This window comes from Urtica dioica, chromosome 5, assembly GCF_054948205.1.
Source record: "Urtica dioica subsp. dioica isolate 48M chromosome 5, U.dioica_male_clone48M_v1_H2, whole genome shotgun sequence".
NCBI lineage: Eukaryota > Viridiplantae > Streptophyta > Magnoliopsida > Rosales > Urticaceae > Urtica > Urtica dioica.
Window position 1 is genome coordinate 37024855 of NC_142760.1, and position 60948 is coordinate 37085802.

At 35.9% G+C, this 60948-nt stretch overlaps 2 protein-coding genes and 1 non-coding gene across 3 annotated transcripts; all 3 read left to right on the forward strand.

Annotated features, from left to right (window-relative positions):
• The first annotated feature begins 7121 nt into the window (after positions 1-7121).
• LOC149398218 (uncharacterized) lies at positions 7122-7717 on the forward strand. The gene has a single exon (XM_089615577.1). The coding sequence runs from the start codon at positions 7289-7291 to the stop codon at positions 7493-7495; it is 207 nt and encodes a 68-aa protein (XP_089471703.1). The 5' UTR covers positions 7122-7288; the 3' UTR covers positions 7496-7717.
• Positions 7718-21631: 13914 nt separating this feature from the next.
• Positions 21632-21938, forward strand: LOC149398219 (signal recognition particle RNA). Its single transcript, XR_016299455.1, has one exon.
• Positions 21939-34204: 12266 nt separating this feature from the next.
• Positions 34205-38060, forward strand: THE1 (protein kinase family protein). The gene is made up of 2 exons (XM_089614048.1): positions 34205-36433; positions 37012-38060. The coding sequence occupies exons 1-2, from the start codon at positions 34701-34703 to the stop codon at positions 37856-37858; spliced, it is 2580 nt and encodes an 859-aa protein (XP_089470174.1). The 5' UTR covers positions 34205-34700; the 3' UTR covers positions 37859-38060.
• The last annotated feature ends 22888 nt before the right edge of the window (positions 38061-60948 follow it).

Here is a 60948-nt window from a genome sequence, read left to right on the forward strand (position 1 = left end):
AAATACTTCCAATAACATGTAATTAATTTACCTTTTTATCAACTTTCTTATATCGGATGGGATTTTATTTTTCAACGGGTCGAAGAACATCGCTTGATCTTTCCAAAGAGCGAAGACAACAAGCATCCAATGATCATTTAAATTGTACGGCATCAAATCCAAATCCTTTCATTCTAAATCCTTTCTTTTAGTTATTTATGCTCTTTTAGTCTTCAATCGAGCATCGTAATCGGAACGTGTTCTCTAGCTAATATACCAAAATAACTTGACAACTCATCACCCTCCTTATTCATTGGTTGATTTTTTTCATCAAATACTACGTTTATTTTCCTACCAAGAGTTTTACACTTATTAACCTTGGGCATAAAAGTATTTCTTCTTTTCCCGAGACCATCAATATTGGTGGATCTCCGTTTACCGCTAACGGTACTAGTGGAGGTAGTAGACATAATCTATGAAAAAACAAAATTAAACATAATCTCAATTCAAACCAATTCCAATACAAACTCAAACCGAAATTCAATTTCAATTCAAACTAATTCCGACACAAACATAAACCGAAATTCAATTTCAATTCAAAACAATTCCAGCACAAACTCAAACCGAAATTCAATCTAATATTCTAACTCAATTCCAACTCAAACTCAAGATAATCAAATATTTTAACTCAAATCCAACATAAACTCAAACCAAAGTTCAATTCCACACTCATTTTCTACATAAATATCAAATTCAATATTCAATTTCTATATAAATTAGACACAAATAAATAATTCTAACCTAATGTCAACATAAAAATACAAATTAAATAAAAAAAAATACTTACCCGGAGTGAAGACGATGAGCATGGGGCGTGGTGAGTCAATGAAGTTGTCGGAGATGTGGGTTTGTGGTCGGAGGCAAGGTTTGTGGGTTGTGTGGGGGTGGGTCGGAATGTTTGACGGGTTTGTGAAGAGTGGGTTTGGTGGGTTTGGAAGAAGGAGAGGCGGAGAAGAAGAAGGAGGGTGGGGAAGAAGAAGGGGGTGGAGAAGAAAATAGAGGGCGGGGGAGAAAAAAGGGGCGGAGAAGAAAAAAGAGGGCGGGGAAGAAGAAGAAGGAGAGGGTGGCGGGGAAGAAAAGAAGGTGATAAGAAGAGAAGGGCGGAGGAAGAAGAGAAAAGGGCGGAGAAGAATAAGATAGAAGAGAGAGTGAGAGCGGCGACGGCGGCGGAGGAAGAAGGAGGGGCAGTGAGTGGGCGTGGGTTGGAGAGAGAGAGAGATAGTGGGTTTGGGTCGGGGAGAGAGAGAGAGAGAGAGAGAGAGGGGGGGGGGGGGGGGGGGGAGAGAAGAAGAGAATGAAATTTTTGAAAAAAAAATCGAGAGGGAAGTTTTTAAATTCCAGTCTGCGACATTTCGCCTCGGCCAAATATATACATGGCCGCGGCGAAATGTTTCCACAACGGGGTATTGTACCATTGTGGAAACATTTCACCGCGGCGAAATGTTTGGTTTTACAGTTCTCCCACAACGGTACACTGTACCGTTGTGGAAGAGTTTGGCCGCGGCGAGTTTATGCCTTGGTCGCGGCGAGATTCAACAACGGGTCACCATCCCGTTGTTTAAACCTTAAATTTTTTTTTTTAATTTCACAATGGGTCAATAGTCCCGTTGTGGAAACATCAAGATTTCACAACGGGACAGTTGTCCCGTTGAGGGAACATCAAGATTCTACCACGGGACTCTTGTCCCGTTGTGGAAATATCATGATTTCAAAACGGGACAGGGTTCCGTTGTAGAATCTAGCATTTGTAGTAGTGGATCCACATAAATATAAATAATACTAAATATAACATGATGGAGCAAATCCGACATCAACAGTCACATCGAGTGATTAAAATATTGAAATACAGATGAAATGACGAGAGTTTAATTTTACAATATTACTTACTACACAATTATAAAGAAATTTAAAAGAGGTGTAATATTCAACAGTGGATTAACGGTGTGAAATAAACACCAAATATTGATGGGTTTCACCACACACATCATTCCCTACAAATTTGTTAGATCCACGACTTTGTCCGTTGATCCATGTCGATCATCGTTTTTTCAATTTAAAATTCTATGTACCAAGAATTTAAAACGAAAATACACATCGCATTTTTGGATTAGCACTAAGAACCATCCGTGGTTCGATTTAGGGTCGGACCCTATGACCGCACGTGGGTTGAGTTTGGTGAAGTTCTTCTCTTCTCGTCGTGTTTGTGTTATTCGGATCTTCGGGTTTCCGAGTCCTTGAGTTTCCGGATCTTGGGATCTTTCGTGTTCTTTGTTGAATTCTTGAGTCTTTGCTTCTTTGAGTCTTCAACCCTTTGAATCTTCAATGTTCTTCGTGTTTCTCACGTGTTCATGTTCTTCATGTTCTTCGGATCTTCTAGTGTCCGGATCTTCGGATCTTCGAGTCTCCGGGTCTTCGAATCTTCCACGTTCTTCGCATTCTTCGTCGGGTCTTCGAATCCTTGCACTTTCACCTAACCACAAGAAAGCGTGAATCTAGAGGGACGCGGATGGTTTTCCCTCGGCGCGTTCTCCGACGCTCAACATTAGTCGTGTTGTATTATGTTTTTGGTAAACGATTTGTACTTGTCTCTGTGTTTTCTAGATAGAGAATGTGGTGGTGTGATTTTCGTAGAGTTTTGACAAGTTGGGAGATATTTACCTTGTGTTGTGAATGGGTGGGATATTTATAGGGACCAAGGAGTTTGGTGAAGAGTGCTTGGTTGAGTGGAGGAGATGACCGGGTGGTCTTGGTCGAGTGAAGACGACCGGGTGATTTTGACAGAGTGAAGACGATCGGGTGATTTTGGCCGAGTGAAGACGACCGGATGATCTTGGCTGAGTGAAGACGACCGGGTGATCTTTGCCGAGTGAAGAGGACCGGGTGATTTTGGCCGAACGAAGACGACCGGGTGATCTTGGGCAAGTGAAGACGACCGGGTGATCTTGGTCGAGCGAAGACAATCGGGTGGTTTTGACCGAGTGAAGACGACCGGGTGGTCTTGACCGGGTGAAGATGGCCGGGTGGTCTTCCTTTTTGGCTGACTGGGTGGTCTTGACCGGGTGATCTTCTTTTTTGGCCGACCGGGTGGTCTTGGCCGGGTGATCTTCTTTTTTGGCTGACCGGGTGGTCATTCTTGTGATTTTGTCTTGAAGATTTCTCAAGGAGCCTAGCTTGAAAACATTATTTGAAAGTCTTTCGAAAGACATTTTATGAGAATTAGATTCGGGTTTGACTTCATGCGCTATGTTCATGGGTTTGGGCTTTGTGCGTTGACTTGACGTGTCGTTTTTTTATTTTAGGGTGTCGTTTTTACCTCGCGAAAATATCGTCGTAACACGGATGAAAATTCCGCATAAATTAAATTTAAAAAAATAATATAACAAAATAGTTTTCACATATATCTTCACTTTTTTTTTTAATAATACATATATCTTCACTTTTTTTTTTAATAATACATATATCTTCACTCATTAGATGTATCACAAGAAAATTATCTAGACATTGGGCATAATCAGGTGGCTCGATCTAGAATGTAACAAGAATTAATAACATACTTTTTTCTCGTATAACTTTAAAATACGTGGGTTGCTATTTTTGTTGGTGACAGTATTTACACCGTGCAACATACACTTTCAAATCAATAATTTTATTATTAACAATTAATTAATCAATAATAAACCAACATATATTAGAACTTCAAAATCACGATCAAATATAAAAAAAACAAACAATTAAGTCCGTAATCCAATAACGCACCCTCTTTTTAAATAAAGTTTCATTTTATTAAGAAAATATATCACACCAAAATAAATTAAATTAACTGTTTTAATTAAGTGAAATTTGTTATAACTAGCCAAGTTTGTCATTCTTATTGGGGGAATAGCTCAAGTTTCATTTTATTAAGCAAATAGCTCATATTTTCGGCTCAGACCATAACGCCCTTGGTAAATTCGCGAATAACTTAATTTAATTAACCTACTGGAGTGAGTTAGGTTAATTAATTAACTTATTGGTTGAATATTAGTTTATGTTCTGATTTTTTTGTGAGTAAAGTTAATTTACTAAATGATTGAATTCGGAATTAGGTTAATTAATTGAATGCTTTGAATATCAATTGACTCAGTTAATTAATTAACCTAACTCACTCCAGTAGGTTAATTAAATTAACCGATTCGCGAATTTACAAAGTGTCTCTCCTCAATCCCCTCCATCGCCGCCGATTTCCTCTCCGCCGCCGATTCCTCTCCCCCCGCCGATTTCGAGTCAATCTGAGCCTAAATTTACTCACAAAAAAATTCAGAACCAAATCTAATTTTTTCAACCAATAAGTTAATTTAATTAACCTAACTCACTCCAGTAGGTTAATTCAATTAACTTATCGCGAATTGTTTCTTCTTCTCCACCTCCAGCGAACCCGAGGTTAGGGTTAGGTTTAGGGCTTTGCTTCCCCGTCGACTTCTAAGACCTCAGGTTCGATCTTGAAAGCAAGGCAGTGGAGGAGCCAAACCCTCTGCCGATGATGAGGAAGATCGGGACTCGCGGCATCGACACAAGCGTAGAAGCTCTGATGATGATGATGATTATCACGAAGATGATCGCCGAAGGTCGTCGAGGAAAAGGAGAAAGGATTACGATAGGTTCTCCGACGACGAAGATCGAGATCGGAGTCGCCGGAGCAGAGCCGAGAAGCGGAGGGAACGTCGGTCTGGTAAAGAAGGTGAGCTAGAAGAGGGCGAGATTTTGGATCGGTCGAAGAAATCGAAGAACGAAACCGGCAGAGAGAGAGTTGTGTGAACAGAGAGAGAGAGAGAGAGTTGTGTGAATAAATGGTAATTTAGGTAGTTTAGATTAGTTGGGCTATTCCTTTAATTAAATGAAACTTTGGTTATTCTCTTAATATCAATAGGTTGATTTGGTTAGTTAGCAAAATAGCCCTTTAATTAATTTAATTTATTTCGCCCTGATGAGCTATATTCTTAATAATTAAATTTTAACCAAAATCTTAAAAAAAACTTAAGGGTTGGCTAGTTACAATAAATTCTTTATAAACAAATAATGATTATATTAAGTTTCAGACTTACTGGTGAAATAAGTCTTTCTAAATAAATTAAGGTTCACTCGAATGAGGTTAGCTAGAAATAATGAAATACCAATATTATACAAAATCATATTAGACCTAAACTCAATTTCTACAAAATCATAAATATATTATAGTAACAACAAATTAACCCTACAAAAAATGAAATATTAAAATATGAAAAATACTTAAAATGGAAATAAATTGACAATATAAGTTGTTGAGATTTTACTATAGATAGCGATAAATTGATGGGTTTTGTGAGAGATGACGAGAAACAATAAGTTGGCGAGATGCCATGTGATTTCGATGAAAAAAAATATAAATGAAACAATGTTATAAATAAAAATGTATTGAACGATTTAATTGCGCAAGATTTCGATACTATTTTACTAAAATATCGCGATATTTTGATCATTGGTCATATCGAGATTGCTACTTCTACGGAAGTCTTCAATTACACCTAAAGATCATCATTAAATTTCAACACGCCTCTCTTAAGGTGCCATATCTCGAGGCTGCCAAGGTCGATAATCTCGACCTTGGCAACATAATAAGAATTTGATAGCCTTGACTCGGCAAGGTATGTAGTCCCAACCGAATCAAGATTGATGATCTTGATCAGATAGTGGTTGAAAGGCCCATATTCGAACTTAAACAAATATGCACCATGGTTTGATCTTCGCTTGAGCTTATCCCAAAGATTTTTTATATTACCATCAGCTTAGTTGACCTAACTCGCTCATATATATTTAGCGATGATATTTGTGACACGACCACTTTGTAAAATATCATGATCCCGAGATCGTGTGACTAATGGATTAATCAATTGGCTTTAATCATATAAAAGGGTAGCTAAAATGTAACGATTTCTAATTTTAACTATGTAAACTTCGTAGAAAAATAAAATATTTGGGTAAAAGAATCACTTAAAAATAACCAAAAAAAAAAAAAAAAAAAAACTAGTTAACTATCTTTTCTAGTGACCAATGTGCTCATTAATTTGCTTATTTACTGGAAAATCTCCAAAGCCGTCTATTCTTAACGGTTAGCTAGTGGTAATTTTTTACACGTGTCCAATTCATAATTGTAGCTTTCGCATATATTGTCTTCAAAATGTATTTATGAAAATAATCACAACATATTACATATGTGTATATTACGTAATACCCAGTTAGGTTGAACTTGCAATTCAATGACATCCTTATCATAATATCTTAATTAAAGTAAAATTTAAAGGAGAATTTTAATAACAAGAAATTAAACCACAATGACGAAGGGTTATTATCATGATATACATATATATATATATATATATATATATATATATATATATATATATATATATATACACATACTAGACTGAGTATATACAATGTGCACATATACAGATCTCATAATTCGGCAAATATCGTGTGCCTTTTTTTCTTCTGGGAGCGACGTCCTTGTTGCAATAATAAAAAATAAAATAAAAATAAAAAAATCTCTTCAACAAAAATATCCGAAATAAATTTATTTTTTTTATTCAGAAATTAAATGAAAATATGGATCAATAAATACCCTCTCTAAATATTTCAAAAATAAATATAAAAAATATCTCTCTAGATTCTTCTAATCTTTTTTTTTTTTTTTTATAATGAAAAACAATATGTATATTATTTTAAAAGCCCATAAATGCATCACTGACAAAAACAAAAGAATAACTGAAAATCAAAAAGAAGTTTTCATCTAGATAGCACTTGGTTTTTGTCATCTTCTTTGTAAAATCTTTTAATGTCGTTAAATTACCGGCGCCGAACCATTACAACAACGACAGTATTTATCCATTCCATTCCCAAACAACAAAATTACCATGAATTGCCAAGTTGGTTATATTCTCTTTATATATCTTTGACCCCTCATCAATCACATGAACAACCTAAAACTTCGCCACGTGTCAGCCATCCACGAACCCCACCTTTTTTCCCTTTCGACCCTTATCACAACTTTCACCTATAAAATGTCCATAGCAGAGTTATACCAAAAGCCAACACGCCTTTCTTCAGTGTTTCTAGATCATATATTTCCAATTCAGCTACGTAGACATATAACATATATACAACACACACACACACACATATATATATATATATATAGAGAGAGAGAGAGAGAGAGAGAGAGAGAGAGAGAGAAATGGTGTGTTTCTGCTTTCTGGTGGATCAGAAGAGGAAGGTGAAGCGGAGCAAGCCGGCGGCGGGGTCGTGTTCCCGGTGCGGCGGAGGTGCCAGCGTGGCAGACATGAAGACGGAGACGAGGTTTTGTTGTGTCCCTTTTTATTGGACCACGTGGAAAGCTATCATGTGTACCTTCTGCGGAGCCATTCTCAAATCTTATAGATAAATAGATAGATAATCATCACATGATCATCATCATCATCTTCATAGACAAAGTATTTTATCTCGTTTTCTTTTCTTTTTTTGTTGTGTTGTAATTAGATCTCTCGAGACTTGACCCTTTTTGGTATTATGTACCGTTGAACCACATGTATATGTATATATGTTAATGAATATGTAACATTTTCAGATATTTCTAAGAAATCAAAGCAATGTTCTTTTTTTTTTTGCATGTGAGAAGTTTATGTATGTGTTTTGTGTGAAGTATCTTACGAACTTACAAAACTTTGGTAATTCTTTTCTCACGAAGTATTCCCAACAATATGTTATTGAGGATAACTTAAGATATATTAATTAAGTCAAGCGATGAGTTGATTATTGTTCTTGCTTTGCTATACTCAACAGGGATTAATATATCTAATAACTTCAGCTTTTCGTTTACATGTTACTCTATTATCTAATTTGAAAATAAATTGTTACTCTTATCTAACTTGAATATAATAATTTTTGTATTTTCTGAATTTGATTAAAATTTAGTTTAACGGATTGTACTTGGAATGCCATTTCGGTGAGCCATACTTAATGTTGCTTCCGTCTTGCAATTGATTTCTAATCCTATCATCAAACGCGTGATAAAAATAGCATTTTAAGTAATGATTTTGTAGATATATATTAAGCTTTGATCAACTTGAGGATTTAAACTGAGAAAGCTTAACATAAATGTTTCTTTAGGTATTATGGGCAATATGATCTCTAATGAGGTCCATCTGTATTTCGAGTTTATATATATATATATATACATATATATATATATGTATATATGTATATATATGTATATATGTATGTGTGTGTTTCTTTTTTCTGGAAAATTATACAATGATGGAATAAACTTAGCTGTATATGTTTGCTATTAATTATGTGAATGATGAATGAAACTGCGTAAATTTTCTTTTGGGGACGGCTAATACGATACGAATAGTTGAATGATAAATGTTACTTTCTTCAATTTATTATATACGTACAATGCGTTCTATTATTTCAATTTGCACACGTATGGAATGTCTCAGGGTGACGTATTGTATGTTTGATGAGTGTAATAATACTGAGTCTACTGTATTCAGATTAACCATTCTGTTCATTGTCATTTTCCAATGTTATGCATTTATTTATATACAATTTACATAAATAGCACAAGATAAGTATGAATCAAGATAAATGTTCCCTTTGGAAATGTACATATAACCACAACGCAACGATATTTGTAGATTATTGTAAGGGATTGAGAAAAATGAAAAATATCATGACTAAATAATCTCTAACGCTATTTGAAAGAATGATTTGTGGCTAACATTCACACTTCATTGTCACATCATCCAAAAATAAGCAAGGAAACCAATGTAAAGGCCATTAGTCAATAAGTTAATTAATAACAAATATACATATATATATACATATATATATATATATATATATATATATATATTGCATACAAAGAGAGAGTGACCCATTAGTCAATAAGTTAATTAATAACAAACATATACAGATAAGTTTATTCCATCATTGTATAATTTTCCATTAGGTATGTGACACTTGACACCTTTATTAATTAACAATACCACAAAGCAGACATTTATACATCGTTAATACTTGTTTCCGCAACAACAAATTGTGTAGACAAAAAATAAATAAAAAATTGAGAGACAGAAAGAAATATGGCTAACCGACTTGAACCCACACATTTCCACACAACAATCATGGGTACTTTCAGATATCAGAGGTTCAGAACTATTAAATAATTGCCAAAAGTCAAAAAGGTTCAGATGAACTTGAGATTTTGACATATTCTCTTCATACTATATTATATTATTATTTACCGCCCAAAGCATGTCATTTTTCTCACTCTCGTGACATATAAGCATATGACCTTCATTCTTGGCGATGAATTGTACAAAAATAGCATTGGGTGCGATTTTTTCGCACCTAAAGGTCGAAATCGCACCCAATGATACCTTTAGGTGCGATTTTAGGTGCGATAAAGTCGCACCCGAAAGTTCGCACCTAAAGGTCATGGGTGCGACTAGTCGCACCCGATGGTCATGACTGTGCGATTTTTAGGTGCGGATTTTCGCACTCATATTCGCACCCATAAGTCAGAAAAGATGTGCGAAAAAGTCCGCGGGAAGGCCATTAGGTGCGACTAGTCGCACCCGTTGGTCTACCCGCCAAGTTTTTGGGTGCGACTAGTCGCACCCAATAATTTTTTTAAGACTTTTTTTTTTTTTTTATTCATATGAATTCTATAATTGTAAACAAATAAATAAATAGTTTATTTTTTAAGACTTTTTTTTTATTCATATGAATTCTATGATTGGAAATCGACTCTCGGTTTATCTCTAACCAACAACTCGAAGCTAACCCGAGACACTCGACGTGAATCCCGAAACTACACAACTTGTTTAACTTTGTACAATTACATTTTTTTTTCAACTAATTATACATGATTATAGTTAGATTCTAGCTAACGGTCCTAGCCTCGAGGACTCGCTGCCTCAAGTCTACGCCACGCCGAGGCTTCGCAGCTCTAAACCTCGTCGTTGCTGCACACTTTCGCAGCCTCTCGGTGCCTTGTCGAGCCGCTGCCCACGTCACCAAAGTTGGGCATAGCTCCATCGTACCTCGCTGCTCTTCGGCGACCTCCTGGAACAGTCTCGTCGTCGCCTCGTACCTGCGTTTCAACCTCGGAAACACGACAAACAACCACAAGAGTCGTGTTCAGGTTACCTCGCGCTAAAGTTACTTATTTTCTCGACTCTTATCTCATCCTAGAACGTCCTAGGACACATCTATTTTGCTAAGTTATTCACATCCAAAACTAACTCAAACTCATATTCAGCAAATAAAATACAAAACCCGGACAGAGATTTAAGCTTCTCATGAAAACCCCAAATTGCATTTTCCAATTTTTTGGCCAAACTAAGAAAAATTAGAAATCAAAACTCTTAATCACACGAAACCAAAGGCAAAACAAGCAAACACGAGTTCAATCCTAAGCATAATCCACGGAATCACAAAAATAAACACACATACACATAAACACACATACACGCATACGGTCAGGCATACACATAAACACACATACACGCACACGGTCAGGCATACACATAAAAATTACAAACTAATACACGCACACGGTCAGGCATACACATAAACACACATACACGGACACACACACGCAGAAATTCCGAAAGCCCCAAAACCAACCCTAGTTCATGAGATTTTCGGCCAAAACACTACCAAACCAAGGAAATTCGAGTTCAATCCACAAATTCGAGCTATAAACATATAATACTAACCAATTTCACTGAATTCAACTAGGATTCAAAACCCCCAAAAATTAAAACCAAGAACCCTAGATCTCAAAATCCATTTCGGGTTTGATTTTCTTACCGAGATTCTCGTGAATTTTGGACTCCTCGGCGTGTTATCTCTCCTTCCCGGCGTCTCTTTCTCGGGCGGTGGTCACGGCGAGCTCGCGGAGGTGTTGCTTCCTCGACTGGAGCGCACGCGATGGTGGAGGGGTTCGGCCAACAGCTCGCGAGGTAGAAGAGAGGAAGAAGGAGGAGAGAAGAGTGTGGCGGTCGGAGTGGTGGCGGCGACGGGGGTGGGAGCAAATGCAGGAGAGAAATCGGAGAGAGAAATCGCAGGAGTTTTTTTTTTGGGTCTTTGGCGAGAGAATGAAGCTGCTGCTTAATTTATACGGATTTTTGAATTTGGGTGCGACTTTGTCGCACCCAATGACCTGTGTTAGTGATTTCGGGTGCGACAACGTCGCACCCAATGACATTTGTAAAAAAAAAAGGGGGAAGTTTTGGCCGCTGAAATTTTTTGGGCATTTAGGTGCGACTAAGTCGCACCTATTACTCTGGAGAAAGTATTGGGTGCGACTAGTCGCACCCAATAGTCTTAACACAGTCGCACCCAAATTCAAAAAAATTCGCGAAAATTTTCCAGCGCTTAATTGAGTTTTGGGTCCGACTAGTCGCACCTAAAAATCTTTTTGGTGCGACTTTTAGGTGCGAATAGTCGCACCCAAAAGTGATCCGCACCGGAAAACTGTATTTGTAGTAGTGATGTATACATGAATTATGAAGAAAAATCTGCACGTTACACGTATACATACAAGTCAATAAAAGAGAGAGGCCCATATTACATTTACATGTACACGTAATATATAGTGATGGTTTGAAATACATGCAATTTATATTCAATGCTTTCATAACTAGTGAAATCAAATGTCGGTTGTGGGATGGATCATTGAAGTCGTGTAGGGTAAGGGGGGACTAAATAAAATATTTAGAAAATATATTATATATATATAATATATATATATAGTACATTTTTGTAGATTTTGTAAAAAGTAATTGCTGATGAAGTTAGGTTTGGCCAGTCTAGTGCGTCTGACTCCGCCTATATCGGCTTCCCACCGGGGCGGAGCCAGAAATAGGACTTAGGGGGTATTCAAAAATTATAAATATAAATATAGACGAACTAAATAAATTTTAAGCACAATATAAAAAAAAATTAAGAAAATTGACATACAAGTAGAACAATATACTACAATCACAATTTCACAACAATAAAATAGCTAAAAAATATTATATATGTAGGCTTACAATTGATAACATCAGCAAATATTTAACTTTCTCCCAGATATATTTTTCTTCGAACACACTACGAATCAGCCTGATTACAAATAAAACAACATATTAGTATTATATAAAAAGTAAAAGCAGCATAAACAAATAATATAAAGGTTGATATTTAGACTTATAATTGATAACTTTACCATTTCTTGTCTCTTTTTTTTTACCATCCATTTAATTTCTTATCAGAAGTATTTTTACTTCACCCAAAATTTTTGCTTAAAAACGAAACTGTAAATTAGAAATCATCTACCAAAAATTTTTGTATGGGTTTTGTGTGTTCTTTTGCGAATTAAAATTAGTGGGATATTTATTAGGTATTTATAGATTTTTTGTAAATGGGTGTACTTTTTACACTAAATTAGTGCAACTGTCATATCCAACAGTATTTTCATCTCCAACTCACAACACCAATACCCCCATAAAAAATATTATTTTTTTATATTTTCAATATTACTTCATATGAATTGCGTATTAACTCCTCTATTAATTTTTTATATCAATAATAACCTTATTAAATATTATATTATTTTTCTATATCAACAATCCCAAATTAATTTAATGAAAATTGGCTACGTAAGCCACATAAACTATATGAATTGTAAATTAGCCAACCTTTGGTAAATACTTTGTAAATAGCCAACTTGCATACGTGGCAGCCTATTAACTACCTTTTTTACATGTTTGGCTGGATTAAATAAGTATTTTATTAATTTTATAATAAGTTAACTTGACTATTTACAAGAAATTAACGAAATGTGGGCTATATCTCAATTCACTATAATCGTGTGGCTATATAACTTAATAACCCATTAATTTATAGTAATATTAAATAGTATGCTAATACTACAAAAGTAATACTAAAAAATCACCATAAAAAAGCAACCATATTTTGGGATACCATTCCTAGAATAAAGATTACATAAACATTGCATTTCATAGGTAAAATTAAATACCTAAAATTATTATAACAATATATTTATATTAGGGATATTTTAGTCTTAGCCTACTTTTTGAATTTATCTATTAATTTTCTCTCTTGTATATTTTCATGATTACTTTTACGTTATGGAATCCTAGCTTCTTTTCGGATTTCTCAGCTCCCAAATCCCTCTTCTTCTCTTTGCAATTTCTACATGGTATCAGAGTGCAAATCTCGTTACCTTCGAATTGGTTGCGCTAGGATTAGAACTTTTGGTGGTCGAGCTCTGATTTTTGGCTTTGTGTTTCGGTTCCGATTTTGGGGATTTTGCATTGTTTTGGGGGATTTTTGCACCGAATTGATCATTGTCGTGGTACGTACTCTAGTTCACTCTCTCTGTCGGATGTTGCATCTAGCTAGTTGTTGGTTTTTTCTTTGCTTTTCGATATGGCTGGTGTTAAAGATGATTCGCTTCAATCTATCACTGTGCAATAGACTAGGTAGAATTATTCGTCTTGGAGTTATGTCCTGCAAAATTTCATGAAAATGAAACGTATATGGGGCTACGTTTCTGGAACCTACACAAAGCCGACGAATGAGAAGGACGAGGGCTTTGCTGAACAGTTTGATATTTGGGATGCTTCTAATTCTAAAATTATTACTTGGGTCAACAGCTCGGTTCAGCAATCTATCGATGTTCAATTGGCAAGATACGAGACGGCTAATGAGGTTTGGGGGCATTTGGAAAGGCTATAAACATGATCTAAACTTTGCAAAGCAATATCAGTCGGAGATCGACATTCGGGCTCTTCAACAAAATAGTATGAGTGTTCAAGAGTTTACTCTGATGTCTAGCTTTTGGGATCATCTTTCTTTGATCGAGATGGCAGAATTACGAGCATTTTCAGCTTACATTGCTCGACGAGATGAGCAATGTCTTGTTCAGTGACATTGCCTACGCAATCCATGTTGTTAGTCAGTTTGTTTCTTCTCATACTACAGGTCATTGGGCAGTTATGCTTAATATTATTCGATATCTCCGGGGGGACTCAGTTCCATAATTTGCTCTTTTCGTCTACTTCTTCTCTTGAGTTGCGTGGTTACGAAAATGCCGACTAGGGTGGAGATCCATCTGATTGCAAGTCTATCACTGGATTTTGCATATTCTTGGGTCACTCTCTTATCTCATGGAAGAGCAAGAAGCAGACGGTTGTCTCTCGATCATCTATAGAAGCTGAGTATCGCGCCATGGCCTCCGCTACAGTTGAGATTGTTTGGTTGAGATGGTCGCTCGCTGACATGGGTATCTCTCTTTCGACTCTCATTCTCATGCATTGTGACAATGTTAGTGTTATTCGGATTACTCATAACTATGTATTTCATGAGCGCACGAAGCAGATTTAGATCAATTGTCATCTCACTCATCACCACTATCAGAATGGGACCATCACGTTGCCTTTAATCACTCCTATCATGCAGATCATCGACTTGTTTACGAAAGCTCATTCCACTCCACGTTTTCGATTCTTAGTTAGCAAACTCTCGATGCTTCACACTAATGCATCGTGAGTTTGATCGGGGATATTAGAATAATATATTTTATTAGGGGTATTTTAGTATTATTTTAATTTGTCTATTTATTTTTTTTCCTCATATCTTTCAATGATTATTTTTGCATTATGGAACCCTAGCCTCTTTTCGGCTCTCCCCCTCTCCCAATTTCCTCTTCTTCTTCTCTTTGCAATTTCCACAAAAATAAATAAAAGATAAAAGAAACACGCACATGAAAAAAAAAAAAAAAAAAGCAACGAAAAAATGTTGATACTCGGTACCAATAGTATACTCCTCCCATAAATGATTAATTAATGTATTACGAAGGGCTATGTGAGTATCTTTATCTTTGATTTTTCTATGCTTATCAAGAAATTATTGAAATCTTACACCCTCATTTTAACTCCATTTCAATATCTAGTTCTTCACAATCAAACAATGATACTCCTCAATTCTCTCCTTTATCTTCCACTGATGGCTTATCCTCATTTAACATAATTTTAAGCGATAATGAAATTGGTGGTTCTTCATCTCAACTATCTATTGCAGTGAAAAAAGAAAAATTAGTGAGCAATTTTACAATACAATAAAGATAAGAGTTTAGTGAGATGATTAAAAAAACTTGGAAGGTAGAGACACTGTTATTTATGTTATGAAAGATATTTAGTTGAGAAGCTTGTACAACATGAAGTTGCAGATCAGAGAAGCGATTTCTATGATTGAGAAACCAAAGCGAACCAGTACATGATTTGTCTTTCTCTTCATACTCTTTTTTTTCCCCCAAACTCGGTTTAGTGTGAAGAAATACGCCCTCTAAGTTGTAGTTTGGTGATAAATAATCTGATCATGAGACATAAGCTTGGGTAATACTGAAGTAGTATATAACTTTAAACTTGAACATGTAAACCATATCGTTCTTTTAAGGTGTAAATTATACCGTGATCGTCAATTAACAAATATACTATTTTAGTGCTATATTATATATACATATATATAATTTGTTGTCACTAACCCATCTTACACTTCTTATTAGGGGAATAGCTCAAGTTTCATTTAATTAACGAAATAGCCCATTTTTTCTTAGCAGACAATTATACCATTTGCGAATCAGTTAATTAATTAACAGATTGAATTGAGTTAGGTTAATTAATTAACTAAATGTTTGAATTGGAAATTCACAAAAAATTCACAAAAAGCGTAACTTAATTCAATTCCTATTCAAACTTCAAAGCATTCAATTAATTAACATAATTCATAATTCATTCAGTTAGTAAATTAACTTTACTCACAAAAAAATTGAGAACCTAAGTTAATTCTTAATTCAACCAGTCAGTTAATTAATTAACCTAATAAAATTTTAGCACTGAATCAACAAACAAAGGAAAAATCCACCGAATCAACAAACAAAAAGAAATTGTAGAACGAATCAAAAACACGAACGAGCAGAGGTATGTATAAGTTGATTGAAACTGCAAAGAGGGAGAAGAAGAACGCGAATGTGTCCAACACCACAAATCCCTCGAACGCACGCTTATTCTACAGCACCGTCGTCCTCGTCTACTCCGTCGCCAATCCATCGCCAGACCCCGATCCGCACCGCCGCCAACCTCGTCTACTCCGAGAACCTCTCCGACTCCCTCGCTGAGAAGCTCGAAGGCTCGCTCCTCAACGGCACCGTGTTCGTCGTCCTCGTCGCCGCCGTGACGTTCCCGATCCTCTGAGTTTTTGGGTTATGAGGTAATTTTGGAATGAAATTTTATTTGGGCTATTCTCTTAATTAATTCAAACTTGAGCTATTCCCTTAACAAAGATGGGCTGATTGGGTTAGTAGGCTATTCACCTTATTGTTATTGTCATTGTTTTTTTTTTTTTAATATATATAAGTGGCCAATGGCCTTGTATATAAGTGGCCAATGTTTATCATTTATCATTATAAACATTGATATTTTGTTTATTGCGTTCAATTCATTGTGAGGGCTTTTTTTTTCCTTTTTTTTTTTTCTTTTTTCTGGTATTTTTATGTTTTAATAATGCGAATTTATGAGACCCTTTTTCACTAAATTTTTTATTAGTGTGATTTTAGTTCCATTCTTTAGATTTGAATTTAGCTACAAGAAATAGTTTTTTCTTCTATAAGCGTAGATCATCAAATTTCTTAAAAAAAAAAAAAAAAAGTCATTTGTAACAGATGAAGAAGAAGTTTATACTAGTAGTGTGAATTACCTTATAAATATCAGTTCTATTCTTTTTGTAGTTGTGATTATGTTTATGAGCCACTTTTTCATTTTTAGGGAGCTTTGAATTTTTTTTGTTTTCGTTTAATTTAAATTGTTTTAGCTTATATCAATATATTATCATCACCGAGGCCGCATAGTATTTTTGTTAGAAATAATAAAGATTGAATATTGACTAAGATTTTGAACGACTTTAGAGAGTCTAGAGGGTTTTCTTAGCATGCATGTACATGACTTTAATATGACTAATACATTTCTTGTATGTATCGTATGGACGTGCGAATTACGACGTGACCATAGTATTGTCGATGTACATACATATATAGTTTATTTTGATTTGATGTGTTGATATATTTGTTTAAAACGTTTTTTTTTTATTTAATGTTTTTTTATTCGATGGATTTTACATGTAAGTGGCCGCTTTATTTTTCATATTTTTTTTTTTCTTGAAATGTAGTTGAAATCAAACAAATTAGCTTGAGAATACATAGTGCATATCTTCCACTCATTGCTCTTAGATGATCTTTGAATACTCCTGCAATTAAGATCGTGTCTTGTTTAAGCCGATTGCTATCCCACCGTGCAACACCACAACACGGTTGCAAAAAGATTGATCCCCGCTTCGAGTGGCATGGGTTTTTCCGTCATCTCCGTCATTTGAATTTTTCGAATCTTAAAAAAAAGAGGCTGGTTGGTGTATTATAGGAGAAAATGAAAAACACAATAGGTAAAAATCCCAATAAGGGTTTAATTTGTAATTTTCAAGAATGGAATGAAAAAATAAAGGCGCAAAGTATCTATGGAGCCTTGCATTACAATCTATAAATGCAGACAAATAAAGGGAAGTCAAGTGTGAATAAAAGCAAGTTCCAAAATAAATCTAAAATCCGAAAAATAGATAAATTGTAAAATATATATATATATATATATATATATATATATATATATATATATATATATATATATATATATATATAGAAAATTGATGTTTTGATAATCTTATTGATGGAATTCGGCCAAAACAAGAACCGTTACCTCGGAAAAGTGCCGAATTTTGCTTATTTGGTTGTTTCCTTTCAAGATTTACTATGTCTAAATTAATTTTTGACAAATAGGTCCCAAACTAGCATAAATTCCATGTCTTTCCACATTGCATCTAGGAATGGCAGTTTAATCCGAAACCCGTTAGCCCGTCGGGTATCCGAACTGAACGGGCTGGGTGATACCCGCTCAAATGGTTTAACGGGTAATACCCGTTATCATATTTAGCGGGTACAGGTCGGGTGGCGGAAATAACATACCCGACCCGTTAACCCGACCCGTAAACATTAAAAAAAAATCATAGAATTTCGATATAACTTATACGTACTCTCACACATATAATTTCAGCTTTTATACTACTATATAACCTATGTAGTAGTGACAATTTTTTTCTTATAATATGAGTCGAATTTTTTTTTTATTAAAAAAAGCGGGTTAACGGGTTAACGGGTGCATATTTTTGGCACCCGTCACCCGGCGGGTATACCCGTTACCCGCCCCGTTTAAATAAACGGGTTAACGGGTATGGGCTAACGGGTATTTTTTTTGGCGGGTACGGGTACGGGTATGGTGTACCCGCTAAAACCCGTACCCGTTGCCATTCCTAATTGCATCAGTTGGGAGGACGTGGTGGAAACATTACCTTTAATAAGGTTGAATTAGGTAAGGTTACACTTGCACAAAAATGGGAAGAGAGAGTTTTGAGACAAAAGTATAGAGAGGTTTGGCTCAAAGATGGGGATGCTAATATCTGATTTTTCCGCACCTCTACCGTGATTCGGAGGAAAAGGAACTTTATTGGTGGTTTGTTCGAGGATCGCATGGAATGGATTGACACCCGGGGCCAGATTAGCAATTTTTTGGAGAGGAAGTTCCTCGAACTCTTCAAATCTTCGGAGCCAAATTTTTCGAGTGATCTTGAAGGTCTTGAGCTCTTCAAAAAAATCTCTACGAGGAAGCTCGACCCTTCCTTGAGCGAGGCCCATGTTGATCTCATTTCAAAGATCGGAGGAGCGGATTCTTTCGACAAGTTTAGGCCTATTAACCTATGCAACTTTAGCTTCAAAGTCATTACAAGGATCATCACCGGTCGGCTTTGTGGTCTCCTCAGTAGACCTATATCCCCATTCCAATCGGCTCATGCTCGGCCGTTGGATTGCAGAGAATTCTATCCTTGCTAGAGAAAGTCATGGACAAAATGCGTTGTTTAAAATGCGAGGGTGGTCTCGTGGCATAAAAATTGACATGAGCAAGAATTATGATCGGGTTAAGTGGGGATATCTCTTCACGGTGCTCAAATGCTTCAGGTTCTCCCCGAGAGTTGTGGAGATCATTGAGCAATGTGTGTGCACGACGTCTAGTTATATCCTCCTTAATGGAAGTCTGCTCAAAGTTCTCAAGCTTGACTGAGGGTTAAGGCAATGAGATCCTCTTTCTCCTTATATTTTCATCTTGGTGTCCAAGATTCTTAGCTGGCTTTTGGCGAGAGAAGATAAGACGAGGACGTTCCATATTATCTGTACGGGGAAAAGTGTTCTGCCAATCTCTCATATCATGTTTGCCGACAACACGATTCCTTTTTGTCGGGCGAAGGATTGCGAGATAAAAGACATTTGGACTTATGTAATTATTGTCGGTGGTCCAGTCAAAAGTCAATCCTCGAGAAATATGGTATCATTTTCTCTAAAAACTGTGATTTGGAGGTTCGTAGGTCTATTTGCCACCGTCTTACTATGAACGAATGCGAGCTTGTGAACGGGAGAAGTCAGTCAGCTTCCTTTGCGTATTTGAAGAAGAAAGTGTTCAATCGGCTTAATGGTGAATAGCGAAGGCGAATTCTAAAGCCTAGAGAACGACTTTAGAGAAATTGGTGATCCAATGCTATGGCTTCGTACAAGTTTCCCAATACATTTTTGTCGTTCCTAGGATAAAATGGCAAGAAAATTTTGGTGGAACGGCAATAGTGATAGTGGTAATAACTTATCCCTAGTTAAGTGGGATAAGCTTTGTAAACCCGAAGAAGTTGGTAGGTTGGGTTTTCGAAAACATGAGGATACAATTTCGGCTCTCTTGGCTAAGATCGGATGGCATGTAGCGACTAAAAAAAATGTTTTATGGGTCCGGCTCCTCAGGAAAAAGTATTGCTCCAAAGTCAAATTTCTGGAGGACGGCCTGTCCTCTAAAGATTCTATTGCCTGGAGAGACATTTTATCCACAAAAGGGTTGGTTGTATTTTATCATAGGTTCTAGGAGCCAAGTCTCTATAATTAAAGACTTGTGGGCTTCTTTCCTCTTACCGAGGGGAATGGAGAATCTTTCCGAGAAGATGATCTCTTGGTCACCGATTTGTTTAAGGAAGGATCTCGCGAGTGGGATCCTGAAAAATCAACTTTGTGGTTCCGACGGATTGGAGAGTTGGCATTATGTGCTTGCTTGTTCTTCATGAGCCCATGGATGATTGTCTGATATGGATGGCCACCCATTCTGGGTTATTCAGCGTCAAGTTTACAACCAGAATTCTCAATGGCCCCTTGGCCCCTGTTGATGGGTTGTGGGCGCGTATCTAGAAGCTCTCGATCCACAACGCAATCGAAATTTTATGTGGGAATTGCAACGGATTGTATTCATACAGCAATCATCCTTCTCAGGTGAGACATCGACAAATCTAATAAATGTCGGATCTGTGGCGTTGGGGAAGAAACTGGAGCTCATTTATTTTTTTCTACGATTTTGCGCGAAGTTTTAGCTAAAGCTTTTGGGGAGAAATGGGTTTTTCCAGAGAACGCATCGGGGTTTGTGGCTATCTCTGAGTTGCTGCGCAACTGGATGAATGGGCTATGCTCTCGAGCAATTCAGAGGAGTTTTGTTCCGATCAGTGGCTATTATCAAAGAAATTTAGGATTGAAGGAACGCTTGCATCTTCAAGCCTTTTTGTCAAAGATTGGAGTAAGGCAGTGAATAGATGTCGAGCTTTTGCCTTGAAAGGTTCCCTGGTTGCGAGGCAGCGCCACAGTGGGGGTTCGCAGCCGCCAAGTGAAGTCTCTAATTGGTCAGGTCCGGTCAGGGGGTTGTTCAAGATTAATGTCGATGCGGTTGTTGGATCTAGATGTGCCGCGGTCAGAGTGATTGCAAGAGACGGTTTTGGGGGAGTCAAATGGATGTGGCATAGTCCTATTCATGCTAGCTCGACTCTTGAAGAAAAAATGATAGGTGTCCACCTGGCTCTCTTGTTACCTAAGTTCAAGAACCTGAAGGAGGTGCATATTGAAGGGGACAATCAGTCTGTGATGTTGGCTCTGCACCAAAAGTCTTTTTGTCTGGATTGGAGACTTAATCCTATGTTTGCTGTTATTCTAGATAGTGTTAAGTTTTATTAATTCTATTATTTTTGTTTAGACCAGTAGAAAGTCGACTTATGTAGCCCGCGCTTTTTGTCAATGGGCAGTCAATACTCGGCTTTCGGATTTTTATACTCTAAGGGATGTTCCGCCCCTTGTGCGGAACACTATTTTCGCTAAGGCCGATTTGAATGCGAGGTAAGGGGTGCTCTTTCCTCTTCGTCGCACTTTTTTAGGGGGGCGAGAGATTTTAGGGAGGCCCTTTTGTTCTTTAAAAAAAATATGGATCTGTGCTCGCCCAGTCCTTTTGTGAAATAAAATAACTAAATTACAACAACAGACACAATAAGATTCGTCGAGCTTATAATGTGAGCTTGTGACCCATGTGGGGGCATTAAGTTGGTGGGACATCGATTGGGCCCAAAGTATCGATTCAGAGTTGGGCTTTATTCTAGTCCGCCCTTTCCAAACCGGAAGTTGGGCCATGTGATTTGGACGAAGGCCCAGATTGCGTGGCCCCTAGAGCGGAGGGCAATGCGTGAAGCTGGTTTTACAGAGCAGCGATTACTTCCCGCTTTCGGCAATGGGAGGATTACGGGCCAGTGCCCCTCTCTGATCCACCATGGCATTCTGGGCCTTCTTAGATCGAACCACCAACTTTTAAAAAAGAAGATTAAAAAAATAATAATAAATAAAAAGACCCAGTAAGATTCATGATTAATTAACAAAATAGAATCTTATTCTTACCTTGTCCTATCTCTTAAGTTTCAACTTTGTATATGGTTTTAATTTTCGATTTGAAAAGACACGTTCATGTCGATTGCATGTTTAATACTTCAATTAGTCCAGTCATGTATGGTTCATGGGGACACTTCACCATGTTATTTAATGAGAAGATAAGATATTAGCAAGAAGCAAAATAATTGTACGGAAACCAGTGATATATTTCTCTTTTTCTAGAAACTCTTTCATATATTTGGTTTGACAAAAAGGCACCCTATCGTTATTTTATTTTTTTTCCCGTAGTAGGAAACCCCTACGCATCTTTTATATTTACAGGATATAACAAGTATAATTACTATATCTATTATATTTTCCCTGATAAGAAACTCCCACAAACTCTTACGTATGGTACTTCTTTTATTAATTACTACTATACTATATAGGCTTTAGCGCTGGCCATTATCCATGTCTATGCGTGAGACAAAAGAGATTCAAGTATTAGAGCATAGGCAAAGTTAGAAGTAGAAGTTAGAACCATGTATTTATGATGTAAATAAAAAAAAGTACAAACTCTTATACATGATAATAATAGCTTCAATACTACAAAATTGTATTCATGTGCTATACAATTCGAGTTTACTAGCCTAGATCATGAATTTATTAGTTGTAATCTAAACTTCACTTGTTTTGTTAGTTACACACACGCTGATACACACACACACACACCTATACATACATATATATATATACACACACATATATATATATATATATATATATATATATACACATACAGAGAGAGAGAGAGGGAGTTAGGAATTTATATCCAGTATGCCCCTTAGTTATATATGTATAAATCCACTTGTTAAGTTTGGTAGGAGACCATTACACAATGTTTTCCCTCTATCAATTGTCAATATTTATACAAAGTATTTAGATTCTCAATTTTATTATTATTGTAAAATTTTATCCATAATTCTAGCTCCAAACAATACTTAAAATAAAAACGATTATAGAACTAAGTTTTCTATACAAACTTCTTAACGAAGAAACAAAAAAATTAAGGATCCCTAAATATCATTATTTTATACGGCCTGAATATTCAATGACGTACAATGAGATTTTTTACTATAAAGTGTGATTCACGTTTTTTTTTTCTTCCAGTGATATGACTTTTAAACCACTTCAATTCTTCACTCAAGCTCCGTTTAAAACTCGAAAAATGTAAGAGAAAATGAAAATATGAGAGAAAAGAAAAAATTGAAAGGAAAATAAGTGAAAACCAAAATTCTATGTAGTCATTGAAAATTGTGGAAAACGAGAGAAAAATAAGAAGGGAAAGAGAGAAAATAGACACAAACACGGATACTGACGGAGCCAACTAAGGACCTCGTATAAAATTATTATTTTCTTTTACCACTAATTTTCCTGGTTCCAAATGGAGCCTTGAGGTATAATGATTTGCGTTCGGTGCGGTAGACCTCTGTGATGTTTGTCACGGGAAAGCATCTTGTGACGCGTTATGGGGTTCCTTTAAGTCTTATAATTTTAAATATGATCACATTGTGTGTTCGAAAATGTCCCGAGTTACTCCGAAATTGCTCAAATATATATAGCTATATAATCTGACTAAAAACCTTTAAAAGAACATACAAACACTCAATATCTCGTTCCGAATCAAGTTTGAAAAGTGTATAAAATCTACTATTTTTTTAGAAGTATTTATTTATTTTATGTTGAAAGTATGCATAAAATAAGCAAATATCTGTGTTTAGTGTTTTATCTTATCTAAGCTACCTAGCTAGGTTTATTTTGTTCATTATATTACTCGGAAAAGGCAGTGAAGAGGGACTTTAATATGTCATTTCTCTAAGTCTCCGTTTGAAACTCAGAAAATATGGGAGAAGTGAAAATTTGAAAGAAAAAAGTGATAGGGAGAATGCATGAAAAAATCAAAATTCTTGATTATGTTTGGAAACAGTAAAAATAAAATTTCTCTAATTTTTTTCAATTCAAACAAAGTTAAGAAAACACAAGGAATTTTAATTTTTTTTTCCTAATATTTTCCGGATTTCAAAGGAACGTTAAAGTTTCCCCAAGTTGGGATAACATTCTTACAAGCACACCACACAATGACACAATATCGTAATTGTGTGACACCTCTCAATTTCTTTTGTTTTGTTGACTTCGACATGAAGTTTTGGGGCCGATTGAATGATAGCATAGGCCAAGTTATGTTATTTAAAAAAAAAAAAAAAAAATGTGTGAACCATTTCACTTAACATGGACTGAATGGAATGGAAAAAAGCCCTTTGGTTATGTATCTAAAAGATTAGCCCATATTATACAAATGGGCCAAAGGTCATCATAGCCCCTCAAACAAAACAAAAACCAGGTCCCACAAAATAGACTTGGTCGTGATGACGTGGCCAGAGGGAAAAACACTCATGCGAGTGAAAACGAAAAGACGTAATCTTTTCATATGAGAGAAACAAAAAAACGTCAGCCACGTGTGGGAGGCTTTTGAAGTTGCATGACAGTGAGCCATTCAGCACATGCTCTCTCTCTCTCTCTCTCTCTCTCTCTCTCTCTCTCTCTCTCTCTCTCTCTCTCTCTCTCTCTCTCTTTTTGTCGGTCTCCATGAAACTTCCTCTCAAATCTCGTCCCTTTCACTCCGCGTAAGCATCAATAATGATAGAATGATCTTGTGTCTCTAGCTAAAAATCTCACGACTAACTAGCTAACAAGATACGAGAACGAATTTGTTAGAGTGGTACGGTCAATATACGATCGATTTTTTTCTACTTATATATATCATCCATTGATGATGAAAATATGGAAGATATTTTACTTTCAATAGTTTTTTATTGAATCAATATATTAGCCAAATTTTCACATTTTGTAATAAATCTTAAATATTTATTCAATTAATTCAAAAGCTCGTCTATTTTACTAAATTCTCGCAAGTTCAAATTTCTAAGGACACTAATCTAACTTAAATATTTTTTAAGTGTTTACTTCCATGCTCAGCCAAAATAAAAAAAATATAAAGATGTATATATATAATATATATATATTATATATATATATATTTGCAAGAAAATTGTAATAACCGTTATCCTTCCGTTCCGACCTTCCGAAACGGCGCGACGAATCTTCGGAAGCATCTCCGGACCCTGTTAGGAGAGGTCCAAGCACCTCCAGACTGTCCACCCACTCGGCCCACAGTCCCAGGCCGACGGCCTCTCGGCCCACAGCGCTCGACTGTCAGGCCGTTCGGCCACGTCTCCTGGTCGCTCGGCCAAAGGGCGTCTCTGAGGGCTTTCCTTGACCCTCAAGGGACGTCCATAAGGTCTATATATATGGACCTCGACATCAAATTTAAGGTAATGCATTTTTGAGTCCTGAAACGTTGCTGAAGCTATGCGAAAGCTCGTTTCACTCGAATTTGTCATCTAAACACTTATACCTCTATTTTTCACCTTAATCCTCTTAATGTTGTGCGTCGGAGAGGAAAACAAGCGCAACGCCTCTGTTTTTTCCTTTATAGCTCTTCTCTTCTTCTTACTTTCAAGACGCTTTGGAGAACGCGAAGGACGATACGTGACTGGAGAAGAACTCGGGATACTGAGTTCAAGACACCTAGATTCGAACGCGATCACTTGGTGCGACTTCGGGTCGAACCGTTCGAGTTTCTAAATCGTTTTTCGAAAACGAGTGACAACAATAATCCTAAATGAGATTAGATTTTACCATTAGTTTTTTTTTTTATATCATGGTGAGTCATAACTCATAACAATGTTAAGGCAATAATTGATAGTTTGTTACATTATGTACGTCCCTTCCTTTCTAGCATGCGCATGTAACGGAATTAGAGACTCGTCGCAATAGAATATTATACATAATTGTGTTTTTTTAATAAACCAATAATTGGAACTTAATCGGTAGGTCATTTTGTGTCCCCATGTTTGTGATTACTTTAGAATATAAAAATAAAAAATTTAAACAAAACATAGTAAAAAGCATCTTTAGTTTCACTTTAGCAACACAAAAGCGTCTCTAATTCTTTAGCTTAACAACTTCGGGTTTAGGGTTGACTTTAGTTGAGGTGTTGACATTTGACATGCACTAGAATCACCAAAATAGGAGAGGCTCTCGATGGGGAAAATGATACCGTGCGGCGCGCCGTATGGCTTAATTCATGGACCACCGTGATTGGCGGTACACGTCGTCACTTGTTTTCGCCAAATATGCATCTTTTTGTCGCGTCATTTATCTCCAACTCATTGCGTGTCTAATTCTTATAGGATTTTTAAATTTTTCTTTGTTATCAATCAAATTTCTATTACCAACTTTTAGCGTTTTGTGCACAATCTCAGACTTCACATTTGATCAGATGATTGGATTTTATAAAATATCTAATCAGTCTTGAAAATCGACATTTTTTTATTATTTATGTCGTAAAAAATATCTATTTTATAAAAGGTAAATAGATAATATCCTAGGCCTGGGCCCCAAAAAAAAAAAAAAAATTTAAGCCTAAATTTAGTTTTGGTCCCCCCCTTTCCGAATTTTGATCCACCACTGAATATCCTCTACATATTTACCATGAAATCATATTATTGTGGAGTATGTGCCCTATTTCTTATGGGCAAGAGCCGACAACTAACTTAAGAGGGACTAAAATAAATAAATTAAAAGGACTAAAAATTAAATTAAGATGAATTTGAGAATATTTTTAATAGTTGTTTGAAACCATAAATAATAATAAAAAGTACTAAATTTTCAAGTTTGTTACAAAAAAAAAAAAAATCACTCAGCCTTATAAAAATCAAATAAAATAAGAAACAAATATGTAGAAGAACTATTTGAAGGGACTAAGATACAATTATATATATATATATATATATATATATATATATATATGTGATAATTCTTTGACAAAAAAAGATAACGTAATATGATAATGCTCGAGAGACATCTTATTGTCATACATGTCTCTTTCCAAAATCTAAAGTATCAACAAAGATCACCGTCAGATTGATTATGCAAATTATTAGTAAGAGGACGGATTAAGGAATTATTTGACTAAAAACAAATTGATTAAAGTAATCCAGAAATGGTGTGAGAGTGATTTGGTGGTTCATGGGCTGTGCTTGTGAGTTGTGACCATGTGCTTGACTATGAAGTCAAGAGAGACGTTAGGTCTGAAAAAAAAAAAAAAAAAAAAGACGTCAGGATAAAGTTAAACGGATATTGAGGTGGGACGTGGACGGTCCAACGTCAGTTATCTTTAACGGTGAACAGGTCATGGTAACGACAAATCAAGATTTAAGGAAAAATAAAATGTTTTTTTTTCTCTATAGCGTCAATTTAAATAAAATTTGATATAAAATATTTTTTTCAGATTCATTTCATACATCGAACAATAATATGAACTGAACCTGATGTAATTTTGAATCGCATAAGCAGTGACGGATCCAGGATTTCAATTAAGAGGGGGCAAATTTGAGAAATATTTTTTAGGAGGGGCATTATTGAAAAAAAACTTACAAATTTGGGTCAAAAACATAATTATTAGTAAAATTTAGGGGTAAAATTATAAAAAAATATAAAAATTTAGGGTTAAAAAAATAATTTTCAAAAATTGAGGGGGGGCATTGGCCCACCCTGGCCCCCACCTAGATCCGTCACTGCGCATAAGGAATTCAATATCAATCTAGCAAAACGGCCAGGGATACAAGTCGTTACTTGAATGAAAATAAAACAAAAGAAGAAATTTTATAGAGGCTTCAAATACAAGTTATACAACACAACATCGATTCTCGCACGGATCGTGGCTAAGATTTGATAGATTTTTTTTTTTTTTTTTTTTTTTTGTATATCATGTTCAACTCAAAAGATTTGTGTTTAAAATTATGAATACAATTTTGAACTCCAAAGATTTGATACGTTTTTTGTGTACTTCATTTCCATTTGCGTTCAACGTGTTTCTTAAAAATTACATTTTTTACATTAACAATATAATTGAGGAATCTACTTGCCGCAACATTTATCTTTACCAACAATTACAATTCTCAAACCAAAATCATCAACGATGCCATTGGGTTCCTTGGTGAGTTCCGACGAGCGTCCGGCTGCCCAAACGTTACTCGGGCTGCTCCCCACCAAAAACCCCGGTGGCCTCCTCCTCCTCCGGACATCGTGGCGGTAAGCGTTGACGCGGCGACCGGGAGCAACGGCGGGAATGGCAGAGTGGGAGGTATTTTCCGGAATTCTTCTGGTGTTGTTCTCCTCTCCTACAGTGCTCCGCTACACCGAAGTTACAGCCCCTTGATTTCGGAAGCGGTGGCGATTCGGCGAGGACTTGAAGAAGCTCTAACTCGAGGGTTCACGCGGGTGTTGGTGCAATCGGACTGCGAGACGATGGTGAAATTTATTCATGCTACTATGGCGCCGCCGACGGAAGTTGGTCTTGTTTTGGTGGACATTTTTAGCATTATGAGCAATTTTTGTTGGTGTAAAGTGGTTTTTATTCCACGTAGCTGTAACTCTATTGCTCATATCCTTGCCAAGAAAGCTCTTTATTTTGTCTCGGATGTAATTTGGAACTCTTTGCCTCCTCTTGATTTACAAGAGCGAGTTTTGGCGGAAATGCCTAATGATATCTAAGGTCGGAGACTTGTTTTCTCAAAAAAAAAAAAAAAAAAAAAAAACCAAACTCCACTATTCAAGCATACCACTTGAAACACCACTATACAATATTTTGTTGATGTCACGTGTCAATAAAATCCTTTCTTTGTAGCGACAGTACACGAGCTAGAATTAACCATGGGTCACCAAGCAAAGTCTTATACCTCAACCATTTCACTTGTTTTCGAGGACAAAAATGTCAAATGATTGCATTTATACATCAAATGATGGCAACTATTTTCCAAGATAAGTATCCATGATATTCTTAAATAGGTGGATAACAACATAATGTGTATTACGATAGATGTTTTTACATGCTTCAAAAATATGTAAACAATCCGATTGTATGATTTATTACACACACGTACTTAGGTACAAGTATAAGAATCCTATTCACACCATCATTTCACGTCACATGGGCTTTGTTTGGTGGTTTCCATATTATAATGTTGAAAGCAAGCACGTCAAGGTACGAAGTGAAAAGTGGTTGTTCAATGTTTCACTCACACATCTTAATTTGGGCGTAAAATAAACTCATAATTACGTATTTTGAAAGGCTTAAAGCGAATACTTAAAGATTTCTTATTATTACAAGACTTGTAAAGTAAAAAGGGTTAAAAGATATAAACCCCACGAAATGATGTGTTTGGTCAAACTTTGATCAATGTGTTTATACTTTTAGCTATTACATAGATAATAAGTAGCAAACAATTTTCCAAGTTTTATCATGAGATCGCCACGCGTGCGACACGTGGTAATTTTTTTAGATTTTTTTCTGTTTTTTTATTTTTTTATTTTTATCATTTGGCTCTTTTTTTGTTCTCTTTATTTTAGGTTTTCTTCTCTCTTTGAAATTAGTCTTTAAATATTAAGATAATTTGCTGTATACTCACATCTTTAATGAAAAAAGTGAGCTCATTTGTGTCAATAATTAAAAAAAAAAAAAAAAAGTTCCTAGAAAAAATCAATAATCAAACTAAACAATAATTTGAAATGCAATTAATTTACAAAAAAACCCATTAATTTATAGAGAAATCATTTACATGCATACATAAGAAAACGTATTTCATATAAATCAAAAACATGGATACTGCAGGATAATTTATCCATCGAAATGTATATAATATATTGACATAAATCTTGATTATTTAGAAGCGTACAAAATAATTAGAAAACTGTAAATTGGATTGGCCATCAGTTTTAAAAATTGACGGTTCGATCTCAAATATTTTTTTTTATCTAATCTAATTTGGATTTGAAATGCAATTAATTTATAGAGAACTCATTTACATGCATACATAAGAAAACATATTTCAGATAAATCGAAAGCATGGATACTGCAGGATAATTTATCCATCGAAATGTATATAATATATTGACATAAATCTTGATTATTCAGGAGCGTACAAAATAATTAGAAAAAAGTAAATTGGATTGGCCATCAGTTTTAAAAACTGACGGTTAGATCTCAAATATTTTATCTATTTTGATCTAATCTAACATGATTTAAAAATTAAAGTTGTAGTTTAAATCGAAATCAGATCATTTTCAACTTTAAAAAAAGGATTTTGTAACTAACTAGGCCATCTTAAACTCAAGCTTTGAGATTCAGCCCACGTTTGGAGAGTTTTAGAAAAATAGTCAATTATAGTAGGTGACATTAGAGGTAATTGGTTGAAATTTCATATTTGTCCTTAAATAAATATAACGTTTTTTTTTTCTAGATTCATCAATTTCTCTCTCTTGTTTTGAATTCGCCACATTCTCTCTCCTACTTTTTTTCAAACATTTTTTTTCCATAAAAACTTCAAAAATCAATATCTATCTCATACGAACTCGAAATTGAGTGATTCCAAATCCTACAAATTCGTGGCGCTGAGATCTTCAAAATAGAACCATTGTGTTTAATGAAAAATCATGTTTAATGCATCATGTTTACGTTTCCATTTATTTCCAGATGATTTCCGAAAATTTTCAGTTATTTCCATGTCTAAGGCAGTAACGTGATTTTTCTACATCTATGGCCTTAAACATGATTTTTCATCAAACACAATGGATCTATTTTTGAAGATCTCGGCATCACGAATCCGTAGGAATTAGAATCACTCAATTTCGAGTTCATATGAGATAGATCTAGTTTTTTGAAGTTTTTATATAAAAAAAAGTGTAAGTAAAAAGTAAGAGAGAGAAAGTGACGAATTTGTTAATAAATAAGAGCATATCATATTTTTTTTGCTTATGTGTCCGTTTAGCTATATTACTAAAGTTTGGCAAACATGAGCTAAAAAAAACAAAAAAACAAAAAGTGTGTTTTTTGCCATATTTTTAGAACGCCCTTAAAAAAATTAATACATTTAGACAAATAGTTATTGTTGAACAAGTTAGTTGAGAGAATGATTATGCTAATATAAACTAAACTGGACCGGTTAAAACATTTGAGTTGATTTATAGTATTTTTTTAAACGGTTCGGTTCAATCTCAAATTTTCCAACCGGTTAAATTATGATCTGCCAATTTGAGACTGAACCTAATCATGGGCAACCTTATTTTTTATTTATATTATAAATACTACAATGCATTTCTTTCACATGAATGATATTCTTAATATAAACATATAAATAAATGATAAAAAGAATTAATGAAGTTATATTTATGATACTAATATAAAAAAAAACAATAAATTTCAATAAAAACTAGAGTAAACGTTACAGACAAAATAAACAAGGTTGCTCATTATAGCCCTAACAACAATTATACGACGATATAATTTGAAAATATGTACCTAAAATAACGCTCGGGATATGAATATCCCACTTTCTCCACACTTGCGGCAGTTTAAACATCTATTGTGGTATGTTTCAAAATTTGAACAAATGCCGCGAATTTATCAACAATGTTAAATCGTACATACCACAAATATCGAGAATACTGCAATGAATTTTTTTTTATGATACTAACAAATTCTTCATATTCATCATAATTTTAATGTTTTATCAATAAAAATTAAGTATAATTCATTGATGATATGTAATATAAAAGATTGCATATCACTCGTATTAATTCGTTTGTTGCTCAAATACCCCACGAGATATCATTTTTATGTGGTTTACCAATACGTTAATGATATACCATTAACGCTAGTCAAATATTGGGGTATACCATAGACGGAATGTGAGTTCCAATAAAATGTTAAGTGCGCCGCGACTGCAATGAGTGATTTTTTTTAATCCTTATCTATACTATAATCAAAATAAGTTGATGGATGATATCAATGGGTATGTCGGTTATTTTATTTTACGATGATACCAAGAATTAAGTGTGGGCTTTATCAAATCATTTTGTGCTCTATGTAGTACAAAAAAAAATTGAACGATTAACGTCACCAAAACTTTGCGCTTGCTACTTCCCTGATGTCAATATTTTTAGTCGGCATTTCCTGGTTTGAACAACTCATATATTTGGAGAAGCATTGTGTAGGGTAGAGAAGTTCTTCAGACGAGATCTCGCTGGCGTATTAGAGACAGAGAGTCGGTGAATATATTGAAGGACAAGTGGATCCCACGACCGAGTAAGTTCGGCCATATAGACCCACCATTTCTCCCGGAGGGGCTAAATGTATGCAACCTTTAACTTGTTTCCGGGGAATGGTATGCAACCTTAAGCTATTTGTAATTTTGTATAAGTTCGGCCTTATATGAGGCGTGTTTTAGACTGAGCATGTTGAAGCTATTCTTAGTATTCCTTGCTTGGATAGAAGTATTCTCGATGTCACTATGTGACACATTTCTCCAGATGGGGAGTACACAGTCAAGAGTGGGTGTCGGGTAACGATGGAGCAAGTGGTCACATGATCTATGTGAAGACCGGAGAGTTCTAACAAGTGGCTAAATTTTTTTTGCGGCTCAAGGTCCCTCCGAAGATTAAACATATAATTTGGCGGGTGTGCAATGGGTGGATACCAGCTACAACCACTTTGGTAAGACGTGGTATGTCCATGGAGAACCATTGCCTTATGTTTGAGGACATGCACTTTGAAGATGCCCGAACGTTCGCAAAGTGTGGAAGCTAGCCGGACTCAGTTTCTTCACCTCCACCACCTAATAATTTTTTACGTCATTACAAGCTTCTAGGTAATAGACTCCGAATTTTTAACCTTGATGTGTCACATTTGGAATAATCTAAACGGGGTGGTGGCGGGACAGAAAAGTAGATCGCCGACGACGTTGGTGGAGTGGGGCAATGACTATATTGAGGAATTTAGGGTGGTAGATTGATTTAGCCTACACTGAGAGAGAATCCGACCCCACACTTTTGACGTAGACGCCGACGGTGCTAAGTCACCTGATGATTAGCATGGACGATGCGATGGACATATATAGAAGATGGAGGACGTGAAGTGAGTAGTATGGCTCAGAAGCATTTAGGAGTTGTGATTTGCTCCCGAGTTTGGTTTGACCGTAGAGGATTCTCCCCTAAGGATAATTGAGAGGCCATGATAATTCTACGAGGGACATAAGCAGGTAGAAAGGCGGGCTAGACTAAAATCCTTATCCAATCCAATTTTTTCGTAGTCTAGATGAAATCAATCACAAGAAGGACTATGAGAATTTGAAGGTGTGTTATCATAAAAATTTGTAATAGAGTTGCTCACAACTTAGCTAAATACGTCTTAATTTTTTTTGCTCGGATACATACGTCTTAATTGTCGGTTGTTATATGGCTTGGCCGGAGATTGTCCCGCCGTGTGTGCTGAATGCGATATACGAAAAGATGCGGTTCACCTCGGGATTTAATCCAAAAATTGCTGCTGTTTAGAAAGAAAGAAAAAATGATTAACGCCCTCATATAATAGTTAGGGAACAATTGAATAAAAAAAAATAAAAAATTTAGGGAACAACAGCCAAGAAACGGCGTCACGAATCCGTCAACGCCGTTTCTCACCTCTGTCTCTCTCAAAGCCGCGTAAGTGTGGGTCCCACGAAGAAGGATATCGGTCCCAAGCCCAGCACACATTGACACACCCAAACCAGTATTTTCTAATACGCTTTAAATCTTGTAACCATAATATTTCGTCTCAAAGGAACAAAATTGAAATACAATCAATAAACATATTTAGTAGACCCACTCCACCACCAACAAAACCTAACAAACAAATAAAAAGATAAAATAAAAATGCAGTACAAAATGCTCGGAAAGAAAGACTGGCGAGAGAAGAGAAGAGTCTGATAGCATAGTAAGAACTTTCATGGGTTTTTCCTGTTTTTTTTAACAATGATAATAATATATTTCGTATCCTGATTCTGGATATCAATCATATCATCAACCCACATCCCACAATTCTCCTTATGAAAACAGCTGTTTTTTTTTTTTTTTTTTTAATTCCATATTTCTTTTTAGTTTAGGAATTACGACGAAATATGAATTAGGAATTTTTTTCCTGTGGGACCTCCACATCTTTTCTGCCATGTAAATGACAGCCTAATCACACAGCCTGGAAAGGTTGGCTTTCATAGCCACACTCCTACACACAAAAGCCACTTCTACTAATAAAAAAAAAAAAAAAAACAAAAAAGACCCAAAATCAGAACCTTTGTTGGGTTTCATTTCCAACTGGGTTTCTTTTCTTTCTGTTCTTTTCAAATCAAACTCTTTAAACCCAAACCCAATTTGCCCAACTCTCTGTCTCTCTCTAGACGAGATAAACACATTTTTATTTTTATTTTATTCCTGAACTCTGCCTGAAACTAAAGCTCAAAGCTTTATTCTTTCTTCTCCGGTGAGTGAGTGAGTGGTTCAAGAGCAAAGCTATTGCCTTGGTCCAAATTTTAGGGATAAAAAAAAAGTTCATATCTTTATAGTACCAAAGATATTCCATGAGGTACTTTGCTCGCCCAATATCGTTATCTCAGATCTGGGGCTCCTAAATTCCCTCTCTTCAAACACCACACACACATTGCTGCTCTAATGTAACCAATTTTTGGGTTTGGGAAATTTCATTTATTTAACAATGGGAATGACGAAGATAACGATAGTATTGGTATTACTATCTCATTCCCTTCTCGTTCTATCGATAGCTTCGTTCACTCCGATCGACAATTACTTGATAGCCTGTGGCTCCTCGAAGAGCGTCGCGTTCCAAGGAAGGACTTTCGTACCGGACTCGGACCACTCTTCCCTGGTCGTGAAGTCCGGCGAATCGGCGTCGTCCACGTCAGCGAACGTCCCGTCTCCGATTCACCAATCGGCGAGGGTCTTCTCGTCGACGGGCTCGTTCAGGTTCGAGATCGAGCAGAGAGGGAGACACTGGATCCGACTCCATTTTTACCCGATCCAGACCCGAACCCAGAACCTCGCGAGAGCTTCCATGAGCGTGGTCGCTGATAAGTTCGTCCTCATGGAAGATTTCTTCTTCCAAGGCAAACCCTCGTCGGAGGTGGTTTTCAAGGAGTACTCGGTCAACGTCACGGCCGACTCGCTGACGTTGACTTTCATCCCGGCGAACAACTCGGTGGCGTTTGTGAACGCCATCGAGGTCGTCTCGATCCCCGACGAAGTGTTCCCGGAGCAAGCTCTTGACGTGAATCCCTCGACTCCGTTCAACGGCTTATCCGATTTGGCCATGGAGACTATTTACCGGCTTAACATGGGCGGGCCGGCGATAACTCCGGAGAACGACACTCTCGGCCGGACTTGGGAGACCGACGAGAAGTACCTCCACGTGAATAGCTCGGCCTTAAGCGTGAAGATCAACCCGGCGAGTATAAAATACCCGCCGGGAGTCTCGCCGGAGATCGCGCCGAATCTCGTCTACGCCACCGCGGAGACCATGGGAGACGCGAACGTGTCGAACAACAATTTCAACGTGACGTGGGTCTTCGAGGGCGTTGACTCTCGGTTCGAGTACTTGGTCCGGGCCCACTTCTGCGACGTGGTCAGCAAGAGCCTCAACGTCCTCGTCTTCAACTTCTTCATCAACGACGACGCGGCTCTCTCGAGCTTCGACATGTCGTCAATCGCCGGCGACCTCGAAGTCCCTCTCTACAAAGACTTCGTCTCGAACTCCTCCGGCGAATCGCCCACGACCATGACCGTCAGCGTGGGGCCCGATCCCATAGCCGGTGCTTCGAACGCGATCCTCAACGGCCTCGAGATCATGCGACTCAGCAATAACGTCAAGAGCCTCGCCGGAGAAAACCCCGCCGGGAAAATCCTCCCGGACTCCGGCGCCCGCCGGGGGCTGGTGAGGCTCATCATCGGATGCGCCGTCGGAGCAATGTCCGCCGCGATGATCCTCGTCGCGGTTCTGGTCTTCGTGGCTCGCCGGAGACGGGTCGGCTCCGGCGAGGAGAACGAGAACGGGTCGCCGGGGAACGCCCCGTGGCTTCCGTTGCCGATGTACAACGGGGGATCGATGACGACGATGATGACGAAGATGTCGACGAACTCGAACAAGAGCGGGACCGCCAGCTGTATCTCGCTCGGGACGGCGAGCCTCGGGAGGTTCTTCACCATCAAGGAGATCATGGACGCCACGGGGAAGTTCGACGAGGGGTCGTTATTGGGCGTGGGAGGGTTCGGGAGAGTGTACCGTGGGACGCTCGACGACGGGACCAAAGTTGCGGTGAAGCGAGGGAATCCGCGGTCCGAGCAAGGGATGGCCGAGTTCAGGACCGAAATCGAGATGCTCTCCAAGCTACGACACCGACACCTCGTCTCCCTCATCGGCTACTGCGACGAGAGGTAAAAAAACAAAAGTTAACCTTTAATCGAAAATTTTAAACCTTTGAAGTATCTCGGTTAAAATTTAATTTACCGTTCGGATAATTTTAACCGGCGAATTTGGTTAGGAATTAGTTAGATACACTTGGATCGGAAAACCGCGTGCTAGGTCAAGTAATTTTTCTTACCACGCGATTTTATCCATAGAGGTAAAAAAAAATAATCTAATGCTAAGGTTGATTTTAATCGGTTGAAACACGAATAACATTAATCGAGTTTAAATGAAAAATTTTGGTTAACCGAATTTAATAACTAATGCTAGAGGTAGGGCTAGATGTGAAAAATTCCAATGCAAGATTTATTTTAGTTTTAACCATTAAAAATAATGCAAGTAAACAAAAAAAAAAAAAAACCGAATTCACGTCTTTCGGTCGGGGATGATTTTAGTACAATGTAAGGTTGATCAAAACTAACTATTCAGATAATTTCAAACGAAAAATTGGTTAAAATCAAATAAAGACGGCTAGATTAAATAATTTTTTTGTTAGCATGCGCGTAATTAAAAAAAAAAGATTATTAACCGAATTCACATCTTTTAGGTCGGAGATGATCTTGGTGTACGAGTACATGGCGAACGGGCCGCTCCGAAGCCACCTGTACGGGGCGGGCCTCCCACCGCTGACGTGGCGGCAGCGCCTCGAAGTCTGCATCGGGTCGGCCCGCGGGCTCCACTACCTCCACACGGGCGCGGCCCAGTCGGTGATCCACCGCGACGTCAAGACCACCAACATCCTCCTAGACGACGCCCTCGTGGCCAAAGTCGCCGACTTCGGGCTCTCGAAAGCGGGCCCCGCGATAGACCAGACCCACGTCAGCACCGCCGTCAAGGGCAGTTTCGGGTATTTGGACCCCGAGTATTTCCGGAGGCAACAGCTGACCGAGAAGTCCGACGTGTACTCCTTCGGCGTGGTCCTCATGGAGGTCCTGTGCACCCGACCCGCGCTGAATCCCGTCCTCCCTCGGGACCAGGTCAACATCGCCGAGTGGGCGATGACGTGGCAGCGGAAGGGCATGCTCGACCAGATTATGGACCCGAATTTGGCGGGAAAAGTGGACCCCGCGTCGCTGAGGAAGTTCGGGGAGACCGCGGAGAAGTGCTTGGCCGAGCACGGGGCGGACCGCCCGTCCATGGGAGACGTGCTGTGGAACCTCGAGTACGCGCTGCAGCTCCAGGAGGCTTCCGCCGCGGCTGCGGCGGCGGAGTCGCTCGACAGCAGTACCAACCACATCACCGGAATCCCGATCGCCGCCGCCGGAGGGGAATATTCCGGCGAGGGGTTTGAGAATAGCGTGAGCGTGATCGGCGGGAGAGGAGAAGCGTCCACGGACGAGGATGTCACCACAAGCGCCGTGTTCTCGCAGCTCGTCAATCCCCGGGGGAGATGAAAATTAAAAAAATGAATAAATGGAACTACACTTTTGATTCAAATTTTTTTTTTCATATATATAATTTTTTTTTTTTTACTTTGTATTATATGTCAAGTGTTCATCATAAAGGTAATGAGTGAGTGCTAATTGTTAGTCCACAAACATAAGTGAGAAAGGAAAGGAAAAGAAAGTGAAAGACAAACATTTGAAAAGAAATCAATCCCCTTTGTTTTTCGTCTTGATACAATTTTTTTTTTTAATAAGAATTGGCAAGTTCTTCATTCTGTTTCTTATTGAATTAGAGTGGTGTAGCTCATCTGGAATGCTAGGATCTTACTTGCGTTACAAGTAATAGAGCTGTTTGTGAAAATATATTAGAATAAGATATTTGAATGTGCTGATAAACGACGGAGTCTCAAAATTTGTTCATGTTTCTCCATTGCAGCGGTGCTAGTTAACTGGAAAAAAAATAAGATAATGTTTACTTGTAGTATAAGTAACAGAGCTGTTTATGTTAATGCTATTGTTTGTGAGAAGAGTTTATAGAAAGACAACATTTGAATATATGCTAATTGACTTTGGATTCTCAATATCAATTGTTAACTGAATATGATAAGAGACATGCTTTGTTTTATGGACAAGACATGTGCAAAAGCAAAAAAACCACATCACTTGAATCGGATTGCTTTTGTTTTACAAGGCGTATTTGGAAAATTAAAAAAATGAGTTGTGTGGTCAGATTCTTTTGGCTGTTGTTTATTACATTGCACTATCATTACCCGAAAGTGAATAAAAAAAGAGTGAGCAAAAAAATGAATAAAAATCTTTGCCTCACGCAATCAACTTTATAAATAAAAAAGTACTGCCGGAAAAAGGGTTTTTTCCTTTTGGACTAAAGTAAAAAAAGAAGAAGAAGAAAGTACCTACGGGACGATGGTTTAGTGGATGCAATATATACAAAGTCTAATTACGCTATTACTTTCTTTTAGCAATAGATGTAAATGGTCAGACTATTTATCGATCAGATTATATATATGGTTATGTCGTCTTGCATAAAGCTACTCAATCAATCATATATTTTGCTAGAGAAATTTCTTTTCTTGGATTTAAAAAATGGAGGAATATCCAAGCTAGACTTTATAATTCTAAAATATCTAAAATTGGATTTATAATAAAAAATCGGAAAAAAAATATCTTTCTGCCCATTTTTCTCTTTTTCACTCTCCCCTCATTTTCACTAAAAATGATTTTTTCTTTCTTTAAAATTTAGGATTCCGACGTTCATAAGAGTGACAAAAAAGTAAGATTTTCATCTTTATTTCGCTTTGAATTATTGTATGATAGTTTTAATAATGATCAAAGTGATAATTAGATGATTTAGATTGATTTGGATTGATTTTGGAAAAGTTAAGATTTTTGAGATTTTTTTAAGATGAAATTCGTAGCTGTTTCTGAAGAAATAAGATGATTTACGATGAAATTCGAAGATTTAAGATGATTTCCGATGACTTTCGATGAAATTCGAAGTTTAAGATGTTTTTCAATGATTTTCGATGAAATAAGATGATTTAAGATGAAAAAAATAGACTAAGAAAGTATTTTTATCCGAATTTGAGTCAAAAGTCAAGTTTTAGATATTTTTGCAACTATAGGATATAGTCTTGGAGGTCTAGAAAATGAAATTTATCTTTTGCTACATATATTTGCATAACGGACAGTGAACACATGGATTTTTATGTGGCAATACTTTGTAGTAAACATTGATAGAAGAAATTTGTTTGAACATCATTCTAGGCGACTTCGAATTTCGTAACCATGTGCATTTTTTTCCTTGAGATTATTTCTAAACTATGATCTCTTCAATACTTTAAGACCAAAATTCAATAAGTCAAAATTAATATAAAAGTATAACATTTTTTGTATGTGTTTGTACAAAAATACTTTTAATGAAATATCATTTTATTTTTCTATTGTATTTATTTTTAGTATTTACTTAATGGTCACAAAAGTAAGGTTAGAGATCATTTTCTTTCGGTTGTGAAGTTAAGAAAAAAAACAATTTTTGGTTTTTACGAAATCTGAAGAAAAAAAATTGGTTTGAAAAATATGAAAATCGTTTGAAGATATATTGAAATTCATGTCAATAAAAATATAAAATTTCAATAAATCTTCAAATGATTTCCAAATTTTTCAAACCAATTTTTTTTTTTTCAAATTTTCAAATTTATGTAAAGTTAGAGATCATTTTCGTTTAGCTGTGAAGTTAAAAAAATCATATTTTTTTTACTTCACAGCTAAACGAAAATAATCTCTAACTTTACTTTTGTCACTACAACAAATCTCACCATTACCGACGATTTTTTTCGTCGCTAATACCCCCATAATCGTCGCTAAATCTCTTTAGCGACGATTTTAGCGACGATTTTTATCGTCGCTAAATGCCCGTGCCTAAATATATTTAGCGACGAATTAATCGTCGCTAAATATTTACCGACGATATTAGCGACGATTTTTCGTCCCTAAATGTTTAAACTAGGAGTTTTTTTAATTATTTAGCGACGACTTAATCGTCGCTAATTCCCGCGGGTGAATTTCGCGCGCGAATTAGCGACGATTAAGTCGTCGCTAATACGTTAATTTTTTAATAATTAGCGACGACTTTGTCGTCGCTAATTACAAACTTTTTTTTTTCAATTTCTAAAATTATTAATTTTTATCGTCGTTAATTATTTATTTTTTATTTTGTTTTTCGTTTATGAAATTCTAACATTAAAAATCAAATAAAAATCAAATTATATTATCGAAATGAACTTATATATAAAATACGGTTACGATTTCGATTATCGACAAATATGCAAATAAAAATCTACTATATACAAAATATGTAATAAAACACTAGTCGCGACCTTTGCTTCGTCGTCCCGCCACTCGTTTTCCCCCGCCTCGACGTGAAACGCTCTTCTGCTGGCGCTGAAACTCTGCATGGTGCGGCACAAAATCCTTGTCAAGACAAGTCACACAACCAAACACGAATCAAACTATAACTTGTCACAAAATCCTTAGACTTGTCATAAAAATTTCTAGACTTGTCATTAAAATTTTCTAACTCGTCATAAAATTTAAATTTCAACTTCAAAATTAACTAGCAAAAAGCCGAGCCCGAACAAAAAAAAATCAATCTCAAATCATTATTCATTGATTTCAAAACTCAACTGTCAAATCCATTTTCAAATTAATTCCTAATCCAATCACAACTTCAAAAATCGAACGCGAAACGGAATAATCACGTTTCATCAATCTCATCAAAATCACAAACAAGCGAATCCTCATCAAAATCACCAAAATAAATAACCCGAGGCTCAGAATCACAAAACGCAATCGGTCAAGACAAGTCCTCGGCCAAAAATAACAACACGGCTAACTCAAATCCTCGGCCAAGATAACACATGGCAAAAACGAGCACTCGGCCAAGACAACAAACAAGTCTCAATAATTCAAAATTCACAACAATCATCACAGCCTCATAATCAACAGAATTTTAAATAGCATTCCAAACAAAACCTCAAAATTCACACGTCCAACACAATTCCAAACCAAAATTCGTCCAAAAAAATTCAACAAAAATTAAAACATGCCCTACAATCATCACCCAACCATTAAACACTCTCATAAACGTCTCATGATCACAAACAAGCCTTAAGAAATCAAAAAGCCCCAAAAATTAACTTCCATGAACCCTAATCTACTATACTTATATACATATTTAATCTCTAATCCTAATTTACAATTTTAAATTATCAAACATCCTACACAAAATTAAACAAAATCCTAAATACTAAATTATATAATAAATTATATACTAAATACTTATATCCTAAATAATTATATATATAACTAATTATGTAAATACTTATATCCTATATAATTATAACTAATTATATAAATACTTATATCCTTAATTATATACTAAATTATGTAAATATATAAAATATAACTTATATATATATATATATATATATATAAACTTACCGGCGGTGGCGGATCGAGGAAGAGCCGTGCAGGCGGAGGAAGAGGCGGACGAGCTGGACTTCGGCATCGGCGGCGGAACGGCGGAGGACGGCGGTGGACGGCGACGAGCTTCGGAGAGACAGATCTGATGAGAGAGAGAGAGACGTGAGGAGAGAGATATGTGAGGAGAGAGAGACATGAGGAGAGAGCGACTTACCGGAGCTTCGGGGACGGCGGACGACGGCGGAGGACCGAGTTCGTCGGAGGAGAACTGGGTTTTTGGGAGAGATTGGAGAAATGAAGATTTTTAGGTCTGGGAAAAATGGGGGAAACTAAATACGCGATCTGGTATTTAAAGACATTTACCGACGATTAAATCGTCGCTAAATGTTTAAAATTCGTAGCTAAATGAACTTAAATTTTCAGTTCATAACCAGGCATTTAGCGACGATTTAATCATCGCTAATAGTTTTTTTACACATTTAGCGACGATAACATCGTCGCTAATTCATTCCGTTGTAATTAAATGTGAGGGATTTTTCCCTCTTTAAAATTCGTCAAAATTCAAAAACATTTAGCAACGATTAAATCGTCGCTAAATGATTAAAATTCGTCGCTAAATCATTTCGTTGTAATTTAATGTGAGGGATTTTTCCCTCTTTAAAATTCGTCAAAATTCAAAAACATTTAGCAACGATTAAATCGTCGCTAAATGATTAAAATTCGTCGCTAAATCATTTCGTTGTAATTTAATGTGAGGGATTTTTCCCTCTTTAAAATTCGTCAAAATTCAAAAACATTTAGCGACGATATTATCGTCGCTAATTGTATAGCGACGACAAAAACACATTCAGCGACGATATTATCGTCGCTAATTATTTTCCCGGGAACTTAGCGACGACAAAAAAGAATTAGCGACGATAAATTCGTCGCTAATTATCTTTGCCGCCAAACTTTAATATTTTTGGCACCAAAAAATTAGCGACGATAAAATCGTCGCTAAAAGGGTGATTAGGGACGATTTATTAGCGACGATTAAATCGTCGCTAATAGTTTCGTCGCTAAATGTGGTATTTCTTGTAGTGTGTGACCGTTAAGTAAATAACAAAAATAAATACAAAAGAAAAATAAAAAATATATTCCATTAAAAGTATTTTTGTATAAACACATATAAAAAAGTCATACTTTTGAATTAAATTTGACTTATTAAATTTTGGTCCTAATATATTAAGGAGGACATAGTTTAGCAATAATCTTTTTTTTTTCTTTTCAAGTCAGCACTTGGGATAACCTGTTAATTTGTTTCGTTCTGAATATGTAAATTTCATATGGGATAATGGATAAGTATTAAGATAATGTCGAAGTTATAACTTCTCTGAAGTATAGTTGTAGTACTAATGTGTTTTATGGGACAGAATTAAAATGGGTAAGAATTCTGATAATTGAGATAAAATCCATGAAAATTTTGGTTATGTTTGGAACATCTGTTCTACATGCATAAAGCATAATCATGGGTGATTTAGCTAAATAATCGATTTAAAGTTTTTATCAATAAAAACAAATCGATTTAAAGTTAAGAATTTGTAAAATAGCCAAAACTTATCGAAGATTAAAAGAAGAGCCAAAATGTGCAGTAATCAGGTTTCAAAACAAAATTAATCTTAGTACTAATATTTTTTAAAGTGATAAATTGCTTATAATAATAATAAAAAAAAATAAGTCAAATAAGCCACCAAAAATCTAAGAATTGCTAGATAACCAACATTTTGTAAATTTTTTTTAAATTGTCACTTCAACTTATTTACGGCACTCAAAAAGATAAAAATACCCAAAAATATTCCTGCCTATTTTGGGGGTTTTTTTTTTCTTTTTTGAGTACCGTATGATTATTTACAGAAAATTAACAAAAAGTTGGCTATTATACAAAACGCCATAACTCAAATGGCTATATAGCTAAAAGACCCTATAATAATTGTTAAAAAAAAAAAAAAAATCTTGGTGTCAAAAAATATTAAATAACGTAACTTTGACTACTTTGCTGAAAACTTACAACTTTGGCTATTTTGCTAATCAATTAATTTTAAATGGCTATTTGTACAATTATTTGGATTGATTGCTCAAATACCTAATGTTTATTTATATATACATTTTAATACCTATTTTTTGAAAAAAAATAATTACACGGACTAAGTCATTAGAAGCGTTGAATTGCAAGTTATATCAAACGTTTCAAATATGTTAAAAATGTAGCAATATTGGATGATTTGGCTTGATTATTTATTTACGTGATTATCTTTTGTTTAAAATTCGGTATAAAATGTCCTATAGCCAATGTTTTAGTGCAACATTATAGCCAAACGTTTAATTCACTTTTTACTCATTTATTTCACAAAAATTTTCTTTCATAATTTGTAGTCCATTTAGTTACTCTGAAACGTGAATTTGATTGATGTTGACATTCTATTAAAATTCACGCGTTGATATGGTTTAATATAAGTTCTCTTAATTAGGGATTAGTTATGTTTTTAAATTTTCAACGTAGCCAATACGATTATAATAGGCAATTGATCATTTTTTGTTATTTCCAATTTATTATTTTTTGTTTGAGTTATCTGGCTTATATTCATACGTAAAACTTACATAAGTAATTCATTTTTTTGAACAATTGTTTACCGCGATTTTTCTGGATGTTGGTTTCTCTGAACGTGGGCTATCGAAATATTTCTTTGGTAATAATTGATTTATTTTGGTTTATTTTGTTCATGATCATGTTTATTTTGATATATTTCACTTCAAGAATCTTTGTGGAGTATGCATCATGCCGCAATGATATTTTTTCTTTTGGGTTAGAGGTTGATGGTGGGGTTTCGAGAATGGAATTAGGCCTGTACATCGGGTTGGGTTATTCGGATTTGTATATTTCATGAACCCGACCCGAAACCTTCGGTTTGTCATTTTTATAACCCAACCCAACCCGTTTATGGTATTGAAACCAAACCAACCCGAACCGATATTAATCGGGTTGGTTTGGTTTGATTTATTTGGAGTGGTTTAAGTCGGGTTGTTTGGGTTAATTTGTAACAACAAAGGTACAAAATAGAATCGTTGAATCAAATTCATAAAAAAAAAAAAAAAAACCATGCAAATACTAAGAATAAATAAATTATGTCTCATCTCAAATTTCACACTCCATAAAAATCTAGATCTTGTGAAAAATTTGTAAAATAATAAAAAAAATGAGTTGTTGAAACTAATATAAGTAAGTCTTTATGATCATATTGAGTCTACTTATATTATATTTTTATTTTAAAACCATAAAGCATATGGTGTATTTTTTTTATTTTACCTTGATAACATTTTTCATTTTTTTAGAAATTTTTATTTTATTTTAACGAGATCGGGTTGGTTTGGTTCAACCCAATCTCATGACGATCAAAAATCAAACCAACCCGAAACACTTGCGGGTTGGGTTGGTTTCAACCCAAAATTTTTCGGGTTATAATGGGGCGGGTTAGAAAATAGTGCGGTTTGGTTCGGGTGATCGGGTTGTTTGGTTTGTCGGTTCTCATGAACACCCCTAAATGGAATGTATTGGGACGGTGAGAGAAAATGTAGTTAATTCGTTGAGAGAGAAAGTGAGGATCTTGTTTATTTTTTTTAAAAAAATGTATTAAAGATTTCTTTCACTTTTACACATGTGTCAAATATTTTCAATTGATTCTAATAAATATTTAATTTTCTTCTTTTATTCTATTTAATAACGAATTCCTTTTTATTTTATTTTTTATTTTCAAATCACAAGCGTGGCCTATGCAATAATTGATTTAGTTGACTTTGAATTATAGAATACTGAAACGTGGGATAGTGGTTGATTTTTGAGATTTGTTACATAGCTACAACACTTTTTTTTCCGCAGTAAAAACACGTAATGTTAGGTTTCTGTTGCACCTCTACAACAAAATCAGTTAAGTTAACGGCAATACATTTGGCAGCCTCAAATTAAAAATGATTTAATATTTTTTTCAAAATGATTAATTATTAAAAAAAATAGATTAATTACATAAATTCCTGCCGTAGCTAATAAACCACAAGCAAATAACAACCATGGGAGGTTTTCTGGGGGAGGACTTTTATTTTTGAAATTTATTTGACATAGAAAATTATATTATTATAATGTCCAAAATTGATCTTCAAAGCGGGCTATCGAACTGAACTGTAACACAAAAATTGGATTTACCAATAATTTTGATGCATCCATTGGCATGACCAGATTTTAAACGGAGGAGATACAATTTAAAAAACTAAGGAGTGTGTAAGAATATTTTTTTTCCAGAGGGGGCATATATAAGACAATTCATATGATTTTGAAGTAAAAATAAAAAATTGAAAAAAAATAGTAATATATCGACTACCGACTAGTATATCGATTGGTAACCTATAAAAAAAATACATACTCATAATCAATAATACCGATAGTATATCACTTATATATCACTTAGTGATTGGTATATCGACTAATATCTTATAACAAAATATAATTATAAATATGTGGTATATTTATTTTTTAAAATGTATCTTTTACTTTATTTATATATATATATATATATATTTATATAATACACGTAATATATATCAATATGTCTAATATATATATATATATATATATATATATATATATATATATATATATATATATATAGTAAAAGCAAAACAAAGAATCATACAATGAATATGTACAAAAAATCATACATATGCACAAAAAATCGCACATATACAAGTGAATGTTTGAATGCAATTGTGAAGAAACAAAATGTCCCACATGGATTGTATATCATTCATTTGGTAGGAGAAAAACAATATATAAATGAATGCTATGCTTTTGTTTTAGTAAGAAAACTAACTCTTCCTAAGTATAGTGGACAATTGTAGTGGATCAAAATGACTGGAGCTGGTGGCGGGGAGGCGAGCAGCAAGAGGCCAGTGCAGGTGGTGGATCGTCATGGATGCGCCCTTGGAAAGAGCGAATTCCATTGAGGTCGTACTGAAATGGTTTACAAACCAATAGTAACTGTAATCGGCAACGTTGCAATTATATCTTTAATTTTGACGTTTGTCAACATCCACGTAGGTCATTCTTGCGAGTTGACGCCTCAACTGTTAATTAATTCATGGAAGGAAAATACCTAAATGTGAGTTTATATGTAGACAATGTTATATTACGGTATATGTCATTGTTTAAGTATAACTTTTTAATCAGCTAATATCAACACTTGTCCGCACCTAGAGTTATATAATATATACTATTATAATGTGAAATTTGACGTCTACAAATGCCATGATCATCAAGTTATACGGTAGTTCACATTGATGATTAAGGAGAGTGAGTTGTCATAATAACTAAAATAAATTAAAAATTGATTAACTAAACGATCTCCAATGGTATTTCTTATCAAAATTGTTCATAGTTCACGTTGATGTTCAACGTTTTAGCTAACGAGTAGTTTGACTCTAAATCTCGATCAATACTAAAGAATGCATGTTATTGTGCAAATTACTATTGTCATTGAAAATCGGACAATGTCAAAGACTTCGAGTGGGGCGATCCAAGGTCAGACCAAGTGCCGACTCCGATCCGAGTTTGTAGAAACTCAAAAGTCACGAGTTTTCTCCCTTAGCTCAAGAACGTTTTTTGTTCGTCGCGGAGACCAGAGAATAAAAAGAAGAAGAAAATAAGCTTAGAGGGACGCAGAGGTGGTGCCTTTGGCGCGTGCTCCGACGCTCAACATTAGTCGGATTGCTATGAGTGAGGTGGGAGCGCCATTATTCGTAGAAATATATTTGAGAGAATCGAGCTCGATCAGAGTGAAAGCAAGTGCTGAGGGACATCGGTAGCGTTTCACTACTCTGGAATCGAGTGTCTGTATTGAGAGAGAATTGTGTACCCTTTTTTCCTCTGAGGAGAGAGGTATTTATAATGGTTGGGGGACTGAAAAGGGCCCTTAAAGTCAGACTGGGCGAACGCAGGGCGCGTGCGCATGAAAAATACAGGGGCACGCGCCTAGTTTTCACACTGAGGCGGCGTGTCAGGGGCTTTTTGGCCTTTTCCTTTGTTTTTTCTTGCCTTTTTTCATGGGCTCGTTCTAGATGGACTTTTTAGCCTTTGTAGGCTCGGATCGGGCTTCTTCGTGGGCCTCACTTGGGCTTTGGCATGGAATTCGTTGTAAGTCACAAATAATTTAATATTTCTGAAAACGATCGACAACAATTACGTTAAAGGATTATTTCACATTTAGTTTTTTCATTCTTGTTGTTGTATAATGTGTGTATGGAATTTTTCACTTGTAGTAGATTGAGAGCAATGAACTACAAGGGCAATCGTGTTGACCTACGATGGCAAGATTAACAATATCAAATTAGGATAATATATGTATTAACAGAAATTGGTGGACCTTATTTGTCTCAGTTCCTTGAGGGGGACGTGACCGAAGCCAATTGTGGGGCCCGAGTCAGAAGCGAAGAAGGAATTGAGGCCCTCTGCAGCAAGCTGAAGGAGAAGGAGAAGCTCTTCGCTATAAAAAATGCAGAGCTTCACACTGCCTAGCAGAAGGAGAAGCGCCTCAGGAACAAAGTTCTGTAGTTGGAAGGAATCGAGGTTGAACTCCGCAAGAAGATTAAGCCTAAGGACTCCTATATGGAGGAGCTTTTCTCGTTATAACCAACTCAATAACTAATTTTTGTTCACTTACCGATATAACCATCTTTACGTTGTCAATAGGAAATCCGAGAGAACAACCGTCCAACAAAAGGCAAAGTTCAACTAGAGAAACAGCCAGTCAGACTTCGTCCCTATCTAATTTTGCTATATTTAGCCCGTAAATAGAAACTAAGGCACATGCCCAAGTAATCAGCTCGAAGCCCTGATGCGATAAAATCACACACGCAAGCGTATGTGTCGCCCAAGTAATATAATTATAGAAGTAATGAGTGTCGACAACGCTTAATATTGGGTAATTAACGAAAACAGATTTTGAATCGACTATAACTTCTTGCTCCGGTGTCCTATTTTCGCAAAAAAAAAGGTACATTAGAAAGCTAAGAGAAAACTCTATCCAATTCTGGAAAGAATGTATCCATAATCATCACTTCAGAATTTCAAATTATGCAGAAGAAAGCGTCGTGTTTCTTGATTAGCTCTAGCTCGTCAGAAAATCTTCAAATCATCCCAAAATTACTTCATATATCTCAAAACACTTTAAGCTCATGAAAAACCTAAAAAGTAAAATAAAAATACAAAAAAAATTATCAAAACCGCCTAAGGATTCGGTTCGATTCAAGCCCAAAAATGAGCGATTTGTACGTATGAAACACACTCATCAAGCCCGTATCACAAAAGAGCTAGAATTTGAGATAAGACTTCACCTCACCTGAATTATAGCTGAAAGACCGAGCTCTTTTTAGGGGAGCTCGAAAGTCGAATCACTCGAGCTAAAGCTAACTTAGCTCGGTTATTGAACACAAGCGTGCCCTCTCTATTAATTCCCCGAAGACTCGGACGTCGGAGATCAACTATCACGACTCTTTCGTCAACCGTTCTTCGATCGGGTTTGACGTGGCTCATGGCATACAATGAAGAGACAAAGACCAATTCAACACAACGTGTCCCAGAAGAAGCAGAGCTCGGTGATCATCCTTCACGTTATAAATATAGGATTTCAACATATTTTCGGAACTTACTTTTTCTACGCATACCGCTGTTGTTCTCTCTATTTCCCGAGCTCTCTATTACTAGTTTTATTATTCGATCTCGTTATATTTGTCTACTTAATTTAAATGAATATTGCTCTTACGATTGAATATAAGGCCCCCACCAATATTTCTATTTTAGTATATTAATTATTTATATACGTTATTTTACGTTGGTTCGATCTCTAAACGGAATCCTGAGGCCCATTAACAATTCTAAATCGTTCCTTTCTTCTGAAAGAATCGAGATTGCATTGAGGTGATTTTTCACGTCAACAAACACCACCACCACTCTTGTTTATCCGAATATTTTTGTCTAGTTTTTTTTTAATTTCTTTGAAGAGTTCGTCCCATGAGTCATTTGTCGTATACATCGAGACGTAAAAGTCGATTTCCATTTGCAGATGACGTGTGAATGAAATCGGCGGTGTTCTGGCGGCCTTCCGGGATAATCTGGAATACTATCATCGAGGGAATATTAATTTTGATATGTGCTCATTTGGTTGGAAGCCTAGAGTTACTAATGTGGTAGCCCATGAATCATGTCAATGAGCGTATCAAACTAAGAACTTCGGTTTTTGTACTATCGGGGCGGACCGGCCGTCCATGGGAGACCTCGAGTACGCGCTCCAGCGGCGGCAGAGCCGCTCGATAGCAGCACCAACCACATCACATCACCGGGATCCCGATGGTGGGACCCGCCGGGGGAGAATTTTCCAGTGAGGGGTTCGAGAAAAGCGTGAGAAAGATAGACAATGCCGCCACCAGTGTCGTGTTCTCACGTCTCCCGGGGGAGAGATGAAAAACAAATGAAACTACACTTTTGAATTTTATATATATATATATAATTTTTTTTTTACTTGTATCAAGTGTTAATCATAAACGTAATGAGTGAGTGCTAATTGTTAGTCCACAAACGTGAGAAAAGAAAGAAAAAGAAAGTGAATGACAAAATTTTGAAAAGAAATCAATCCCCTTTGTTGTTCGTCATGATACAATTTTTGTTTTAAAAAAAAAAAAAATTCAGGTTCTTCTTGAATCAGACCCGCGTTGCGGTGGTATCGCTTATCTGGAAAACTAGGATTTCGCAGTTTTTTGCTGGAACTAGGATTTTACGTGTGAAAATATATTAAAGTAAGAGATTTGATTTTGCTGATAAACTCCGGAGTCTCAAAATATGTTTAAGTTTCTCCATTGCAGCGGTGCTAATTAACTGGAAAAAATAAGACAACGTTTACTTGTAGTATAAGTAACAGAGCTGTTTTTGTCAATAAATGCTATTGTTTGTGAGAAGAAAGACAACATTTGAATATATGCTAATTGACTTTGGATTCTCAAAATCAATTGTTAACTTAATATAATAAAGACATGCTTTGTTTTATCGGCAAGGCATGTGCAAAAGCAAAAAACTACATCACTCGAATTGGTTTGCTTTTGTTTTACAAGGCGTATTTGGAAGAAAAAAAAATTTTGAGTTGTGTGGTCAGATTCTTTTGGCTGTTGTTTATTACATTGCTCTATCATTACCCCGAAAGTGAATAAAAAAATCTTTGCCTCACGCAATCCACTTTATAAAAAAAGTACTGCCGGGAAAAGGATTTTTCCTTTTGGCCTACCAAAAAAAAAAAATACCTACGTGACGGTGGATTAGTGGATGCAATATATACAATGTCTAATTACGCTATTACTTTCTTTTAGCAATAGATATAAATGGTCAAAATATTTATTGATCGGATTATATATGGTAATGTCGCGTGTTGCATAAAGCTACTCAATCAATCACATATTTTGCTATATATATTTGCATTGCGGATAGTGAGCAAATAGATGTTTATGCATTATCAATGATAGGAAAATATCAAGAGTATCCTAGTGTTTAATCGAAATGCGAGATTTATCTATTTTATTTTTAGAAGTATCATATATATCTCTTCAATTTAATATAAATGACATATACCTCGAAGGGATAAATCTCGATTAAACACGAAAAATATTCTTGATATTTTCCCTAATTGATAATGGAGGCAATATTTTTACAAAAATTTAGTGATATAAGCCACATAAACATAAACGTTTGCGTTTTAGTCAACGTTTTGTAAATTTTTCGTAAATAGTCAAAAAATATTGTAAATATTTCGTAAATAGTCATATTTATTAGAAATTTACTCTGCGTTTTTTATTATTTTGATAGCGTAAATAGATTTACGTGGTTATTTAAAAAAAATTAACGAAATATTGACTATTTCAAATTTCTAACGTTTCATATGGTTAAATAGTCACTGTACCCATATTTTTATAGTAAATATTGACAAAAGAAAAAAAAAATCCACATAGCTCTATAGGCGACTCCGAATTTCGTAACCATGTGCAAAAAAAAAAAAAAAAATTCTTTCTTTTTTTCTTTTCAAGTCCGCAATGCACATGAATCATCAACTATACTTAAAATCTAAACTTGGGATATCTTGTACATTTATTTCGTTCTGAAAATGTAAATTTCATATGGGGTAATGTGTAAGAAAATTCTGTCAAATATTCTATATTGGGCAACATATATTAATTCAATTATATTTTGCTATTTGAATTAATGGGTTGACATTCTGTGGTCTAATTTTGGATGCCCATTGATTTCTAATTAAATATGGAATTAATTGAGTAGATACTAATATTGCCTAATAAGGGGATTATGGGAACCCTATTAAGCACTATATAAAGGCCTATTGGTTATGGTCCCCAATACACCAAATCATAACACAGTTTCTCTTCTCCCCATCTGGAAGAGTGACGACGGTCCCATAGAGGAGCTAAGGCGATTTGGTTGAGGAAGACCACCTACCACCCGGCTCGTGTTCGTCCTACCACCGATCATCAAAAAATTTTCCGCATCAAGTGGTGATCGACCAAGATGGATCCAGGTATTCTTTTAATCCTTAATAATCTGATAACATGTTGATTCTGGGAATACTATTAGTATATGAGTTTTCCTTCAAGTGGTATCAGAGCAAACATCGTTTGTTAGATTATTAGGATTGTTTTCTTCAATATGTCTGTGTTTTAGAATTGCTTCTATTAGGTCTCAGATTGAAAGATTAAAATTCTTTTGTATACCTTTTTTAATCATTCTGAAATTATGGATAAAGATTGCAATTCTTGCACATGCGTTTTGTTTTATCCATCATTTTTATTGCATATATATTAAGTTTTTTTTTTATTGACGATTGTTGATAAAAAAAATACCTGGTTGATAAACAATATCTTGCACCTCGTTGAATCTGTTCATATGTTCATATGCTCTGGAGAAGTTTTTTTTCTTTTCTTGTTTGTTTTTCCTTCGCTACCATTAAAAGCATTAATTGACCTTTACTGGTTTTGCTATCTATGGAATAATATAAATACATGAATATGTCAAAACTTTTTTTTTTCTTTGGCCTTTTTTTTTTGCTGCTATGGTATCTCACAAAATCAAGAGTTGTTTCTTTGGTTTATTTTTTTTATTTTGCTTTTATTGCTGCTGTTATTAGCATAGCAATATTATATGCTTTGATATATCAGGATCTTTACATATCCTTGGTCCCTTTCTCTTTGTAATTACCGTGGATCCAGACTAATAAAGAGCATTTACTTAGTTTTTCAAGAATCTTTTTTGCTCTTGCCGTATACAAGTATTGCAGACTTTAGAAAAAAAAAATTTTGGGCTTTTGGTTGCTACGGTTATCTATAAAGAGTCATTAGTATGCTGTGAAGAATCCTTTTTTTTTTTTTGCTTTAATTGGCTTTTCTATTAATAGAAATAAAATAAATGTTCAAATATTAAGGAACGTTATTTTTTTTTTCTATGTCCAAAATCTGAAATAGACATATAACGCATACGACTTTTCAGTTTGTATATCAGGAAAGCGTATTTATTTATTAGTCTTTTTTTTTATATAACTAAATGCTAAGTATACATCTTTAGTTATATGATTTTTAAAATCAAATTGAACCATCAATTTAAGTTTATCTGGTATATTTTAATTGAGTTGATTCAAACAATATGTTGCCAAAGTAGCCTCTGTTGTGGAAAATTAATTTAATTAAAATTATACGTATAGATTTTTGTGCGAAATTATTCATGCGAATTATGCTCGGCCCAAAGGAAGACATATTTTGGCCGAATAACAACGCGCTTGCAATGATAAATACGTGATAATTATAAAGTATCATTCATGTGAACTATGATTAGTCCAAAGACATTTTATAGTTTGACAGAACTTATTATCAGTATTTGATCAATGCATTGAGTGTACCAATTACAATTAATTTCTCTGTCCAAAGACTAGGAATTAATATTGTGCTAGGTAGCTTGAGATGGTTTATTGATTTAATTAAGTACTAATGTGAGCACATATTTTTTTTTTTGTTCGTTGATCTAGTTTCATCTATCGCCTCCATCCCTACTCAAATCAACGACAACCAAATGCTAAGTAGGACAAAGAAAAAGATCACCCTCGACTCCATGAATATGGATGTCACCATTAGGGACAAAAATTCCACTGCCAATCTAGAAAAATCTCACAAGACTCTAACTTTAGTTTGTTCTGAAATTAATTTGGCTTTCGTACCTAAGGATACTTGGTGGGTAGATTCTGGTGCTACTACTCACGTAAGCGTATCCATGCAGGGTTGCCTGTGGAGCCGACCGCCAAGTGATGATGAAAGATTCATCTTTGTGGGCGATGGCAATAAAATTGCTGTGGAGGCTATAGGAACATTTAGATTGCTTTTAAAGACTGGTTTTAATTTGGATTTATTTGAGACTTTTGTTGTACCGTCTTTTAGACGGAATTTGGTTTCTGTTTCTATGTTGGACAAATCTGGTTTCTCTTGTTCATTTGGAAATAATAAAATTAGTCTCCATCAAAATTCAAATTTCTTAGGTTCCGGTTCTTTAATTGATAATTTATACCTGCTTGATACTGTTAGTTCTAACAATGAAATATTAAGTACAAGCTCGCATGGTACGAAACGAAAATTAAATGAGAATTCTGCCACTTTATGGCACAAGCGTTTATGTCATATCTCTAAATAGAGAATTCAGAGGCTTGTATCAGATGGAATTCTTGAACCCCTAGATTTGACAGACTTCCAAGTCTGCATTGAGTGCATCAAGGGGAAACAAACTAATTCTAGAAAATTGGGTGCCAATAGAGCTACGGATGTTCTTGAACTAATACATACTGATATATGTGGTCCATTCCCTACAGCTGCTTGGAATGGACAACGGTATTTTATTACGTTCATAGACGATTATTCTCGATATGGTTACCTATATTTGATACACGAAAAGTCACAATCATTGGATGTTTTCAAGTCTTACAAGGCTGAAGTCGAACTTCAACTTGGAAAGAAAATTAAGGCTGTCAAATCCGATCGTGGTGGTGAATACTATGGCAGGTATGACGGATCTGGTGAACAACGTCCAGGACCCTTCGCCCTTTTCCTCGATGAATGTGGAATTGTTCCGCAATACACAATGCCAGGGAAACCTAGCATGAATGGTGTTGCCGAGCGACGAAACCGAACTCTTAAGGACATGGTAAGGAGTATGATTAGTCATTCTTCTTTACCAGAGACTCTTTGGGGAGAAGCGTTGAAGACAGCGATTTATGTCCTGAATCGAGTACCAAGTAAAGCAGTTACCAAAACCCCTTATGAGCTTTGGACTAACAAAAGACCAAGCATCAGGCACTTACACATTTGGGGTTGTCCAGCTGAAGCTAGACCTTATAGGCCACATGAAGCAAAGTTGGACTCAAGAACGGTTAGCTGTTATTTTGTTGGTTATGCCGAACGTTCACGTGGTTTCAAGTTTTACAATCCCACATCCAGATCTTTTTTCGAAACGGGAAATGCCAGATTCCTTGAGGATATTGAGTTTGGGGGAGAAGAAAATACTAGGAGCGTTGTCCTTGAAGAAGAATCTTCAACTATCGATATTCAAGATATTATACCTCTTACCGTTCAAGACATAGTTGAAGATATCACTCCCAACGTTGTCCCTAACCAAGACAACATTGAGATTCTTCCTCAAGACCCGCCCATAGAACAAACTCAACAACCTCAAGAAGTGCCATTAAGGAGATCCACTAGAGAGAGAAGAAGTGCGATTTCTGATGATTATATCGTTTTTCTCCAAGAACATGAGGATGGCATTGGTCTGACAGAAGATGATCCAATCAACTTCCATCAAGCCATGCGTTCTTCTAAATCACAACAGTGGATCGATGCCATGAAAGATGAGATGAAATCCATGGAAGACAATGACGTTTGGGACCTTATTGACTTACCTGAAGGTGCGAAACCAATTGGTTGTAAATGGATATTTAAAACCAAGTTGGATTCAAAGGGTAATGTTGAAAGGTATAAGGCTCGTCTAGTCGCCAAAGGCTTCACTCAAAAGGAAGGCATAGACTATAAAGAGACTTTCTCTCCGGTTTCATCGAAAGACTCTTTTAGGACTATTATGGCACTAGTAGCTCATTTTGATTTAGAGCTACATCAGATGGATGTAAAGACTGCGTTTCTCAATGGAGACATTGAAGAGACAATTTATATGACTCAGCCAGAAAACTTTGTGTCAGGAAATCCAAAGTCTATGGTTTGCAAGTTAAAAAAATCCATCTACGGACTTAAACAGGCATCCCGGCAATGGTATCTCAAGTTTCATCAGGTTATTACTTCATACGGTTTCGAGGCAAATATTGTTGATGATTGTGTATACCAAAAGTTCAGTGGGAGTAAATACATCTTCCTGGTTTTATATGTCGATGACATTCTGCTCGCTAGTAGTGACATTGGTTTGCTACATGAAACCAAGAAATTTCTGACGAAGAATTTCGAAATGAAAGATCTTGGCGAAGCTTCTTTTGTATTAGGAATCAAGATACTAAGAGATCGTTCTCAAGGTGTTCTTGGATTATCACAAAAGAGCTATATTGACAAAGTGCTTAGCAGATTCGACATGAAAGATTGTAAGTCAGGAGATACGCCCATATCTAAAGGAGACAAATTCAGTCTCAAACAATGTCCCAGTAATGATCTTGAAAGAAATGAGATGCAAAAGATTCCTTATGCCTCAATTGTTGGGAGTCTTATGTACGCTCAAGTTTGCACTCGTCCCGACATTGCATTCATCGTGGGTGTCCTTGGTAGATATTTGAGTGATCCAGGTTTGCAACATTGGAAGGCAGCAAAACGTGTGATGCGTTATCTAAGACGAACAAAAGACTATATGCTCACTTATCGGAAATCAGAGAGTTTGGAGGTCGTAGGTTTCTCTGATTCTGATTTTGCTGGATGTCAAGACAGCAAGCGCTCCACATCAGGCTATGTTTTTATGTTGGCAGGAGGAGCTATTTCGTGGAAGTCTGCTAAACAGAGACTTGTAGCTTCTTCAACCATGGCAGCGGAGTTCATAGCTTGTTTTGAGGCATCCAACCACGGAATTTGGCTGCGGAATTTTGTCACTAGATTGCGAGTTGTAGATGGCATTGACAGGCCATTGAAGATTTATTGTGACAACAAATCTGCGGTTATTTACTCCAATAACAACAGTAGCTCGACGAAGTCAAAGTTCATCGACATCAAGTTTCTAGTTGTGAAGGAGAGAGTTCAGGATGGACAAATTTCTATAGAACACATAGGAACCGATTTTATGCTGGCAGACCCATTGACTAAAGGTTTAACGCCTAAGGTGTTTCATGAGCACACTGCTCATATGGGCGTTATTCTAGATAATACCTTGGTTTAGTGGGAGTATTGTTTTGTGTACTATGTGTTCTGTATTCATGTTTTGATTGATGATTTCTGCAGAATAAAGTTGATTTTTTTTTCATCATTGTCCTGAATTCTAAAACTTGCGATATTATATTGCATAAAGAAATTATCTCACTAAAGACTAAAGAAGGATCAGTTGGAAATTGACGCTGATTTGAGACCACATTGCTCAAAATTTCCATGCTACTCATCCATATTTGATCTATGTCATGTAGTATACTAATATGGTGATTGTCGTGGTTTAGTCACAACTGAATGTGATAAAAATTGCGATAATTCCATTATTGATATATGAAATGGACCAGATTGATTAAAGAGAAATCAAAGTATAAATAGCATACGGAAGCGCGCCTAAAGAAATTGTGATATAATTGATTCAGGAATCATATGTAGCCCAAGTGGGAGATTGTAAGAAAATTCTGTCAAATATTCTATATTGGGCAACATATATTAATTCAATTATATTTTGCTATTTGAATTAATGGGTTGACATTCTGTGGTCTAATTTTGGATGCCCATTGATTTCTAATTAAATATGGAATTAATTGAGTAGATACTAATATTGCCTAATAAGGGGATTATGGGAACCCTATTAAGCACTATATAAAGGCCTATTGGTTATGGTCCCCAATACACCAAATCATAACACAGTTTCTCTTCTCCCCATCTGGAAGAGTGACGACGGTCCCATAGAGGAGCTAAGGCGATTTGGTTGAGGAAGACCACCTACCACCCGGCTCGTGTTCGTCCTACCACCGATCATCAAAAAATTTTCCGCATCAAGTGGTGATCGACCAAGATGGATCCAGGTATTCTTTTAATCCTTAATAATCTGATAACATGTTGATTCTGGGAATACTATTAGTATATGAGTTTTCCTTCATAATGAATATGTATTAAGATCATGTCGAAGTTATAACTTCTCTGAAATATAGTTGAAGTGTTTTGTATATAATGGGACAGAATAAAAAAGGTAAGAATTCTGATAATTGAGATAAAATCCATGAACATTTTGGTTACGTTTGGACATGTGTTTTGTGATGGGAATGTAAGGTGTTGTTATATTAATTGGCGATTTAATGTTTGCAAAATATTTAAAGAATCGTGGAATATATTATCGGATAGCGTTGGGCTTTGTTACAATTTTCGGTCACAAGTGTCGCAGTTTGTGTTGTAACAGTCCTGTATAACAGTCTCGGCCCATTGACTTTTGGGCTTCGCTACTCCGACTTGAAGAAGGATTCCAGCGTGGATTAATAAGATAATGGGCTGGTCTTCCTAATCCGACTTCAAGATTCGTGTTGACCTAGTTTTCTCATATAAATAGGTCATCACCTCTCCTTCTACACTCACGCCTTTTGAGAGATTTATTTGAGTGTTTAGCTGAGCTTAGAACGACCTATGTTCAAGCTTTTAAGGTGTCTTTTACCTCTGCTTTGTTGCCTATATACGGGTGATTGTATTAGAAGCTAGAGGTTAGGTTTTCCAATTGTTTTTGTTGGGAAACACGTTTAGAAGTCTCGGGAGAGATTTTCTGTGGGAATCGAGGGGATCTCGTGCTTAGGGGGAGCCTAAGTTGCTGTTGAAGAGGATAGACGTAGGTTGGGTAGCTAGCGAGGGAGTCGTTGAGTGTAAATCCTTATTGTACCACGTTATCATAGTAAATTGCTTTCCACCGGGCAAAGGCCCTCCAGACGTAGGCACGGATTGCCGAATTGGGTTACCAACTCTGGTGTCTCTTTATTATTCCGCACTCATATCGTTTATCTTTTATTTTCTCTAAATTTCAGCAACTGTCGCATTTTCTGTTACAACACTTTCTGCAACAGCTGCGCAGATTCAGTAATTTCAATTGGTATCAGAGCGGTTCACTCAGTCCTGTTGAGTGTGATCCGTAGTGTTACTGATCTGTTTATTTAGAGATTGAGTTCATGAGAGAAGGTGCATCTATTGGCCGTCCGCCCCTCCTCGACGGTGGAAACTACTCGTATTGGAAAGCTCGGATGAAGGCCTTCTTAAAAGCACTAGACGAGAAAGCTTGGAGAGCCGTCCTCACTGGCTGGAAGCACCCCACCACCACCGATGATGCCGGAGAGACTGTTTTGAAACCTGAAGTTGATTGGTCTGTGAATGAAGATAAACTGGCAAGCGGTAACTCTAAAGCTCTTAATGCGATCATGGCTGCCGTCGACCCCAACACATTCAAGCTGATTTCTACATGTGAAGTGGCCAAAGACGCATGGAATATCCTTCAAGTCACTCATGAAGGAACTGATACGGTACGAATGTCTCGTCTCCAGCTTTTGACTACTAAATTTGAGAACTTAAGAATGACAGAAGATGAAACGATTAGTGAATTCAATTCTAGACTTTGTGACTTGTCTAATGAATCGTTTGCCCTTGGTGAAAAAATGCCCTTGATCACTCATCAAATTAGATTAGCACTTATGGTATTCACATAATAACATAATGACAAATATATAGATCATTAAGTCACGAACTTTATTATAAATCATATTAATTATGACATATAATAATCACCCAACACATTTATTTAATTATATTATTAGTTCCAAAATTATTCCAATTGTAATATATGTAAATTTGAAGGATAATTTGAGAAAGAAAACTGTGAAGTAAAGATATTTAGGTTTGGAAGTCAAGAGAACTGAATATGATAAATCATTATTATCAAACTCTCAAGGAAGAGGAAATTTCTTTAAAATTTCATTTTCCACATATTTTTAGAGAAAATGAAACTGGAGTTTTAATGCAATTTCTTTCAACTTTTATTTCACTCGAATTTTCTTAATTCAAAGTTCAAATACGGAAAATACAATGGATTATTTGTTTTCCTACTTAGTTTCCACGCTCTAAATATATATTGATTATTGAAAATACATACTGAGATATCATGAATTTTACTAAGTAACGTACGGATTGAGATGACTTAAGAGTTTTTCGATTAAACTTGTAATTGAATGATAAGGAATTGGGTTTTCTTTAATGAGGCTAGATTATGCGAAAACCAAATCATTGTCAAATGAGAGTACATTGGTCTCTCATCTCTCTCTTTCCTTTATTTTGATTTGTGCAAAATCGAAACGAGTAGTATCTGTAATAAATCCTCTTTATTGGACTTGTATTTAAGAGAACAATCAATATCAGAGCAACCACAATTACGAGGAGGAAGAAGAAAATGGGTATCTCAACGATCGATATGAAGAGGTTCGACGACAATATAGTGATTTATGTTTATATACTTAGTGATAACTTAGATATGAGTTATATGTCAAGCTAGATGAGAAATGTACCATGTTTGATATTCATCTCAAAAACAGTTTTTGAGTGGAAAAAATTGAAAACAAAAAATGAAAGTTATGTTTGATTTAAGTTTTTGGAAAAAAATTTCAAAAAATTTTGAAGTTGTTTTGTAAATAGTAAAGAAAACTGAAAACAAATAAAATGTGTTTTTGAAAAAAAAATTATTCTCTTCTCTCATCCTTCTCCTCATCTTCTCTTTTTATTTTTTCAAAAACAAAAAT

What these genes read in the sequence shown, in the direction of transcription:
- THE1 (XM_089614048.1), top strand. Translation starts at nt 34,701, where the DNA reads ATGGGAATGACGAAGATAACGATAGTATTGGTATTACTATCTCATTCC. An exon ending in ATCGGCTACTGCGACGAGAG is followed by an intron (nt 36,434 to 37,011) that starts GTAAAAAAACAA and finishes CACATCTTTTAG; the next exon opens with GTCGGAGATGATCTTGGTGT.
- LOC149398218 (XM_089615577.1), top strand. Translation starts at nt 7,289, where the DNA reads ATGGTGTGTTTCTGCTTTCTGGTGGATCAGAAGAGGAAGGTGAAGCGG.